The sequence below is a fragment of the Henckelia pumila genome, chromosome 4, assembly GCF_033568475.1.
Source record: "Henckelia pumila isolate YLH828 chromosome 4, ASM3356847v2, whole genome shotgun sequence".
NCBI classification, from domain to species: Eukaryota; Viridiplantae; Streptophyta; class Magnoliopsida; order Lamiales; family Gesneriaceae; genus Henckelia; species Henckelia pumila.
The window spans coordinates 171,400,715-171,472,803 of NC_133123.1; the positions used below are offsets into that span (position 1 = coordinate 171,400,715).

The 72,089-nt window shown below is 38.7% G+C and overlaps 1 protein-coding gene, 1 long non-coding RNA gene and 1 other non-coding gene across 8 annotated transcripts; 1 reads left to right on the forward strand and 2 right to left on the reverse strand.

Annotated features, from left to right (window-relative positions):
• Positions 1-36,552: 36,552 nt before the first annotated feature.
• On the reverse strand, positions 36,553-42,304 carry LOC140864964 (nuclear pore complex protein NUP98B-like). Of its 3 annotated transcripts, XM_073269422.1 has the most exons (11): positions 42,150-42,304; positions 41,038-41,451; positions 40,852-40,944; positions 40,041-40,763; positions 39,743-39,958; positions 38,651-39,646; positions 38,500-38,557; positions 38,257-38,392; positions 38,028-38,144; positions 37,797-37,929; positions 36,553-37,333 (listed from the first exon to the last, which is right to left on the reverse strand). In XM_073269422.1, the coding sequence occupies exons 1-11, from the start codon at positions 42,172-42,174 to the stop codon at positions 36,765-36,767; spliced, it is 3,480 nt and encodes a 1,159-aa protein (XP_073125523.1). In that variant the 5' UTR covers positions 42,175-42,304; the 3' UTR covers positions 36,553-36,764. The 3 variants fall into 3 exon arrangements, with proteins under 3 accessions (XP_073125523.1, XP_073125522.1, XP_073125521.1); XM_073269421.1 differs by having other exon boundaries at positions 38,500-38,539; positions 40,852-41,451; XM_073269420.1 differs by having other exon boundaries at positions 40,852-41,451.
• Positions 42,305-42,984: 680 nt separating this feature from the next.
• On the forward strand, positions 42,985-51,684 carry LOC140863768 (uncharacterized). 4 transcript variants are annotated; one of them, XR_012144019.1, is made up of 5 exons: positions 42,985-45,040; positions 45,261-45,395; positions 48,829-48,897; positions 49,205-50,365; positions 51,147-51,684. It is a non-coding gene; the product is annotated as an uncharacterized lncRNA (long non-coding RNA). The 4 variants fall into 4 exon arrangements; XR_012144021.1 differs by lacking the exon at positions 51,147-51,684 and adding an exon at positions 47,905-48,047 and having other exon boundaries at positions 49,205-49,483; XR_012144020.1 differs by lacking the exon at positions 51,147-51,684 and having other exon boundaries at positions 42,985-43,142; positions 43,244-45,040; positions 49,205-49,483.
• Positions 50,269-50,377, reverse strand: LOC140870004 (small nucleolar RNA R71). The gene has a single exon (XR_012146990.1). It is a non-coding gene; the product is annotated as a small nucleolar RNA R71 (small nucleolar RNA).
• Positions 51,685-72,089: the final 20,405 nt, after the last annotated feature.

Genomic DNA, 72,089 nt, shown 5'->3' on the forward strand with positions numbered 1-72,089 from the left:
CACATGCATGTTTTTACGGTAGACTGCATCTGGTATGATGTGAGTCTAGACAGTTTCCATCTATTATGAGTTACTCCTTATGGATTCGTGTCTGGGGACACTCAAACCCTGGATTTTGCTATCACTAAGAGAAACCACGACGGTGGGGCAGACGCTATAGTTGATAGGTGAATATAGGAGTGTTGGAAAACTGGCGAGTTCCCAGACCAATTACGATTGATACCCGGTGCAGCGGAAGTTTAAAAATTTTTCATGGAACGTTTCCATGGTATGGGTATCAACCGTTCATCAATTGAATTACGTGTGTGTGTAAAATTTAAATAACAATTAAATAAATTTTACCTCAAATCTCGCAACGAGATTAATGGACACCAACAGAACAATTCTGCTCTTGTTGTCTCTCCCTGGAACCGATGAACGCCTTCAATCAGGTCCACGAACAGAGGTTTAATCCCTCTGATAGATTGCACTAGAAAATCTATCAGAAGTTTTCTGCGAAGAGAATAAACGAATCTGATTCGTTATTCCTTACTGCGATTCAAAATCACAGACCGGAATTTCTCTGTGACAGAGCAAGGGGGCGGCCGAAATATTATTTGAGAGGAACTAGGGTTTTCGATTTTTTGCTCTCAAAAATTATGACCTGTTGTGTGTAATTTCTGTACTGAAATAACTTATTTATAATGCAGGCCACTAACACCTTAGGGCCCATTAGTCATAAGCTGGGGCCCGACAAGCAAAGCCCGCTCGTTCAGAAATTAATATAAAATTCATCGTGACTCCGATTGATGAAACGATTTCACCAATGTGCACAGAAACCATTTCTGCACGTTTTAAAGTCAAAATAAATTTTCCTGAATCCGAATTCAGTGGTTTCCAAAAATGTCCATCCCTATGTCATTTTAGGAAATCCTACTCCCTTACTCTTATTTAAGAAGTCCAACTCCTTAGTTCATTAAATTTAACTCTTTAAATTTAACTATCTCAACGGGGATTAAAACTCCATTACACTGTGTGACCCTCAATGGTTCAGGGATACAGCTAGCCGTGGGCTCACAACTCCTTGTGACTCGGAACAACACTTTCCGACTTGCCCAACGAATCATGGTAAAGCGCCTAGCAACATCGCCCCATGATTCCCTAGGTATCACTGATAGTGCCTACAAGAACCAGTAGATTTTGGTTAACGTACAGTACGGTCCCTTCATCCATATATCCCGATCGAATCAACAACCATTGGTATATCGAGAGTCGCTCAAGATTCGATAACTATGCAATACATCTTGAAGATCAAATTAGTGACATCGCATGTGCTACTAAGAAACCATTTCTTAAATCACATCAAGTACTCTGGCCAGAGATTTGTCACACTAATATCTCCTCAGATCGCATAGGATATCCACACTCGCAAGTATGTGGTGAATCCTTGACAACAATGCATTGACTCCTATATGTGTCGTAACTGTACCCAATCTCGACACCTGATGACCCCCTCAGAGTCGGTAAACGAGTCAAAGCACAGTACTAGCATATAGAGTCTCCATGATGTTTCAAGTCGTAAGGACTAATGGTGTACAACCAAAACCGCGGACTTTATCCACTCGATAAGTGATAACCACTTGGAAAGTCCGGATAGGGTAGTTCGACTATTCATCCTATGAATATCCATTTGCATGCTTCGAACATCTCCATGTTCCCTACCAATGAAACGTGGTACTCCGCATCGCAAATGCTAGTCTCAAACTCGAGCGATCCTTATCCTTATTATCGGACGGCTCAATCGACTAGGAACGGTTTTAGAATATACAGTGACTATAAGATGTATTTCATGATAGACATCTCCATGTTCTACCACATCTTACATACACTATAGTATATTCAAGGTCTTTATCAAAACAACAATAGTATATCACAATATAACAATATGAAGTAATATAAAGTCATTGCCATAAAAGTGTAAATAATATTAAACAAAAGATTGTTTATACAAAGAGTCAACAAAGCCCATAGCCACACAGTTGGCTCACTGGGCACCCACTCTTACAATCTCCCACTTGCCCTATAGCCAACTAGTCATACTACGTAGACCCATTGCTTCGCGATGTTTGTCAAACAATGGTCCTGGCAAAGGCTTAGTAAGTGGATCAGCGATATTGTCTGCAGAGGCCACTCGTTCGACACTGATGTCTCCTCTTTCCACAATCTCCCGGATTATGTGGTATTTCCTCAGTACGTGTTTGGATCTTTGATGAGACCTTGGTTCCTTTGCTTGAGCAACGGCACCCGTGTTGTCGCAGTACACCGGGACTGGACCAACAAATTCAGGAATGACGCCCAACTCTTGGACGAAATTCCTCATCCAAACGGCCTCTTTAGCAGCAGCTGATGCTGCAATGTATTCAGCCTCAGTGGTGGAATCCGCTGTGGTGTCCTGCTTGGAACTCTTCCAAGAGACAGCACCGCCATTGAGCATGAACACAAATCCAGAGGTTGACTTCGAGTCATCCACATCACTTTGGAAGCTAGAGTCGGTATAGCCTTCCAGTTTGAGTTCTCGTCCTCCATAAACCATGAACATATTCTTAGTCCTTCGCAAGTACTTAAGAATGTCCTTCACGGCTTTCCAATGCATCTGACCAGGATTAGACTGATATCTGCTCGTGACACTCAGAGCAAATGCTACATCCGGTCTGGTAGATATCATCCCATACATGATACTACCTATAGCTGACGCATATGGTACATGTGTCATATTCTCTATCTCTGCATCAGTCTTGGGACACATAGACTTGGATAGAGAAACTCCATGACACATGGGTAGATGTCCTCTCTTGGACCCATCCATTGAAAACCGTTTCAATATGGTATCGATGTAGGTTGATTGAGTGAGTCCTATCATTCTCTTAGATCTATCCCTATAGATCTGTATCCCAAGAATGTAGGATGCCTCACCCAAATCCTTCATCGAAAATCTACCTGATAACCATATCTTTGTTGACTGCAACATCCCTACATCATTCCCAATGAGTAGGATGTCATCAACATAAAGTACTAAGAATGTCACAGCATCCTTAACTACTTTCTTGTACACGCACGGTTCCTCCGGGTTCTTGATGAAACCAAAATCTTTTATTGTTTCATCAAATTTCTGGTTCCAACTTCTTGATGCTTGTTTTAGACCATAAATTGATCTCTGAAGCTTGCATACCTTATGCTCGCTTCCCATGGATGTGAACCCCTCAGGCTGCTTCATATAGATTTCTTCCTTAATGTCTCCATTAAGAAAAGCAGTCTTCACATCCATTTGCCATATCTCATAGTCATACCATGCAGCTATGGCAATCAGGATTCTTATGGACTTGAACATTGCAACTGGTGAAAAGGTTTCATCATAGTCAACTCCTTGCCTTTGAGTATAACCTTTCGCCACCAATCGCGCCTTGTAAGTCAATATCTTACCATCAGGCCCAAGCTTTCTTTTGTAGATCCATTTACACCCTATTGGAACAATTCCATCGGGAGGATCCACTAAAGACCAGACTTGGTTAGTATGCATCGAATCCAATTCTGATTGCATAGCTTCAAGCCATAAATTCGAATCCGCATCAGAAATTGCTTCCTTGAAGCTTCTTGGATCACATCCAATGTCGGGTTCATCTTGACCCTCTTCAAGAAGAAGACCATATCGAACTGGAGGTCTAGAAGTCCTCTCGGATCTTCTAGGTGCAGGCGTGTCCAGCAATGGTTCCTGAGGTGTGGGATCGTTATTTTGTATTTCGGGTTCTTCTCGAACTTCTTCGAGTTCCATCATCTCGCCTTTCTTATCCAATAAGAACTCCTTCTCCAAGAAGGTGGCATTCCGTGAAACAAACACCTTTGTTTCAGTAGGATAATAGAAATAATATCCGATTGAATTCTTCGGATACCCCACAAAATAACACAAGCTGGATCGACTATCCAACTTATCTCCCACTGTCCGCTTCACGTAAGCAGGACATCCCCAAATCCTCAAGTATGAATACTTAGGAGCTTTGCCATTCCATAACTCGTATGGTGTTTTGTCCACTGCTTTAGTGTGGACGTTATTCAACAACAATACCGCCGTTTCAAGCGCATAGCCCCAAAACGAAGGTGGAAGCTCAGTGAAGCTCATCATGGATCGAACCATGTCCAACAAAGTTCGATTACGACGCTCCGATACACCATTAAGCTGTGGTGTCATAGGAGGAGTCCACTGAGAGAGAATCCCATTCTCTTTTAGATAGTCCAAAAACTCGGTACTCAAGTATTCTCCACCTCGATCCGATCGAAGTGCTTTAATACTTTTACCTAGCTTGTTTTCTACTTCAGCCTTGAATTCTTTGAACTTTTCAAATGCTTCAGACTTATATTTCATTAAATATAAATACCCATACCTAGAATAATCATCAGTAAAGGTAATGAAGTAGGTGTGGCCATGTTGAGTCCCTACTCTAAATGGACCACAAACATCTGTATGGATCAAATCCAACAGATTTTGACTACGTTCAGGCTTCCCCTTAAAAGGAGATTTAGTCATTTTCCCTTTTAGGCAGGATTCACAAGTAGGTAGAGAGTTAATATCAGACATATCAAACATGCCCTCTCCCACTAGCTTGTTCATCCTCCTTGAGGAAATATGACCTAGTCTAGCGTGCCAAAGGTTTGCCGGGTTTTGACTATCGATTTTCCTTTTGTTTGTTGTCGCCGGTTTGTCAATACAATTTACTGGAACGTCTTTTAGTTTTAAATTGTATAGATCGTTTTCAAGTTGTCCATTTCCAATTAAACATTCATTTTTGTAAATATTGCAAATCCCATTCACAAAATTACAAGAATAACCATCTCTATCAAGCATAGAAATAGAAATAATGTTTTTAATTAAATCTGGCACAAATAAAACATCTCTCAACAATAATTTAAAACCGTTCTGCAAAATCAAACAAACATCTCCAATGGCCGTAGCTTCAACTCTGGAACCATTCCCGAGCCTCAGCTGGGTCTCACCCATTCTAAGCCTGCGACTTCTTGTCATCACCTGCAAATCATTGCAAATGTGAGATCCACATCCGGTATCCAATACCCAAGAAGTTGTATTAAGTGACATGTTTATTTCGATATAGAACATACCCTTTGCAGTTCCCAACTGCTCAAGATACTCCTTGCAGTTGCGCTTCCAATGACCCGGCTTCTTGCAGTAATGGCAAACATCCTTGGATTTTCCATCGTTTGAAGCCTTTGTCTTTTGCTTCTTCTCGGGTTCCACTTTCTTGGGTGGGGCAGAACGTTTCTTGCCCTTCATACTTGGCCCCTTCTTAGCAGAAGATGAGGAGCCCACCAAGAAAGCTGGCTTATCCTTCTTAAGTGTGGATTCATATGTAACGAGCATATTGACCATCTCTTCAAGGGTGGCCTCTATCTTGTTCATATTAAAATTTATCACGAATCCATCAAATGAAGAAGGAAGAGATAGAAGCAGCAAGTCCACATTGAGTTCATGCTCCAACACCAAATCAAGGGTCGCTAACTTCTGTATGAGCCAAATCACTCGTACCCCATGATCACGGACCGAAGTCCCTTCACGCATGCGGCACGTCATCAACTCCTTAACAGTAGAGAACCTTTCAGCCCTCGACTGAGCCCCAAAAAGTTCCTTGAGTTGCGTGTGAATGTCAGCAGCATTCACCGTGTCCTCAAATCGCCTCTGGAGTTCATCAGACATCGAGGCTTGCATATAGCATTTGGTCTTGATGTCATGGTCGCACCATGCATCAAGTTTGGCCAATTCCTCCGGACTTATGTCAGCTGGTGCTTCCTTCGGAGGTGCTTTCTCTAACACGTAGAGCATTTTCTCCGAAGTTAAGACAATCTTCAACTTCCGGAACCATTCCGTATAGTTGGCGCCAGTCAGCTTGTTTTGTTCGAGGATCGAGAATAAAGGATTTCGCGAATTCATTGTATGAAATACTGAAAAGGAAAAACAGACATATATCAATGATTGTTTAACAATTTACTAAGACATAAAATAGGCGAATTTAATTTTATGAATCTCACTCCCACTATTTTAACGATTTCACCACCCTCTAGTGAAAACGGGAAACTTTTTCCTTAGTGAGAACATGGAGTCCAATTGACAAACTTATGGTCCCGAATAATATCAGCCAACCATAATTCTCAAAAGGTAGAGCCCAATTGCTTCCAAAGCAACCCCCATGTATTTACCTCATGTCCAATAAGGGCCCAATAATATGACGCCGTTTAAAGTGACATGTCAAGATGACCCATCAATATTAAGTTGTGATGGACGGTCGCCATGTGGATCCCCCAATAATATGAGCCGATCCCATGGGAGTTCCACCCAACTTACAACATTTGTCGATCCAATGTACAGCTTTCCGACGGACGGGCCCCCCCAATAATATGAGCCGGACCGTATCCGCGGGTAGCATCACATACATTGACCGTTGATGGAAGGTAGGAACATTTAAACAATATTTAAATTTCCTTTATTTATCTTGATATAAATTTTAAATCATATTTAAAATGAGGGATTTTATTTATAAAAATATTTGTCTCATCATATTTAATTTATTGCATGCATTGCCGGATTCACGCAATTTATGTCTAAACATGCATACAATCATAATATCACATATTATATAGGATGATCGATTCCATTTCTAATTGACCCGTGGTTGCCAATCACGGGTCTTAGTCCAATCCTAGGTAATATGCAGTATGCAAATGCAATCCTATTACATATGCTTCCAATTTACATTTCTTCAGTCTTCATTGTCTGCTGGGCCCACCATCTTCAAATCTTGATCTCCCACTAAATCTAATGTATTTACAATAAATAACAATGACAAGTAGGGGATACATTTTTAGGGGGTGGGAACGGGCTATAAACCAAGCCCACTTTTATTACATATGACATTCATATCGGGCCATAAACCAGGCCCATTAATAAAACCAACAACAATAAAGACAAAATGTAAATTCCTAACATACACCTACAAAATTGGTCATGGCAATCGATCATCCTTATCCAATAACATTTAATTCAAAATTAATTTATTGGATAACATGCTGTGGCAATTCAAATTTAAACAAGATAAAATCATATTTTATATATAAAATCACATTTCACATATAAAATCATATTTTATCTCCATATCAAATAAAATCATATTTTATCTATAAAATCCAATTTTACAAATAAAATCATATTTTACTTAATATATCATAAGATCATATCTTATCATCAATTGTACCAAAATAATTGATTTCAAAATTCAATTTACGGATAAAATATTAAAATTTTCCAAAAATTCAAATTTATCCAAAATCAATTTTAAAATTTACGGACTCGAACAATTCGATCCGAAATCTCGTGAACCAATCAAAAACAATTTTTGACCGGACCAAAAATAAAATTTTAACATATTAAAATTAATTTTTAATAAAATATTAATTTTTCCCGCGGGCCACCCGGGACACTCCCGGGTTGGCCCGCACCCGGGGCGCGGGCCGGGGCAGCCCGGCTGCCCCCTTAGGGCAGCAACGCTTGCTGCCCTGGCGGCGCCGAGCGCTGCCCTGCGCAGCGCCCAGCGCTGCGCTGGGCAGCGCACAGCGCTGCCCTGGGCAGCGCCGTGCGCCGCCCTGGGCGGCGACGGTCGCCGCCCTGGGCGGCGCCGTGTGCCCCCTTTGGGCGGCGCCGTGCGCCGCCCCTGGGGGCAGCGACCATCGCTGCCCCCTCCGGGCAGCGATCCAATCGCTGCCCGGGTTTCGCCCCCGGAGAAAAAAAAAAAAAAATTTTTTTATTAAAAATATTTATTTTGTTTCATAAACCGAGACTCAAAAATTTTGTACAATTGATTAATTCAATCGATTGATCTGAGCAACCTGGCTTTGATACCACTGTTGGAAAACTGGCGAGTTCCCAGACCAATTACGATTGATACCCGGTGCAGCGGAAGTTTAAAAATTTTTCATGGAACGTTTCCATGGTATGGGTATCAACCGTTCATCAATTGAATTACGTGTGTGTGTAAAATTTAAATAACAATTAAATAAATTTTACCTCAAATCTCGCAACGAGATTAATGGACACCAACAGAACAATTCTGCTCTTGTTGTCTCTCCCTGGAACCGATGAACGCCTTCAATCAGGTCCACGAACAGAGGTTTAATCCCTCTGATAGATTGCACTAGAAAATCTATCAGAAGTTTTCTGCGAAGAGAATAAACGAATCTGATTCGTTATTCCTTACTGCGATTCAAAATCACAGACCGGAATTTCTCTGTGACAGAGCAAGGGGGCGGCCGAAATATTATTTGAGAGGAACTAGGGTTTTCGATTTTTTGCTCTCAAAAATTATGACCTGTTGTGTGTAATTTCTGTACTGAAATAACTTATTTATAATGCAGGCCACTAACACCTTAGGGCCCATTAGTCATAAGCTGGGGCCCGACAAGCAAAGCCCGCTCGTTCAGAAATTAATATAAAATTCATCGTGACTCCGATTGATGAAACGATTTCACCAATGTGCACAGAAACCATTTCTGCACGTTTTAAAGTCAAAATAAATTTTCCTGAATCCGAATTCAGTGGTTTCCAAAAATGTCCATCCCTATGTCATTTTAGGAAATCCTACTCCCTTACTCTTATTTAAGAAGTCCAACTCCTTAGTTCATTAAATTTAACTCTTTAAATTTAACTATCTCAACGGGGATTAAAACTCCATTACACTGTGTGACCCTCAATGGTTCAGGGATACAGCTAGCCGTGGGCTCACAACTCCTTGTGACTCGGAACAACACTTTCCGACTTGCCCAACGAATCATGGTAAAGCGCCTAGCAACATCGCCCCATGATTCCCTAGGTATCACTGATAGTGCCTACAAGAACCAGTAGATTTTGGTTAACGTACAGTACGGTCCCTTCATCCATATATCCCGATCGAATCAACAACCATTGGTATATCGAGAGTCGCTCAAGATTCGATAACTATGCAATACATCTTGAAGATCAAATTAGTGACATCGCATGTGCTACTAAGAAACCATTTCTTAAATCACATCAAGTACTCTGGCCAGAGATTTGTCACACTAATATCTCCTCAGATCGCATAGGATATCCACACTCGCAAGTATGTGGTGAATCCTTGACAACAATGCATTGACTCCTATATGTGTCGTAACTGTACCCAATCTCGACACCTGATGACCCCCTCAGAGTCGGTAAACGAGTCAAAGCACAGTACTAGCATATAGAGTCTCCATGATGTTTCAAGTCGTAAGGACTAATGGTGTACAACCAAAACCGCGGACTTTATCCACTCGATAAGTGATAACCACTTGGAAAGTCCGGATAGGGTAGTTCGACTATTCATCCTATGAATATCCATTTGCATGCTTCGAACATCTCCATGTTCCCTACCAATGAAACGTGGTACTCCGCATCGCAAATGCTAGTCTCAAACTCGAGCGATCCTTATCCTTATTATCGGACGGCTCAATCGACTAGGAACGGTTTTAGAATATACAGTGACTATAAGATGTATTTCATGATAGACATCTCCATGTTCTACCACATCTTACATACACTATAGTATATTCAAGGTCTTTATCAAAACAACAATAGTATATCACAATATAACAATATGAAGTAATATAAAGTCATTGCCATAAAAGTGTAAATAATATTAAACAAAAGATTGTTTATACAAAGAGTCAACAAAGCCCATAGCCACACAGTTGGCTCACTGGGCACCCACTCTTACAAGGAGTGGCACCGCGGACTTGCTATTCGACATTGCCCTGTATATTCATGGCGCCTCTGAGTACTATTTTTACCCTTGTTTTAAATATACTTATGTGCTGCATATATTATATATATCATTGCTTATGTATTGTGCTTAGATCTCACGTCCAATATTTTCTGTATGTCAAGACACCCCCATATGACGAAGTAGGCATAGGTGCAGGTTTAAGCAACGAGAGCTTGGAGTTGCCGGTGACCAGTGAAGATAGCACGATTAGCTGTAGGTCTTTACCCTTAGGATTATTTGTAATTCTATTGGGTTGTATATTGGCTTATTTAACCGGTTGTATTTTGCCGGTAAAGACCATATTTAAGTCTTCCGCAGCGATTTATTTTAATGCATGCTTAATTATGCTCTAACTCTAATTAGCTAGTGGATCCGGGTTGGGTCGCTACAAGCACAGAAGTCTGATCCGAGCATTCAGGTTTCAGTAGAGAAAGTCAGATCAGGGCATCAGTCTGAATTCCAGGTTAGAGATGATGTTTTGTTTGTGAATAATCGTGTTGTTGTGCCCGATGTTTCGGAGTTGAGGCAGCGTATTCTCCAAGAGGCACATTGCAGTCGGTTCAGTATTTATCCTGGAGGTCGGAAGATGTACAACGATCTGAAGAATCAGTTTTGGTGGAAGAAGATGAAGAGCGATGTTGCAAGATTTTTATCCCGATGTTTGAACTGTCAGCAGGTGAAAGCAAAGAGGAAGCGACCGGGTGGTCTATTGCACAGTCTATCTGTTTCTGAATGGAAGTGAGATCACATTTTGATGGATTTCGTCACGAAGCTACCGTGATCTGTTCGAGGATGCGATGCTATTTGAGTAGTGATCGACAGATTGACGAAGTCTGCTTGCTTTATTCCGTACAGGATGACTTATCATCACGATCAGATGGCCGAGTTGTATGTTAGCAACGTTGTGAGATTGCATGGTGTGCCAAAATTGATAGTTTCGGATCGAGACCCTAGTTTCACCTCGCACTTTTGGCATAGTCTTCAAGAGGCACTTGGTACTCGATTGCATATAAGTACAGCTTATCATCCTCAGACCGACGGACAGTCAGAGCGAACTATCCAGACGTTAGAGGATATGCTTCGAGCAGTAGTTCTAGACTTCGGCACTAGTTGGCAGGATTATTTTCCTCTTGTCGAGTTTTCTTACAACAACTGTAGTAGCCTGTACCCTAATTGAGTAATTAAAGGAATAATGCTAATTAATTGAATTGGGTATCGGACGGATCGGAAGCTCCGAAGGCACGATCGGAAGTTCCGAACAGGATCGGAAGCTCCGATGAGCAATTGGAGGCACCGATGTTATTACGTCAGGCATGACGTGTGGTTGGATCGGAAGCTCCGATCAGGACCGGAAGCTCCGATCACCCCTATCCGGAGTCAACAAGTGATATTTTGACACGTGGCAGATCAGGATCTTCGGAAGCTCCGATGGCAGGATCGGACGTTCCGATCGGGGTTCGGACGTTCCGATCAAGGATCGGAAGTTCCGATCGTTGTCTATAAATAGAAGGCCGAGACTTCACTTTCAAATGCCAATTCCGAGTCCTCCTTTCCTTTCTAGTCCTTTTGGAGCTGTTCTAGTCTTCTTAGGCTTGGTCCGGAGGTCGGCGGGGCGTTCGGTAGTCGTAGCGGAGTTGTGCCCAAGTTCTGGAGGCATCGACATCAAAGGGCTAACGACGGACGAAGGTATAGCTTTTGCTCCCTATAAATATTTAGGAGTATGCAATAGCTTAGTTAAGGCTTTTAGAGCACTTTAATGATAGTAGTATCATTTGGCAGTGTAGAGCAGACTATAGGCGTGGACCTAGAGTTGGTAGAGCTTGCACTGTTTTGAGGTACGAAAGTACTGTTCGAGATATCCTGACTGAGTATGCATGTATTATGTGACTGCATGAATTATATGCCATGATATTATGCTGCATTCATTTGCATCTTGCTGTATCTCTTTCGAGATGTCTGTTAGTAGGGTTGTACCCTATCCTGTTAGTGGATGGACTTCCATCGATTTGGGTCCGGCGTATCCACAGTTATCTCGGTATGGGAGCCACCTCCTGAAGCGACGGCACAGCATGCTACATACCAGGGCCCGGTCTGTCTCTGTTATCTGATCATTGACCTCGAGTCTATAGGGAGTTCACTTTGCATGCATGTATACTCATACTCTCGTGCTGAGCGTTTTATGCTCACGTCTCGTACTCTGTATTTTCTGGACACCCTATTCCATGGGGCAGGTTTGCGATTGGACGAGGAGGGTGGATCCATGAGGGGCTAGTCAGCGGTTGGCCGGCTGGAGCTTCGCTTAGGTTTTATTACTGTTGTTTAGGTTTATACAGCTATTCGATTTGGTTGTATATTATTGGATAATTACAGATTCCTTTACTTGGGATTGTATAATGTTATTTGGATTCCGCAGTTTTATTCTGATATCTGTTTAATTAAGTTAATTGCATGCATAAGTTCTGTTTAGTAGGTGATCCGGGTAAGGGTCACTACATTTATGGTATCAGAGCATGCAAAAGATTTCTTGGGATTTAGTCTCATCTTGAGGTATTTTTGTAGATGTCAAATCGTGACGATCAGAGTTCTCATGGTAGTGTTGGTGGGCGTTAGGGTGATGCCGACCGGGAGCCTCGTCGAGAACGGCGTCATCGTCACCATGACGACGAGCGTTTCACTGTGCGTCGATTCTTAGCTATGGGTCCTAAGCCCTTAGTTGGAGGTGAGTCTCCGGAGGATGCGGAGAACTGGTTAGACCGCATGGAGATGACTTTTCAGACTTTCCAATGCACCGATGAGCAGAAGGTGGAGACCCTTGGCTATCTTCTGGATGGGCGTGCGCGCAGGTGGTGGAGGTTTACTTCTGCACCTTTTGTTGCAGCGAGAGGAGTGGCCACCTAGGCCGAGTTCCGCACAGCTTTCCAAAAGCGGTATTTTCCTCCTGCACTCCGACAGTCGAAAGCAGGTGAGCTACTGAGTCTGTGACAGGGAACCATGTCTATCGATGAGTATCAGCAGAGGTTCTTTGATCTGCTATCCTATTGCCCCGAGATTGCTGATAGCTCAGAGATGAAGTATAATCTGTTTCTTCAGGGCCTTAACCCTGAGATCCATGACCGTGTGGCGGTTGGCGACGACATGTCCTACGAGGGTTTGGTGAGCCGTTGTCATCAGGCAGAGGACAGCATTCGGCGAAATAGGTCTTTCTATCAGTCGAGACCTGCTAGTTCTTTGGGTCCCCGTGCCCAAACTTTCAAGAAGTCTGGATCTTCTTCTTCCTCTGGTTCTGGGGGTGTTGTCCGTTTCGGTAAGAAGGACAAGTGTGATCACTGTGGGAAGAACCATCCATCCGACAAGTGCCGCAGGGCTTCTGGAGCTTGTTTCCATTGTGGAGAGACTGGTCATATCCGGAGGGATTGTCCACAGTCTGGGGGAGGCGGTTCTGGTTCTGGTTCAGGATCGGGTTCTCAGGCTACCGTACAGCAGAGGTCGCAGGGACAGTCTGCTGGGAGTTCTCATTTGAGGCCACGAGCTTCTGGCCAGGTGTTTGCCCTGAGACATGATCAGGCTGTGGAGGAGAATGAGAAAGTCATCGCAGGTACATTTATGCTTTATGGTATACCTGCTCTTGTACTTATTGACACTGGTGCATCTCATTCCTTCATTTCTGCACGTTTTGTTAAGAGGCATAAGTTACCATGCATTGCACTAGACGTAGTGATGTCTGTTTCTACTCCGACGGGCCAATCTGCTTTGGCTAAGCGTCTAGTGATGGGTTGCCCTTTAGAGTTCGAAGGGAACGTTCTGTTGGCGAATCTCATGGTCCTGGCGATGGACGACTTTGATTGCATTCTGGGAATAGATGTTCTGACTACCTATCGAGCTTCAGTGGACTGCTATCAGAGATTAGTACGCTTTCATCCGGAAGGGAGTGAGAGTTGGTTTTTCTATGGTGAGGGAGCGCGACCCCCGATGCCTTTGGTATCAGCTTTGAGAGCCTGTCGAGCTCTGGAGTCTGGCGGGGAAGGCTACCTTATCTATGCAGTTGATTTGTCTACTGAGAGTATTGGGATAGAGAGCATTCCTGTTGTGGATGAATTTCCAGATGTGTTTCCTGATGAGATTCCGGGTTTTCCTCCTGCTAGGGAAGTCGAGTTTGGCATAGAGTTGATGCCGGGTACTTCGCCTATTTCTAGAGCACCGTATCGTCTGGCTCCGTCAGAGATGCGTGAGTTAAAGAATCAGCTACAGGATCTTTTGGACAAGGGGTACATTCGTCCTAGTGTGTCTCCTTGGGGAGCTCCTGTTCTCTTCGTGAAGAAGAAGGATGGGTCGATGCGGCTGTGCATTGACTATCGGCAGCTGAATCGAGTGACTGTGAAGAACAAGTATCCGTTGCCTCGTGTTGATGACTTGTTTGACCAGCTGCAGGGCACATCAATTTACTCCAAGATTGACTTGAGATCTGGGTATCATCAGTTGAGAGTCCGTGATCAGGACGTAGCCAAGACTGCATTCCGTACTCGCTATGGGCATTACGAGTTCCTAGTGATGCCATTTGGTTTGACTAATGCACCGGCTATATTCATGGATTTGATGAACCGTGTCTTCAGGGAGTATTTGGACAAGTTTGTCGTGGTCTTCATTGACGACATCCTGGTTTATTCGCGTAATACGGAAGAGCATGTTTCTTACTTGCGGTTGGTACTGCGGACTCTTCGAGATGAGAAGTTGTACGCCAAGCTGAGCAAGTGTGAGTTCTGGATGGATAGAGTGGTTTTTCTTGGCCATATCATATCCAGGGAGGGAATTTCTGTTGATCCAAGCAAGATTGAAGCGGTACTTAATTGGTCGCGTCCGACGACAGTTGCTGAGATCCGTAGTTTTCTGGGTCTAGCAGGGTATTATCGTCGCTTCATTCTGAACTTCTCTCAGTTAGCTCGACCGTTGACGCAGCTTACCCGTAAGGGTGTGGATTTTGAGTGGTCCTCCGAGTGTGAGGAGAATTTCCGTGAGTTTCGACGGCGGTTGACTTCTGCGCCGGTGTTAGCATTACCGTCAGGATCTGGAGGGTATGTAGTTTACACGGATGCTTCTCTTCAGGGGTTAGGTTGTGTCCTGACTCAGAATGGGCATGTGATCGCATACACTTCTAGACAGCTGAAGCTTCACGAGGACAACTACCCAGTCCATGATTTGGAATTGGCAGCCATTGTGTTCGCTTTGAAGATCTGGCGTCATTATCTTTATGGCGAGAAATTTGAGATCTTCACCGACCATAAGAGTCTCAAGTATTTGTTCACTCAGGCAGAATTGAACATGAGACAGAGACGTTGGATGGACTTACTTAAGGACTATGATTGCGAGATTAAGTACCATCCGGGAGCTGCTAATCTCACCGCTGATGCTTTGAGTCGCAAGGTGCGACTATCCGCACTTCAGACTTGTTCGATGTCTAGTGCGATCAGTGACTGTTGTACTTCAGGTTTTACCTTCAAGCATAAGAAAGGTATGCAGAGTATCCAGATGTTTGCGATATTATCTGAGCCAACCTTGTATTCGCGGATCCGAGATGCTCAGATGTCTGATTCAAAGACCCAGCGTTTAGCTCGTCTAGCTAACGAGGGTAGCTCGTCTGGATTTCATTATCAGTCAGATGGCTTTCTGTGTTTGTCTGGTAGGCTTGTGATTCCGCAGGATGAAGAGTTACGAGAGGAGATTTTGTCTCAAGCACATCGCACTAAGTTGAGTATTCATCCTGGGAGCAACAAGATATACAAGGATCTACGTACTCGTTTCTGGTGGAAGGGAATGAAACGCAGTGTTTATCAGTTTGTTTCGAGATGTTTGGTGTGTCAACAGGTCAAGGCAGAGCACCGACGACCTGGAGGATTGCTTCACAGTCTGCCTATTCCTGAATGGAAATGGGAGTTTATCACTATGGACTTTGTGACCCATTTGCCGGTATCCCCGAGGAACTGTGATGCTATCTGGGTTGTGGTGGACCGACTCACCAAGTCAGCGCATTTCATTGCCTATAGCCGGGAGTACAATGTGGATCGTATGGCTCGGTTGTACATTCAGGAGATCGTTCGACTTCATGGAGTGCCTGTGAGCATTGTCAGCGATCGGGACCCCAGGTTTACTTCTAGATTCTGGGGGAGTGTTCAGCGTGCGATGGGTACTACTCTCAGTTTGAGTACAGCCTATCATCCAGAGACTGATGGTCAGTCAGAGCACACTATCCGTACGTTAGAGGATATGCTTAGAGCATGCGTCATGGATTTTGGTTCAGCCTGGCAGGATCATTTGCCGTTGATCGAGTTCGCTTACAACAACAGCTATCACACTAGTATTGGGATGGCACCTTTTGAGGCGTTGTATGGGCGACATTGTCGTACTCCACTCTTTTGGGAAGAAGTGGGGGAGAGACAGGCTGAAGGACCGGAGTTTATCCAGCAGGCGATAGACATTGTTGATCAGATCAAGAAACGGATTAAGACTGCACAGGATCGTCAGGCCAGCTATGCTAATATCAAACGTAGGCCTTTGCAGTTCGAGGTCGGGGAGAAAGTGTTTCTGAGAGTGTCACCTTTCCGCAAGATTCTCAGATTTGGCCTTAAGGGCAAGTTGTCTCCCAGATTTATCGGTCCGTTTGAGATCTTGGAGAGCATTGGCGATTTGGCTTATCGACTAGCTTTGCCACCGCATCTATCCAGTATTCACGACGTGTTCCACGTATCTCTGTTACGACGGTATGTGGCGGATGAATCTCATATTCTGCAGCGATCTGAGGTTCAGGTGGACAAGGATTTGACTTATGTTGAGAAACCTCTTCGTATCCTGGATTATAAGGATAAGGTTTTACGGAACAAAGTCATTCCTTTGGTTTTAGTTCAGTGGCAGCGCCGAGGCACTGAGGAAGCTACTTGGGAGCTTGAGGAAAGGATGCGTAAAGACCATCCTGAGTTGTTTTGATTCCATTCTTTAAGTTGTATTCAGTTGCAAACTCTGTAAACGTTTGATTTGAATAAAGAATGTTTTTGATTTCTGTATTTGCATTCGGTACTTAAGATTTGATTTCGAGGACGAAATATCTTAAGTGGGGGAGAATGTAGTAGCCCGTACCCTAATTGAGTAATTAAAGGAATAATGCTAATTAATTGAATTGGGTATCGGACGGATCGGAAGCTCCGAAGGCACGATTGGAAGTTCCGAACAGGATCGGAAGCTCCGATGAGCGATCGGAGGCACCGATGTTATTACGTCAGGCATGACATGTGGTTGGATCGGAAGCTCCGATCAGGACCGGAAGCTCCGATCACCCCTATCCGGAGTCAACAAGTGATATTTTGACACGTGGTAGATCAGGATCTTCGGAAGCTCCGATGGCAGGATCGGACGTTCCGATCGGGGTTCGGACGTTCCGATCAAGGATCGGAAGTTCCGATCGTTGTCTATAAATAGAAGGCCGAGACTTCACTTTCAAATGCCAATTTCGAGTCCTCCTTTCCTTTCTAGTCCTTTTGGAGCTGTTCTAGTCTTCTTAGGCTTGGTCCGGAGGTCGGCGGGGCGTTCGGTAGTCGTAGCGGAGTTGTGCCCAAGTTCTGGAGGCATCGACATCAAAGGGCTAACGACGGACGAAGGTATAGCTTTTGCTCCCTATAAATATTTAGGAGTATGCAATAGCTTAGTTAAGGCTTTTAGAGCACTTTAATGATAGTAGTATCATTTGGCAGTGTAGAGCGGACTATAGGCGTGGACCTAGAGTTGGTAGAGCTTGCACTGTTTTGAGGTACGAAAGTACTGTTCGAGATATCCTGACTGAGTATGCATGTATTATGTGACTGCATGAATTATATGCCATGATATTATGCTGCATTCATTTGCATCTTGCTGTATCTCTTTCGAGATGTCTGTTAGTAGGGTTGTACCCTATCCTGTTAGTGGATGGACTTCCATCGATTTGGGTCCGGCGTATCCACAGTTATCTCGGTATGGGAGCCACCTCCTGAAGCGACGGCACAGCATGCTACATACCAGGGCCCGGTCTGTTTCTGTTATCTGATCCTTGACCTCGAGTCTATAGGGAGTTCACTTTGCATGCATGTATACTCATACTCTCGTGCTGAGCGTTTTATGCTCCCGTCTCGTACTCTGTATTTTCTGGACACCCTATTCCGTGGGGCAGGTTTGCGATTGGACGAGGAGGGTGGATCCAGGAGGGGCTAGTCAGCGGTTGGCCGGCTGGAGCTTCGCTTAGGTTTTATTACTGTTGTTTAGGTTTATACAGCTATTCGATTTGGTTGTATATTATTGGATAATTACAGATTCCTTTACTTGGGATTGTATAATGTTATTTGGATTCCGCAGTTTTATTCTGATATCTGTTTAATTAAGTTAATTGCATGCATAAGTTCTGTTTAGTAGGTGATCCGGGTAAGGGTCACTACAACAACAGTTATCAAGCAAGTATCGGTATGGCGCCTTTTGAGGCTTTGTATGGTAAGAAGTGCCGATCTCCTTTGTTTTGGGACTATGTGTCCAAGTCACCTGATATGGGACCGGATATGCTTCGAGATATGGCAGAGCAAGTAAAGATCATTCAGTCGAGAATGAAGTCAGCTCAGGATAGACAGGCAAAGTATGCAAATATCAGACGTAGAGCTCTGAGTTTCGATCAGGGAGACCGAGTATTCTTGAAGATTTCTCTTTTCAGGGGCACTGTTATATTTGGAAAGAGAGGGAAGTTATCTCCAAGATTCATCGGACTGTACGAGATTTTCAAGAAGTTAGGCGATCTTGCCTACAGACTTGCACTTCAGCCATCTTTAATTGGTATTCACGACATTTTTCAAGTCTCTATGTTGCGAAAATATCATCCAGATCATTCTCATATTCTTCAGCCTGACGAATCCGAGCTTGACGAGACTTTGAGCTACTTTGAGAGACCGATTCAGATCCTTGACCGAAAGGAGAAGCAGCTCAGAACCAAGTCAATTCCTTTAGTGAAAGTTTAGTGGAGCCGTCACGGAGTTGAGGAAGCAACTTGGGAGACAGAATCTGAATGAGACAACGTTTTCCTGAGTTATTCGGATGACGTGAGTTCTTTTTACTGTCTTTTGTCCTTTATTCTATCTTATGTGATTGATTCTTATTGATTTTGAGGACGAAATCTCTTTTAGAGAGGGGGAATTGTAACGCCCCAAATTTATCTTAATTGAGTTTATTTGAGATAATCAGAGATTTTAGAATTCAAGAGCCGATTTGATTTTGATCAGGGTCTATTTTGCAATTTTCGGAAATTTTAGGTACTAAAATGCAAATATAGAGTTTTTTATAATATCTTAGCTTGTTGACTTGTCTTCACTCATCCATCATCTTCTCCATATCGGTTTCCTCCATTAAAGCTTGGGAAACATTTCTTCAAGCTTTTCTATTCCGGTTTCTGCTCGATCTATCCTTTAGAATTTATTTATGAAGGCAGATTAGCGATCACGACAGCGAGAGCTTAGTTCTATCATAATTTTTTCACCGATCAGTTATACTTCTATTTTCGGATGTTTTTAGAATCGGCTGAGTTTTGGTTATGTTGTTCTTGAGCTAGTTCTTATCGTTTATTCTCAGTCAGGTTTGAAATAGAGCGTCGTTCGGATTTGTTATGATTTTTGGAAGCATAATTCAAAAAATTGGATTTTGAGATGTGTTGAATTTGATTTGTTATTGATGTTTTAGCATTGGTTTGAGTTGTTTGCAATTCTATACTGTTGTCTGTGTTTCCGGTTTGATTAGTTTATAGCCGTTATGCCGCCGGTTTGAGTTTTGGGATTTTGAACCATTTGAGTTGTTGAACTTTTGGCTATTGGGTTTGTTCGTCGTTGTTGATCTTCTTTTGCCTCCGTACAGATTTGTTTGAAGTCTGTTGAGCCCAGAGTTAGCAGAAGTCGAACATCGAAGAGATTAGACGAAGAGCGGTAAAGAGTTTACCTTGAGCGTTTGTTGTTGTTTTAGGTTGTATAGATTTTGATATAACCTCTTTTGTAGATTAACCAGAGTTAGAGCTATTCGAATCGAAAGGTACAAGCAGTCATCATTTAAGCGGGATAGAACACTCGAGACAGATGGTTCTTGAGTTTCCCTTAAATCACATACTTGCATCAATTATTTTTCTAGAATAGGAGAACTTGTATTTTGTTGTTTGAACTTTTGTTATATGGCTTAATGCTTTACGTTTTTCTCATGCATTTATCTCGAGCCTAAATATTTTGATTTTGGCAGGCTATACGCCCTTTTTGTTTAGACGTTTTGGGAGCTATATTGCGAGTGGCTTGAGTTGTAGAAGTTCACCTAGTGTCAGCATACTTCTTATAGTTGCACCAAATTCTATGAAATTGAGATACGTGGCACCACCTCGATTGGGAGAGTCGGTGAGTTGTTATGTGATCTCATCCTCGGGATCCCAAAAGCATAGCAGCAAGTCCTTGATTATCAGAATTGATATCCCAGTTTTAAAGACATGCATTTCATTCGTATTAACATTGAATATGTTGTCTTTATATCATGTTTTTGATATATTACTTGTTATTGCATGTTATGTTCCTTTTACTGGGAATATCTTTCTCACCGAAAGAGTGGGTGCCCGGTGAGCCAACTTGTGGCTAAGGGCTTTGATGACTCTTTGTATAAACAATCTTTTGTTTAATATTATTTACACTTTAATTAATGGCAATGACTTTGTCTTTCTTCATATTGTTATATTGTGATATACTATTGTTGTTTTGATAAAGACCTTGAATATACTATAGTGTATGTAAGATGTGGTAGAACATGGGGATGTCTATCATGAAACACATCTTATAGTCACTGTATATTCTAAACTGTTCCTAGTCGATTGAGCCGTCCGATAATAAGGATAAGGATCGCTCGAGTTTGAGACTAGCATTTGCGATGCAGAGTACCACGTTTCATTGGTAAGGAACATAGAGATGTTCGAAGCATGCAAATGGATATTCATACGATGAATGATCGAACTACCCTATCCGGACTTTCCAAGTGGTTATCACTTATCGAGTGGATAAAGTCCGCGGTTTTGGTTGTACACTATTAGTCCTTATTACTTGAAACATCATTGAGACTCTATATGCTAGTACTGTGCTTTGACTCGTTTACCGACTCTATTGGGGTCATCAGGTGTCGGGATTGGGTACAGTTACAACACATATAGGAGTCGATGCTTTGTTGTCAAGGATTCACCACATACTTACGAGTGTGGATATCCTATGCGATCTGAGGAGATATTAGTGTGACGAATCTCTGGCCAGAGTACATGATGTGGTTTAAGAAATGGTTTCTTAGTAGCACATGCGATGTCACTATTTGATCTTCAAGATGTATTGCATAGTTATCGAATCTCGAACGACTCTCGATATACCAATGGTTGTTGATTCGATCGGGATATATGGATGAAGGGACCGTACTGTACGCTAACCAAAATCTATTGGTTCTTGTAGGCACTATCAGTGATACCTAGGGAATCATGGGGCGATGTTGCTAGGCGCTCTTACCATGATTCGATGGGCAAGTCGGAAATTGTTGTTCCGAGTCACAAGGAGTTGTGAGCCCACGGCTAGCTGTATCCCTGAACCATTTAGGGTCACACAGTGTAATGGATTTTTAATCCCCGTTGAGATAGTTAAATTTAAAGAGTTAAATTTAATGAACAAAGAAGTTGGACTTCTTAATTATGAGTAGAGGAGTAAGATTTCCTAAAATGACATAGGGATGGGCATTTTTGGAAATCACTGAATTCGGATTCAGAAAAATTTATCTTGACTTTAAAAGGTGCAGAAATGGTTTCTGTGCACATTGGTGAAATCGGTTTATCAATCGGAGTCACGATGAATTTTATATTAATTTTTGAACATGCGGGCTTTGCTTGTCGGGCTTGAACTTATGACTAATGGGCCCTAAGCTGTTAGTGGCCTACATTATAAATAAGTTATTGCAGTACAGAAATTACACACAATAGGTCACAAAATATTTTTAAAACCCTAGCTGCGTTTTTAATAAGTGGCCGCCCCCTCCCTCCCTCTGCTCGGTAAAATCCAGTCTGTGAATTTTGAATTGCAGTCTGGTTTAACGGATCAAATTCGTTAATTCTCTTCGTAGAAACTTCTGATAGATTTTCTAGTGCAATCTATCAGAGGGATTAAATATCCGTTCGTGGACCTGATTGAAGAACAGTTCGTCCATCAGTTCCAGGGATATACAACAAGAGCAGAGAAATCTGTTGGTGTCCAAAATCTCGATTCGAGATTAAAGTTAAAAATTTATAATCGTTATTTAATTTTTACACACACACAATTTAATCGTAAGGTTGATACCTATTATGGAATCGTTCCATACAAAAATTTTAAACTTCCGCTGCACCGGGTATCAATCCTAATTGATCTGATCGCCACGTTCTCCAACACCTTTTACTGGGAATATCTTTCTCACCGCAGCTATCCGAATGTTGCTTTGTTTTGTATGTGTACTTAGCAACAGGTGGGGCAGGATCGAGTCAGCGGAGACTTGGTTAGCATCAAGATCAAGGAATAGGAGTGAGACTCGGTTTAGAATTCGAAAAGCAAGTCAATCTAGTTATATGTTGGAACATGTTTAGAACTCGAACTTCTTAATATCTGTTGTATCGTTTATGCAAGTATTGAGGTTGTATTCTTTTGTTGCGTGTATTGAATGGATTTATTAAGTTGAGTTGGCAAGTTATTTTTTGGTTTTTGTTAAGAGCTGCCATCGCTCGATCAGTAGAGTTTGACCGATCGAGCGAGGGAGCTGTAGCCTATGTTCTGTTTTTGTAAAGTCTTGCCCGCTCGATCGGTTGAGTTTTACCAATTTAGCGGAGCAGGTCATGAGGCGGGCAGCATAGTTGGAAACCATGATCGCTCGATCGGTTGAGTTTTACCGATTGAGCGAGGCCCTATTCTTCAAAAAAAAATTCTTTTTATTATTTGCTTTTTAATCTTGGATCTTGTATGCTTAAATCTTTTATTAACCCGAGATTAGATGATTAGAACCGAGGTCTCACACTTGAAGGAAGTTTTAATGGTGGAATCGGCTAGGAGAGAAGAATAAGACACGCATAGTCACATGACAAACTATCCAAGTGTTATATAAAAATCCATTTTTGAACTTTAGTCATTGAATTCTTCAAAAACTGCAGATCAGTCCTTGATCAAATATCAATTTAGCCCTCGAATTTCATAATCTCTGAATATCAATATTAATCTCCTATAATCTCGATTTAGGTAATTTCGGGGCGTTACTGATAAGTGTATTTTATACACTTAATTTATATATGATTTTAATGGTTAAATATTTGTTTCGAGCAGCTTTATGTGGGTATTTTGTTGTTTTTGTGTTTGTAGGAGAGTATGGAGATTTATTTGGAAAAGAGAATAAAAATGATATTTGTGAGAAAATGGAGAAAGAAATTAAAAGGAGAAAAGAAAAGAATAAAAGAAAGGAAGAGAAAAGAAAGAAGAAAAGAAAGTACAGAGAAGACTTAATGGGCTTTGTAAATGGGCCAATTTGTTGGCGCTAAAACTTAGCGCTTAAGGGAAAACTATCGCGCAAGTGTGTGAAGCGAGAGAATTGAAGCCAGAGCCCTATGCGCGCCCTCCTGGGTTTTAAAGTGCCCGCGCGTCGCTATCAGTGCTTTAATCGGAAAGGAAACTTTCTATTTTCTTGGGCTTTTGAGTACGCTATAAAAAGAGATTTTTTTTAGTCTGAGAGGAGGAGCCGCCACACACAATACACATATCAGAGAAATATTTTGTGGATTTGATCGTGAACTTTTGGGAAGGATTTCTGGAGCTTAATTGAAGAACGAAGACGGAGTTCGATAGACCGGACATGGCGTCGACGACGGATTTGTTTCTTTTATCTTTATTTAGTTAATTCTGAATTTATGTTTGGATTTTTGAACATGTTTTATTTTATTCAGAATTTTATTATGAACTAAATTTTTATAGTCTAGAGGTCGGATGGAACCTGGTGTAGACACTTTCATTAATTCTTGATTTTATTGGATTCAGTTTCTTCTAGATTAATTGTTTTTTCTAGAATTGATTGTCTTTTCAATTATATGATCAATAATTGATTTGTTATATTTATTTGAAATCTGGCACTCGGGAGAGGAGATTTTGAATAGGACCATTGAAAAATACACTGTTAATTATTTATATTGCTCGGGAGAGTGTATAATTTTAACAGAACTTTTAAAAAGAACATTGTTTTGAATTGATCACTGCAAATAGATTCTTAATAGGGATATTGGAATTGAATTGTAGTTGATATAGTTTATTCGGCACTCGGGAGAGGGAATAATACACTTAAGTGTTCTTGGATATTAATTCCTTGAAATTCATGAAGATTAATTAATTAGGATTGATTGTTGTTGAAACCAGTTGAAATCTATACCTCTAGACCATTTTTCTTGGATTGATATTTATTTGAAAGTTGTGTGCGTGCTATCAAAAACATCTTGATTATTTTTATTTTTCTGCAAAATTATCAAAGTTTAATTTTCTAGATAAAGTTTAGACTATTCTAATTACAAGCATTAAATATTTTTATTTTATTCCCTGTGGGATCGATATCTAATTTTATCACTATATCAAAACTTGACACTCGTACGCTTGCGAGGAAATTTCACAACAAGTTTTTGGCGCTGTTGCCGGGGAGTAAATTTTGATTATTTTTTAGTCTTGTTACCAATTAGTCTAGATTTTAATTTAGAGTTTTTATTTTTTTGATTTTTAATTTTCTAATTTATTTCTTTTGTTTTCATTGCAGTTTTAGTGAATATATTTGGCGTGTGAGAGCGAAGGAAAAAATCAACTAACACCGGTGAAATTCGGGCTGACGACTATAAACCAAGCGCTACTTGGGAGGCAACCCAAGCATTTTCTTTTATTTTATTTTTTTTGCTTTATTTTTTTTGCTTATTTAATTTTTGTTATTTAAATGTTTTTAAGTATTTTTTATTATCAATTTTTGAAGTTTTTTTTTTATTTTAAATTTTTTTTTCAGGCTCCAGAATCTCAAATTCGAGCAAAGGGCGCGCCCACCCCATCAATCGCGCGCCCGCGCATCCTCTTCGCTTTACTGATGCACGAACAGCGCTCCAACACGCGCAATCGCGCTACAAATCTGCGGTCCATGAAGCGCTAACGCGCAACCACCAACAGCTCCTTCCTAGCGCTATCGCGCCCACCACCCTGCGCCAACGATTCCCGTCAGCGCCACACCACCGTGCAATCACGCTCCTGGCCTCTCCATCTGCGCTTACTACAGCGCTATCGCGCATACCAGCTTCCCCAACCATATGCGCGAACGAGCTTCATCTTCTGCGCTTGTTTAAGCGCAATCGCGCCCTTCTTTCTCCCCAACAGCGCATGCCTCCATCACCTCTTCCTTGCATGAACAACCCTTCAGCAGCAATTCCATGCGCACATGTTCTTCCCAGCTACTCCTTCCATAAGAACTCGAAGTCGATCTTCTCCTTCACTTGTGAGAACAATCAGTTTTCATGCGCATTCGAGTTCTTAAGGAGGCATCATCTTGCGATCACAAGCCTCACAAAGGCCTTTCTTCCTTGCACATTCACATCTAATGGCTCCACTATAAGCACTCAAATTTTTCTTCCATTAGCCATGAAGTATTTTATGCTTGCTTGCTTTAGGCTTTATTTTTGTGACTTAATCGTGTGCTTGTCAAATTTTCAGGTTAATATGGATTTTGATGGCAATGGCCATGATGGTTACACTGAGTCCTGATGCTCGGTGTCGAAGGTATGAGTCCCTTGTTCGTCCTTTTTGTTTTTAATCATTAGGGACAATGATTATGTTAAGTTTGGGGGAATGAATCAATTTTTTTTTGATTTAGTAGTTGGTTGATAGTTGATTATTTGGATTATAGATGTGCTTCATAGATAAAATTTTTGTTGTTTTTGTTGTGAGTTGAAAAGGAGTCAAGAAAAAAATGGATGCATGGCTGATGAAAATTTTTTTTTGTGCTATAACTGAAATCCATGATTGTTCACCTATCTGACAAATATTTTTGAGAAAATGGAACCAATTGAATGAATAATTTCTTATATACTCTGTGATTAATACTTGAATCTGAGTTTTGAAACATACAGACATAGATATGATTGAGGCATTGTTTGAATTTTTGGGCCTGAATTTTCATTGAAAAAAATTTTTTATCCTTAGTTGCTCATTTGAGCTTACACGTATATGAGTACTTTGAGGTAAAAAATTCTGAATTTGTTGAAAATCATCGTTTACTGCTGATGATTATCTTTTCTGCACTGATTGGAATTTGTATGAATTAATTGTGGATTGAGACTTGTCTAAAACTAGCACTCTTCGTGGCGAAATATGGGCAAACACTGAGATTAGGAATGATTTAGGCGATTTTTTTGAAATTGTTTGAGCCTTTCAAGCTACCTTTTAATGCATGTATCCCTAGTACATTGTTTGAGCTTTATTGAAAATCGAATGGCATGCGTGTAAATGTGTGATTAAACCCCCATTCGTAATTATTTCAAGGTCCTACATTGACTACCTGAATAGCCTATACACTATTTCCTACCTTTAAGGGAGTAATTTGAATGCTAAAATGTTTTATGCTCCTAGTTTTATTTGTGAGAAAAAGGATTGGTGTGGTGGTGAATTGAAAAGAAAAAATGAAAAAGGTAGTAGAAAAAAAAATGATGAAAGTTGAAAAGAGTTGTGAAAGAAGATGAAGTTGAGAAAAAATTAATGAAGTGAATTGAAGAGAAAAAGTGTGAAATTGTGAATGAAAAAGGAGTCGTAATTAGAGTTTGATAAATATGAATTACTCCTTATTTGAATTCTTATTCTTCGTTTGTAGCCATGAGCCAGACCTTACATTATGAGCCAATTTAAGTACTATTGACTGAGTCTCAGTTGCCCAATATACTAGTGGAGAAGAGTTGCGAGAATTTAGCCTATGGACTGTTGATTGATACTTTTAATGATTATGAATTTTGATCAAAACACGCACACACTATTATTCTTGGCATTTACCTATTTGTGAGTGTTTTTGATAGATATCCTTGATTTGATCCTATGCTACCCTGAAAAGTCCTCATGATCTATGAATGTTTGAATTGAACTTGGATAAAGGTGTTTTGAACATGAGTTGCAGAGATTGTGAGTTCATGAGATTATTTTTGTTATGGCTGAAAAATTTCAAGTGTTAAGTGGGTGTGACATGATTGGATTTGAATTTTTTTTGAAATTATTGCTGATGTCATTGCTCCATAATATTTCTTGACTATTCTTGTTGGTTTGATAGAATGAGTTTTTGGAATTTAATTGTTTTGCTCGAGACTAGCAAAAGTCTAATTTTGGGGGTATTTGATAAGTGTATTTTATACACTTAATTTATATATGATTTTAATGGTTAAATATTTGTTTCGAGCAGTTTTATGTTGGTATTTTGTTGTTTTTGTGTTTGTAGGAGAGTATGGAGATTTATTTGGAAAAGAGAATAAAAATGATATTTGTGAGAAAATGGAGAAAGAAATTAAAAGGAGAAATGAAAAGAATAAAAGAAAGAAAGAAAGAGAAAAGAAAGAAGAAAAGAACGTACAGAGAAGACTTAATGGGCTTTGTAAATGGGCCAATTTGTTGGCGCTAAAACTTAGCGCTTAAGGGAAAGCTATCTCGCAAGTGTGTGAAGCGAGAGAATTAAAGCCAGAGCCCTATGCGCGCCCTTCTGGGTTTTTAAGTGCCCGCGCGTCGCTATCAGTGTTTTAATCGGAAAGGAAACTTTCTATTTTCTTGGGCTTTTGAGTACGCTATAAAAAGAGATTTTTTTTAGTCTGAGAGGAGGAGCCGCCACACACAATACACATATCAGAGAAATATTTTGTGGATTTGATCGTGAACTTTTGGGAAGGATTTCTGGAGCTTAATTGAAGAACGAAGACGGAGTTCGATAGACCGGACACGGCGTCGATGACGGATTTTTTTCTTTTATCTTTATTTATTTAATTCTGAATTTATGTTTGGATTTTTTTTTAACATGTTTTATTTTATTCAGAATTTTATTATGAACTAAATTTTTATAGTCTAGAGGTCGGATGGAACCTGGTGTAGACACTTTCATTAAATCTTGATTTTATTGGATTAAGTTTCTTCTAGATTAATTGTTTTTTCTAGAATTGATTGTATTTTCAATTATCTGATCAATAATTGATTTGTTATATTTATTTGAAATCTGGCACTCGGGAGAGGAGATTTTGAATAGGACCATTGGAAAATACACTTGTAATTATTTATATTGCTCGGGAGAGTGTATAATTTTAACAGAGCTTTTAAAAAGAACATTGTTTTGAATTGATCACTGCAAGTAGATTCTTAATAGGGATATTGAAATTGAATTTTAGTTGATCTAGTTTTTGGCGCCGTTGCCGGGGAGTAAATTTTGATTATTTTTTAGTCTTGTTACCAATTAGTCTAGATTTTAATTTAGAGTTTTTATTTTTTTGATTTTTAATTTTCTAATTTATTTCTTTTGTTTTCATTGCAGTTTTAGTGAATATATTTGGCGTGTGAGAGCGAAGGAAAAAATCAACTAACACCGGTGAAAGTCGGGCTGACGACTATAAACCAAGCGCTACTTGGGAGGCAACCCAAGCATTTTCTTTTATTTTATTTTATTTGCTTTTATTTTTTTTGCTTATTTAATTTTTGTTATTTAAATGTTTTTAAGTATTTTTTATTATCAATTTTTGAAGTTTTTTTTTATTTTAAAATTTTTTTCAGGCTCCATAATCTCAAATTCGAGCAGAGGGTGCGCCCACCCCATCAATCGTGTGCCCGCGCTACTAATCTGCGGTCCATGAAGTGCTAACGCGCAACCACCAACAGCTCCTTCCTAGAGCTATCGCGCCCACCACCCTGCGCCAACGATTCTTGTCAGCGCCACACCACCGCGCAATCGCGCTCCTGGCCTCTCCATGCTCCTACTGCAGCTCTATTGCGCATACCAGCTTCCCCAACCATCTGCGCGAACGAGCTTCCTCTTCTGCGCTTGTTTAAGCGCAATCGTGCCCCTCTTTCTCCACAACAGCGCATGCCACCATCACCTTTTCCTTGCATGAACAACCCTTCAGCAGCAATTCCATGCGCACATGTTCTTCCCAGCTACTCCTTCCATAAGAACTCGAAGTCGATCTTTTCCTTCACTTGTGCGAACAATCAGTTTTCATGCGCATTCGAGTTCTTAAGGAGGCATCATCTTGCGATCACATGCCTCACAAAGGCCTTTCTTCCTTGCGCATTCACATCTAATGGCTCCACTATAAGCACTCAAATTTTTCTTCCATTAGCCATGAAGTATTTTATGCTTGCTTGCTTTAGGCTTTATTTTTGTGACTTAATCGTGTTCTTGTCAAATTTTCAGGTTAATATGGATTTTGATGGCGATGACCATGATGGTTACACTGAGTCCTGATGCTCGATGTCGAAGGTATGAGTCCCTTGTTCGTTCTTTTTGTTTTTAATCATTAGGGACAATGATTATGTTAAGTTTGGGGGGATGAATCAATTTTTGTTTAATTTAGTTGTTGGTTGATAGTTGATTAGTTGGATTATAGATGTGCTTCATAGATAAAATATTTGTTGTTTTTGTTGAGTTGAGTTGAAAAGGAGTCAAGAAAGAAATGGATGCATGGCTGATGAAATTTTTTTTTTGTGCTATAACTGAAATTCATGATTGTTCACCTATTTGACAAATATTTTTGAGAAAATGGAACCAATTGAATGAATAATTTCTTATATACTCTGTGACTAATACTTGAATCTGAGTTTTGAAACATACAGACATAGATATGATTGAGGCATTGTTTGAATTTTTGGGCCTGAATTTTCATTGAAAAAAAAATTTATCCTTAGTTGCCTATTTGAGCTTACACGTATATGAGTACTTTGAGGTAAAAAATTCTGAATTTGTTGAAAATCATCGTTTACTGCTGATGATTATCTTTTCTGCACTGATTGGAATTTGTATGAATTAATTGTGGATTGAGACTTGTCTAGAACTAGTTCGGACACTCTTCGAGGCAAAATACGGGCAAAAACTGAGATTAGGAATGATTTAGGCAATTTTTCTGAAATTGTTTGAGCCTTTCAAGCTACCTTTTAATGCATGTATCCCTAGTACCTTGTTTGAGCTTTATTGAAAATTGAATGGCATGCGTGTAAACGTGTGATTAAACCGCCATTCGTAATTATTTCAAGGTCCTACATTGACTACCTGAATAGCCTATACACTATTTCCTACCTTTAAGGGAGTAATTTGAATGTTAAAATGTTTTATGCTCCTAGTTTTATTTGTGAGAAAAAGGATTGGTGTGGTGGTGAATTGAAAAGAAAAAATGAAAAAGGTAGTAGAAAAAAAAATGATGAAAGTTGAAAAGAGTTGTGAAAGAAGATGAAGTTGAGAAAAAATTAATGAAGTGAATTGAAGAGAAAAAGTGTGAAATTGTGAATGAAAAAGGAGTCGTAATTAGAGTTTGATAAATATGAATTACTCCTTATTTGAATTCTTATCCTTTGTTTGTAGCCATGAGCCAGGCCTTACATTATGAGCCAATTTAAGTACTATTGATCGAGTCTCAGTTGCCCAATATACTAGTGGAGAAGAGTTGCGAGAATTTAGCCTATGGACTGTTGATTGATACTTTTAATGATTATGAATTTTGATCAAAACACGCACACACTATTATTCTTGGCATTTACCTATTTGTGAGTGTTTTTGATAGATATCCTTTATTTGATCCTATGCTACCCTGAAAAGTCATCATTATCTATGAATGTTTAAATTGAACTTGGATAAGGATGTTTTGAACATGAGTTGCAAAGATTGTGAGTTCATGAAGTTATTTTTGTTATGGCTGAAAAATTTCAAGTGTTAAGTGGGTGTGACATGATTGGATTTGAATTTTTTTTTGAAATCATTGCTGATGCCATTGCTCCATAATATTTCTTGACTATTCTTGTTGGTTTGATAGAATGAGTTTTTGGAATTTAATTGTTTTGCTCGAGACTAGCAAAAGTCTAATTTTGGGGGTATTTGATAAGTGTATTTTATACACTTAATTTATATATGATTTTAATGGTTAAATATTTATTTCGAGCAGTTTTATGTGGGTGTTTTGTTGTTTTTGTGTTTTTAGGAGAGTATGGAGATTTATTTGGAAAAGAGAATAAAAATGATATTTGTGAGAAAATGGAGAAAAAAATTAAAAGGAGAAAAGAAAAGAATAAAAGAAAGGAAGAGAAAAGAAAGAAGAAAAGAACGTACAGAGAAGACTTAATGGGCTTTGTAAATGCGCCAATTTGTTGGCGCTAAAACTTAGCGCTTAAGGGAAAGCTATCGCGCAAGTGTGTGAAGCGAGAGAATTGAAGCCAGAGCCCTATGCACGCCCTCCTGGGTTTTTAAGTGCCCGCGCGTCGCTATCAGTGTTTTAATCGTAAAGAAAACTTTCTATTTTCTTGGGCTTTTGAGTACGCTATAAAAAGAGATTTTTTTTAGTCTGAGTGGAGGAGCCGCCACACACAATACACATATCAGAGAAATATTTTGTGGATTTGATCGTGAACTTTTGGGAAGGATTTCTGGAGCTTAATTAAAGAACGAAGACGGAGTTCGATAGACCGGACACGGCGTCGATGACGGATTTGTTTTTTTATCTTTATTTATTTAATTCTGAATTTATGTTTGGATTTTTGAACATGTTTAATTTTATTCAGAATTTTATTATGAACTAAATTTTTATGGTCTAGAGGTCGGATGGAACCTGGTGTAGACACTTTCATGAATTCTTGATTTTATTAGATTGAGTTTCTTCTAGATTAATTATTTTTTCTAGAATTGATTGTCTTTTCAATTATATGATCAATAATTGATTTGTAATATTTATTTGAAATCTGGCACTCGGGAGAGGAGATTTTGAATAGGACCATTGGAAAATACACTGTTAATTATTTATATTGCTCGGGAGAATGTATAATTTTAACAGAGCTTTTAAAAAGAACATTGTTTTGAATTGATCACTGCAAGTAGATTCTTAATAGGGATATTGGAATTGAATTGTAGTTGATATAGTTTATTCGGCACTTGGGAGAGGGAATAATAAACTTAAGTGTTCTTGGCTATTAATTCCTTGAAATTCATGAAGATTAATTAATTAGGATTGATTGTATTTGAAACCAGGTGAAATCTATACCTCTAGACCATTTTTCTCGGATTGATATTTATCTGAAAGTTGTGTGCGTGCTATCAAAAACATCTAGATTATTTTTATTTTTCTGCAAAATTCTCTAAGTTTAATTTTTTAGATAAAGTTTAGACTATTCTAATTACAAGCATTAAATATTTTTATTTTATTCCCTGTGGGATCGATATCTGATTTTATCACTATATTAAAACTTGACACTCGTACGCTTGCGAGAAAATTTCACAACAGTTACATTTTAATTGTTGGTTCAGGTTTGCTATGTAAGTAGTAGTTTTTGACATGCCCGTATAGGAACCGATCGTTGACTATAGGGTTGCATCATTTGTTTCAAATATATTATGTATGTTAGAGTCATTAGATTTTTAAGTGTTATTTACATAGATTTTAATTTCAATCATGAGTTGTTGAACTTGCAAACACGATGAATGCTCTGTACTCTTGTATTTGAAAAATTTTCCCACATGTTTTCTCATCTAAACTCTTGAAAATGTCAAAAAATACGGGACTTCACACTTCTATGTTGCATTTTATGTGTCATGTATATTATATATTTATTGATTAATTACATTATGCTGCATGTGCATATTTATGTTGAGTCGTATCTCCTTCGAGATAGTATTTTGAGTAAGGTCGCTGAGCCCTTCACCCTTGATTTATGGTTGGATACCGGGAGACACCGTGATGATGGAGACCCATGCTATGGTGATCATGAAGAGTGTGGGAGTTTACCAAACGGAGTTGACTCCAGATGTTACTACACACTTAGAAGTTTAGACTCAGCATGACTTGGTATTTGACCAGTTATCCAGTCATTTTGCATGAACCATATCAGTCTATATACTCATATTTATGAGCTGAGCGAGTATCGCTCACGTCTATATTGTTACCATGGCCAACCCATTCGACAGGACAGTTTCACGTTTGCAGGGGCGGATTTACTGTAGGGCAAAGAGGGGCCCGTGAATTTTTGAATTTTTTATTAGTATATAGTTTTTTTTTTTGCTTTTGGTATATATATTATATGGCCACCTAAAATGTTAGTTGTTGGCATTTGGTCTTGTGGTTGGCCTTCCAAATTAACTTAAACATGTGGTGCAAGTTTGAATCTCTTATAGGCCATCTATCTTTCACTTTTTAGTTTTGTTTTTAGTTTTATTATATGTTCTCACTTAAAACCCTCTTTCCAATTATTTTAATTTGAAAACATAGCACCTTTTATTTTAAACTATATTAAAGCTTTTTTATTTTTTGTTATTTAAAAAGTTACCATCATTTTTTTAAAATAATAAAATACTATTGATTTTTTAATTTTTTAATTTCTTATTTTACTCAGCTTCAACACAAATCTTGCTCGATTTTTCACATATTTGAAGTGATTTTAAGGTTTGAGATTTTGGGATTTTTGGTAGCTGATAATCTCATTGTTTTTAAACCAAGTTTGGCGAATTTTAGGTTTCTTAGATCAAAATTTGGCTCTGTTTTTTCATTTTGGTTCATAACTTTTTTAATCTATTTCGTTATGTAGTGACCCGTATCCAGAATTAACGATTAATGAGTATATTAATCGTGTGATCATGTTTAGATTAATTAAAAACATGATTAAAGAAATTCCTGGTGAATTAACGGAGTCCGAAAATAGATCCAGAACACTTGGAAATAGTCGGGAAGGTTCCGAAACTTAGACATGATTGGAGGCTCCGAACCAGGGATCGGATGGTCCGAAATGTTTGGGTTCGGAGGCCTTGAACCAGTTCGGATGGCAGTAGTTCGGACGATCCGAAGAGGGATCAAACGATCCGATCTCCCTCAGATAAGATAATATAAGGAAATAATTTGATTGGCCAAGACTAGAGTTCGGACGATCCGAAGTGTTGGATCATACGGTCCGAACATTAGCCCAGACAGGTGTCCGGAGGAGTGATGTCATGGATGACGTAAGAGAATATGCGTGCATGAATGTATGAGCAAAAAGTGAATGCGTAAAACAATAAGAAATACCTGTATTTATAGGGGCTGGAGGGGTAAGTTGTCTTGCTGAGGTAGGATTTGTGTCAGAATGTGACTATACTCAAGGTATGAATCTATATCAAGTAGAACTCAGCCAGCAATTAGGACTCTTGAACCAACCTATGAATCATATCAAATCTCCAATTTATTAGATCTCGTCCTTATCTGGTAAAGATCCTCATATATTTACGGCGATCGAATCTTCTAGATATTGGGCCTCTAGGTTACCCAGTTCTGGCTCGGCCCAATGGGCTCAGCAATTAGGGCTTTGTACCATGAATCACCTTTGATATTTGATTGGGCCTTCACCCATCCCTAGATCTCGTGTTATGCCCAGGTCGGGCATTTTCCCTACCCATATAGAGCTCGACCCAATGGGGCTCGACAACTGGAACTTGAACCGTAAATATTATCTTTCTGTGTTAATTGGGCCCTTATTAATCTTGGGTCTTGACGCACAACAGAATTTATGAATTTTAAGATATTTTTCCCAGACATTGGTTATTTGGTTCGGGTCGAACCAGACCCAATTATTTATGGGGCATCAATTATATTAAATTTTTATTTACACAATTTTTTAAATCATATAAAAATAATTTAAATAATTTTTTATTTTGACAATGAAATTTCGCTTTTAAAAATATTAAATTTACACGCATCGTAGTATGCTAAATATGCTATTATAGTAAAATTATTTGTGAAGTATTATAATATTAGAGTAATTTACTGTTTTTAGAGTAATCATAAATGCGTAGAGTTACATAAATATATTATTCCGTATGTATTGCATCATCTATATATCTTTAATGTGTCTATAATTTGCATTATTTTGTTTTTTTTACATTGAAATATATATTTATGGGTAGAGCCGTCAATTTGGGATAGGCTCGTCAGGTCGTCCCGCCCTGCCACATAATTTAAGTGTGTTGGATTGAAATTTTTTCAACCAAACAAAAGGTGGGCCTGGGTTGGCCCGCGGGCCTGGAGAATTAATATATGTATTTTTTAATGAAAGTTGTGAATTTTTTTGAATTTATTATTTTATATAAAATTTACACTTATAAAATCAATAATTAAAATTTTTATTAATATGTTTCTATTAATATTTATTTATAAAATTAAATTTATAATTAATTATAATGATTTTTATTTATTTTTATTTGTAGTGAACCAACCCGCGGACCGGCCCGCCAAATCCGCAACCCATCTTGAGTTGGATTAGGTTGAGGATTTTCAGCCCGTTAGGATGGTAGGCCGGCACGTCCTCGACCCGCCAAAATATGGGTTTTTGGTGGGCCAACCGGCCCCGCCATAAGTTAGTCCGTCTGACAAGCTCTATTGTGGGTGAGTTGTCCTTTTAGTACTTGAATTCCTTGCAAGACATTTCTTCTCTTTATGTAGCAGCCAAAGGATGTTAGGACTAAGCTTTCAACCACTTCGGAAAAATATGCATTGGCCGACCTTATTATTGTAATTGTGGGAAATCTTCTTTGGTGGAATGAAATGAAATCATATCTAAATTACTATTATTTGCCTAAATTACCCACTAATATATTATTGGAAACCTATTATATTGTCAATGTTGTATGGTGGCGATATCGCTCATTTTGATGTCTTGTGTATATTTTTGAAAATTTTATCTTCATAGAAAAATCCAAGGCGAATTCTAGCTAATATGACATTCTTCTCAATTGGCCCAAAACTTTTTTTCTTTTTGTTTGAAATTGTAATTTACTTACAAAATATATTATCTACCACATCACTGTTTTTCGAATACCAAATTTATATATGGGTTCTCAACGACGAATCAACGATGGATTTTTTTTTTTTATCTTGAGAGCTGAAAACATAAAATTTGATTTTTTAAAAAATTTCCGATAGAAATTAAATTATATATGGGTGACTTCCCATTTTAGTTCTTGAATTACTTACAAGACATCTCTTCTATTTTATGCTCCATAGGATGTTGGGACTAAGTTTTCATGAACCCTTTGGTATTGTTGGCCCACCTAGTTGTTGTAATTGTGACAAATATTTTTTTGTTGAAAGTAATGAAATGAAATCATATTTAAATTGTCATCATTTACATAATTACATTTAAATTACCATGAAAAGCATTATTGTCAATATCTGTGGTGATATCAACCAATTTTTTTTTTTTTTTTTTGACGTAGATATCAACCATTTTTACCTACTCGTGTACCGACAAAATGTTTTTTCATATAAATTTATTTTTTTTTCTGTTTCCCTTTTCCACTGATCCAAGGTGGATTCAACCGAAGATGGCATTGACCACTTCCCAGAAGAACATAAAATATGTTTTGTTTTTTCCTGAATTACATCTGAATATGATGATTCAAACGAACAAAAGGACTTGTTTCATTTCAAAAAACAACAGTTGAAACATGTTAGAAATGAACCAAATGTTGATTTATTGAAAAACATTAGCAAAGTCTCAATCAGAAACAAACGCTGATAATTACCAAGTAGCAAGTACACAGCAGCAAATGCAGAAAATTCTTGCTAGAATGAATTGGTATGGCCTCAAAAACTGAACTAAATGTAGACTAAAAGTGCTGCACCCTGAATTTCCACGCCCCTTCAACTGGATCATATGAAACGAAGTCAGCTCCTAGTTCTTTCGTTCTCTTGATCAACATTGCTATATACTTGTGAACCTTCGGGCCATTCGTGTACTGATTCTCTGTTTTTTTATCAATGCATTTGACATTAAGTAATTTGACCTCAGCAGGTTTATTCAGGCTTTGTCCCACTGGAGGCTTATTGAGATCATTTACATAAACGATCACTTCGCGTTTGTTAAACTGAATGATAGATTCAAGATCAAGAGAGCGGACATCTGTTTCTCCAAAAAACATGATGCTTCCATAATCCCGTCTGCCAACGACAAAATCGTGCACGTGGCTGCAAAATCCTGGCTGTGCCCTTTCATTTTCTGCCAGCAAGCTGATTGGAGGTTCAGTGTAATAGTCTCCATGTCTGAGCTTTGGAAGTAGTGGTAGCAAATCATCAAAGTTTTCCTCTTGGATGGAAATATCATTTGTCGTCTCTGGGGATGTCCCCTCTGATTGGGAGGAAGAAGTTGCAAAAGCTTTGTTTTCAGAACCTTTTGCACCTGAAATTATAAAATATCTGACAATCATAATATTTAAAGAAAAATATTCGGGATAGAAAGAGAAGTAATTGAGTTAATACACATCCTTATGTCACTCAATCTCCGAATAGTTTGTGAAAAGACTGGATTTCTTTATATTTGTTAAGAACAGACAACTAATTCAAGTTTTCCGCAACTGAAATATGATGAGTATATGTGCTGCGATGACTATTTCTGAAAATTTAAATTGATCTAATGGTGCTAGTTGTTCAATATTCTGATTCAAGATCATGTTGTGATTCCGGTAAATTCTACATTATAACGGCACCTGCAGCAATAACTAGAACTAGAATTCAGTACCGATAACTCAAAAGTGGTATCTAGCTCAAGAACCAAGTGATTCTGTCCATGCACCTATCAGATAGAATTCGGTAAAGAAAGAAATTGAAGACCATATACTGAAATAGTCTAATTGAAGACTTGCCGTTATCATGAGTATTAAGAGGTGTATTCTTGACCACATACGAGGAGTTTGAAACCCAATATCTGGGGTTCATCCGTGGCATCAAAGGAGCAACTGTACAAGGTTTGTCTTCTGTATCACTGAAAAATGGCACCTGCGACAAAAGTTAATTGTCATAGATGAAGAAACCATTAAGGTTTTCTGAAATAAGAAATCAAAAAGTATGGGGCAGAATATCACAAATGATCTAACCTTACGCTCCTTGCTTCCAGAATTGAGTCTTTGAGCAGGATCTCTGTTTTGTCTTGAGGACCAATGCCGGATCCTCAAATGGGGTGCCTTTGTCACAGGTGAAGGATTATTTGAAACCTGCACCCATGCATTCGGAAAAATTAATGATGAAATTTACAAGAATATCAACATCTTTCAGAGCATTCCACCGTATAAAAATATGGATCAGTTGGTGAACTAAACAACTTACAGGTAAGCTTGAAATTCCAGTTTGTATGTATATTCGTGAATCGGGTTGACAACTTGATATATTCACTTCAATTTGCGGGCCAAAAGGATTTTGGATACATGATAGCTGCTCTTTCACAGTGCTTGAAGACACGAACCTATTAACATTCAGAATCACAACCGATATATAACTACCAAATAAATCGTTTGCGCAACAACGAATTTGAAGTATAGCATAAAATAGCGAAAAATCAAATGGACTTACTGTTTTACATTGTCATTCTGACTGTCAACCTGTGAAACATCTGTAAAGGTAGTTTGTGCTGATTAAAGGAAAACAAGAGCATAAAACATCACATTAATGAAATGCCAAGTGATCTTTGAAAAAGAATGAGATGTTTAGAAGATTCACTTACCTCGCGATGGCTCATTCTGATTAGTAGTAAATGAGAAATTTACATTCGGTACAGCTTGTCCAGCTTGTGAAGCATTCAGAAAAGATGGAAAAGGGCCTAATGAATTTTCCAAGGCAAGCAATATGGATGGTGAGAATGTGAATATAGGTTCACTCGAAGAAATCGTGCTGAGCAGCGGAAAAGTTTGGACAGCAGATGATCTGGGAAATTGAAACATATTGGATGATAGTGACTTATTAACCGGATTTAAAGAACAGAATGGATTTATAGAAGGTGCAATAGCAGGCGTAGAGGATATTATGGAGCTTTGAGGTTCAGAGGCAGACTGTATTAACGTCTGGAATGTGAATGATGATTCACTGGATGGACTTGTGTGAAAAGGGGAAGGAGTGAACGTTTTTGATATCGAGGGTAGACAATTATCTGTTGTCATTGACCTAGTAACAGGATGAAATGAAGAGAACGGATTCGGAGTTGGGGAAAATGTAGTAGTAGTAGTAGATGTTACGGTGCTTTGTGGTAGAAAGGTAGACTGTGCAGATGATACGGTGCTTTGAGGTTGAAAGGTAGACCGTGTAGATGGCGAGAATGTGAACGGTTGTTTGTTTGACGAAATTGTGCTAAAAGGCGAAGAAGTAAATGTCGTGGAAAATGGTGCTAGTTGATGATTACTGGATGGAATTGGCTGACTAACTGGATTTAATGAAGAGGACCAATTTGGAGCTGTGGTAAATGAAGAAATAGAAGATGTTATAGTGCGTTGAGGTTGAAAGGAATGTGATTGAGTGGAGAATGTGCAGGAGGAAGGAGAAAAGATTTTCGCTGGTTTTGCAAGTGTTGGAGCACTGAATGTTGTAGCAGCTGTAGCTACAGAGTGTTGAGAATTAGAGAGAGTATTGGGAGCAGTAAGGTTAAATGCTTCTGGGCGACTGAAGATGTTTTCTTTAATATCAAATTGCTTGAAACCAGACTGTTCACCCCGAGATGTGTTTCCACCTGTCCAAACAAATATGACAATTAGTTACAATTTTTATTTATATCGAATTGCAAAGAAGAACAACATATGGCTGATGCAAAGTTAAAAAGCTCTACCTTTATCACATAGCTCGTAATCCTCCATCCGCAACTCTTCATGACTTTTATCACTATAAACAGGCATTGCAGAAATGGACTGCATTTTATCAAGAGAATTCCAACCATTGGCTCCATTGGTTTCCCGTGTTGCAGAATAAGGCACAACACTACTTCCTTTACACTGATTACCAGTCGTTGAGTCAATTGCCCATGGCAATGTTTTGCTCTGTGATCCTGCATTACGATAGGTTAAATGAAGATGAAGGTCTCTAGGTAATTATTAAAATGCAATAATTTCGCAAAATGTAATTTTCACCAGAATTCTGAATTCCATGCACGTTGTTACTGCTGCTGTTAATAAGTGCTGAAGCTGAATTGGAGCTATTCATTTGAGGTCCAAATAAGCTGCTGCTAACAGATGATGAAGTTGAGCTAAACGGAGGAAATCTTGATCCAGTCATGTTGTTCTTACTCGGATGGCCAAACACACTTGTGCCAATACCATTGTTTGCAGTCTCCGGTGCGAGAGACATCACACTAGGTTCGTCAAGTATGGAACTTGTACTGCCATGTGCCCCAAATATGGAACTTGTACCACCATGTGCCGAATTTGATTGGAAAATCGAAGGTGTGGACTCAAAACCAGATCCCAAGTTTCTTGGAACACCAAAGATATTTGTGCTTGGTGCTCCAGAAACAGAGTTGCTCTGAGGCTTATCAAGATTTTTGTAACTGACTGGTGGGGTGGTGAATACTAGCCCTGTGTTTCCAAACGGTAAGGCGACAAAGTGTTGGTTTGACAGCTGAGAGACAGTCGAAGGACCTTTATTACGTAGCTCGTAATCCTCCATCCTCAACTCTTCATGGCTTTTATCAATATAAACAGACATTGCAGAAATGGACTGCATTTTCTCAAGAGAATTCCTATCATTGGCTCCACTGGTTTCCCATGTTGCATAATAAGGTTCAGCACTACTTCCTTTACACTGTTTACCAGTCGTTGAGCCAATTGCCCATGGCAATGTTTTGCACTGTGATCCTGCAATACGATAGGCTAAATTAAGATGAGGGTTTCCAAGGTAATTATAGAATTAGAATGCAATACTTTATCAAGATGTAATTCTCACCAGAATTCTGAATTCCTTGCACGTTGTTGCTGCTGCTGTTAAGGAATGTTGAAGCTGAATTGGAGCTATTCTGGAACGGGGTCCCAAAAGAAACTGTAGAAATTTGAGGTCCAAATAAGCTGCTGCTAACAGATGATGAAGTTGAGCTAAACGAAGGAAATCTACATCCAACTGTGTTATTCTTACTCGGATGGCCAGACACACTTGTGCCAAAACCATTGTTTGCAGTCTCCGGTGCGAGAGACATCACACTAGGTTCGCCAAGTATGGAACTTGTACTACCATGTGCCCCAAATATGGAACTTGTACCACCACCATGTGCCGAATTTGATTGGAAAATTGAAGTTGTGGACTCAAAACCAGATCCCAAGTTTCTTGGAACACCAAAGATATTTGTGCTTGGCGCTCCAGAAACAGAGTTGCTCTGAGGCTTATCAAGATTTTTGTAACTGACTGGTGCGATGTTGAATCTTGGGCCTGTGCTTCCAATTGGTAAGGCTACAGAGGTTTGGTTTGACAGCTGAGAGACAATCGAAGGACCAAACTGAGTGTTAGGCTGCTGAAATGGATTTGGCTGGATCTGATCAGATAACAAATTCCCTGCAAGATAGAAAATAACAAGTCATCGTGCATGTTCTGTGATAAGGGGACTAAGTCATGCATAGAAAATAATGTGAAAGAAAATAAGATGTTGAATTTTGTATTTCTCATACTGCAACTGCAAGTAGGCATATTTTACTTCCACCAGACAAAAAATATTCAAAATTTTGGTAACAATCAAAACTTTCCTCCAAGATTCATTCAGCTAACCCTCCATCCGACTCGGGTCCTTCCTCCCGAGTAGCATTCTCCTCCCCCTCAAAGAATCTCACCAATTCATTGGCACCCAAAAGAGAATATAAAGAAGATAAGATATTAAAAGGAACTAAATTCTGCCCCTCCGTTGGAACCATGCGCAGAGAAAACAAGGGAACCAACAATCATTAGCACACAAATTTCATCACAAAAGTTATTAAAAAAAAACAAATCTCAGTAAACTAAGACACAGTTGATGCAAGAAACAAAAGCAATACAACTCTTCACTCAAACGCATTCATTCTTTCAACAAAAAAAAACGCATTCATTCAACGTACAAAACATAAAACCATCTATTTGCTCAGCGAGAAAGGCAAGGCAACCAATAAGAATCTCAAAACAAGAAGATTTCATCACATTGCATGCATCAAAACAGTTTCAGGAAGAAAAAAACCAGAAATCACAACGAGATATACAGAGAGGGAGGGAAAAATCAAACTTACAAGAACTTGAAGCGGGCTGCATCATTCGAAAACAAAAAGTTCAGTGGAGGGAAGATATTCAAGAAAACGAATTTGGGGAAAATGCCAATCCAATAGTTTCTCCCACAATTACGTGCATACAATTTGCCGCGGAAAGGGTATACGACGAAACTGTGTCTCAACACACGTATGTATATATGTGTGTGTGGACGAGTAGCTTAGAGAAAAAGCGGTGTTTAACGTCGTCGTAGCTTATGTTTAAAGCTAAGCCCAAAACGGTCTCATGGCTTTTTCTTAATTATAATCTTTTACTATTAATTAATTCTAAGGATCTTATCTTTTTACTAACTATGGTGTCTTGGTCTGTTTTACTTACACTATGATTAGATCACGGAAATTGGACGGGATTTGGTGAGATTTAGAATTGGAAATACCGTTTCAGTATTTGGCAACTTGGGATTTCAAAACGGGATTGGTATTTGGTGGGATTTCATAGGATTTCAATTAGTTAAGTGAAATCTTGACAAAATTGGTCGGATTTCACGGGATTTGAGTTTATAAAGCAATAAAATTATTTTTAATAATAAATTCATATACTTTACTTATAAATTTTAAGTTTTTTTTATAATTTTTTATAAAATATCATTTATCCAAAATTTATACTATCAAATTCCAAAATATATTTTAACTTTTTGCCAAATACAAAATGAAATTTCAATTCCATTGATTTTGAAATCGAAATCCAATTTCAAATTCTATTTTTTATTAGACATCCAAATACACTGGTATTCCCAAAACTGCTCCTTCCCCATTCTCGTTTTAATTCAACCCACGTTCTTCTTTTGGTCTTCACACGTCAAAATAGTTTCTCTAAAACTAACAGTCCGCAAAATACCTTATCCCCACAAAATCGATTATTTGAAACAAGATTCTTTGAAACAGAACGCTACAAATTCAAGCATGGTTGCTGTTGCTTCTTCTGTTCCGATCATCACGCACCAGCGTCAACTTAATGTATTGTTTTCTGAGTATTTGTTTGTTATTTGATCTCAGGATTTGTGTTGAGTTTCAATTTTCATTACCTATGTGTCTATGTGTTTTCTGATTTCGTTTAGGTTTGTAAACGGTTTCTGCACAGTTAAGAAATTATTTCTTTGGAGGAAGAACGCCACCTGCTGGACAAATTGCCAGAGAAAACTTCTAAACAATCGTAGTACTTCAAGCATGCATCTTTCTGTTTCAAAAATTGAAGAGCATACTTTAGGAGAAAAAATCTTGATGTTCAATTTCTCATTCCTTAATTTCATCGATATTCATTCATGATTTATTAGTAGTCCGATTGTAATAAAATAACCCCTGGACCTTTTTTTTTTATTACCTTAGTATTGCAAATTTGATTAATGTCAAAATTTGCCATGTATTTTCGTGGAAATCTCAACCAAACACCATACAATAAGGAGTACTTTTGCAATATGGGAAAAAGGCTAACTACTTTGCTCAACCTTTGTATGCTACTGAGATATATATAGCCATTGGGACTTTTAGTTTTCTGCACATATGCAACTAGATCCGCACAACTCCTCATGGGTGGGTTTATCCCATTGCATAACGAAACAGATTCGCATGCCCAGAAGGTATCAGGATCGGGACTAAAAATAGAGTAATCTTTGACTTCTTGATTTTCTATATTTCAATCCACGAATCGAGCTTGAATTGCCTTGGAGAACAGGAGAATGGTTGGCAAAAGCCACCATTTGTCATCTTCCCTGGAATAACAACAAAGTTGAAAAACACATCACTATACAAATCCCACGTACTGAAAAGTATGGACCTTATAATCTTAGTTTTATTGACAAAAATATCATGATTTTGATGTTTCTGTGAAGCATGTCATGCAAGGATCTTACACTTTGAGTGGACAAAATCGGGTGCTACATGATTTAATATACATATCATCTATTCGTTTTATTTTATTTTATTTTTGTTTCAGTTCTTTATTTTTCTATGAATATTTTTGTTTTGTGTTCAAAAGATTTGAAGAAATAAAATCGAAAACCTCAAAGATTCTCATCCATGGCAGTGTTGGGTAAGCCAATATTAATTCATACAACCATCAGTTTGAATGACTAATTTTTATGGTTTGTATTTTATTATTTTATGATATTTTAAATGAATCCATTAAAACAAAAAATAACAGTCAAAACTCGATAGACTTTGTAAAGCTATATATTTATATGTTGAGGTTAGAAATTATATTTGTTTTAAATTCTTTGTTACTTGCATTAATCTTCGGTACGTTTTCCAAATATTATAATGTCGATAATCGCTCAATTGAAACACCATGTGTTGCTTGGATTTCTCGAAGGTCAGTGAAACGTAAATTGTTTTTGGCCTTTTCCTATTGCTCATATTTTATGATTACCACCAACAATTTTCATATTCAAGTTCCTGAAAATTGTAGTTTACATGCTATTTTTTGGATCTTAATATTCAAAATCTCCAGATGCATATTTTAGATACTGTTCGGGTTCCGAAATTGAAGCAAGTGCCATTGACGGTGGCGAGGAGGAAGCGGCAGGCTGTTTTGGAAGCCTTGGATGATGTATTGAAGAGGATGAAACTGAAAAGCGGGGACTTGCAATTGGAATTGATTGAGAGTTTTTGAAGAGGCAGGTGACAAAGAAGAAGGAGAAGGAAAAAGAGTTGAAGGGGACAATGTGGTTTCTGATGAAACGAGAGCGTTGCCATATGGAGTTATGGCTATTTTGCAATCCCCTGCCAGTATGCAGAAATTTGGGGAGTGCAATGGTGGTTTGGATGTGAAACTAGGGGTGAATCTGCATGAAAACTTGGTTTTACAGAGGCATTTTCGGTCGAAGAATGTTGAACCACTCCCCATTGGTACAATGCAGGTTGTTATAATCTACCAATCTTTAGCATAACCCATGTTAACTATGACAGCTGTGATATCTGATCTTAGCCCCAAATCGATTTTTGTCGAATTTTGATCATGTCTTTTAATCTGAATGAACCCATAAAAGTTTTCCTGGTAATAAATTTAAATATTATTATTGTTCTTTTTTTGGGTGAATTGATATTTATTCATATATTTGTTATTTTGGATTGGACTAGATTGTGCCATTTGCGGGGATATGAAGAGAAGAAAATAAGAAAATGTCATTGGTGTAAGCAAAGTAAAGGCCGGCTCTTGATCAAGTGCTTAGCTTGCAGGAAACGATTCTTTTGCGTGGTTTGCATAAAACAGAGGTCTGTAGTTCTTATTTGACTTCAAAGTATGCATCTGGAAATTTAGAATTCATTCGTCCATGTTTTAGCCTGTGTTTATCTCCAGATTTTCCATCTTTTTTCCAATATTTCTTATTAACGTTCCCATGACATTAAATTTATTACATTTCCTCATATGTTTTAATTCTCTTTACATGGTTTAGTTTATAAATTATATATTTCTCAGTGTCTTTTGTCGGATTTAATAGTTTATTGAATAGATTTTATTTTAAATAAATGATTCTTTTACCTCCAAACGTTTTTTTTCATCTGTTTCTTATAATATAGTTGGATGTAGGTAAAAACCTTAGGATATCAAAGGTCCTTTCACTTAATTGAAGCAGTTTATTTTCTAATCTAGGTGCTGGATAGATATTGTCGGATACACTTCTCGATTAAACTTCAAGATTTTGAAGGTGCTTTAGCTACATCTATGGATAATAAATTTATTTTCGATCTTCACTAATACTCAATACAAAATTTCAAAACAGCCACATGCAAAGAAATGGTTGCGGCTATCAATACCTAATGCTTGGATTATAACTATCACTCTTGATCAAAGGGATTCTATCTTGTGTGGAATTGTGATGTTATTACTTTGTTCAACTCTACATGATGATGGTGAATTGATCTACTTCGATCAAGTGGATTGGTAGCGCTTAATCGTGTCATGCCCAAATTACCCGACTCAATCAGATAAACAAATAATGTAGTAGTGTGAGTAGGGATCGTTCCCACGAGGAAAGACAAATTCAATGTGTTCTTAATAAATAAAAATAGGGGTTTGAGGTTGAGATTAACTACTAAAACTTTTAAACAATTAAAATTTACTAACATGCAAAATTAAATAAAAGACTGAAGAAAGTCAATAGGAGACGAGACTTGGTATCGATCGACTACACCCTTAATATTCATTCATTCAATCATTAATTTTCTAAAAATAATTAATCTTATTAAATATTCATCATTGAAAATTCAATTCATGTTTCACCGTAATTTTAATTAATTAGAAAACAGCATTCTAAATTAACCCTTATCAATAAATTAACCCGATAACAGCAATCTAGATTTAAATCCACGGTAGCATTCAAACTAGTAAAACTGACGAACCTAGACAACACAAACACCAGCGGTTGTATTTAGCCTAGTCAATAATTGATCCTACGAAATAATAAATTCAACAGCAGAAATTATCACGCGTAGTTGCTTCGCAAATTAGTTTATTCAAACAATTAAGTATTTGAACTCTAATTTAGCTATCGCTTGCAATACAAAATCCTAAGATGGCCAATCCTAAAATCTCGCAAGCAAACATAAAAATAAAACAGATCAAAGATTGATACTTAATAAAGATTAAACACTACGAATCGAATCTCATGAATAAAATACATCAAGGTTTCGTCTCCCTCAACCAAGTATAAAAGCTTAGCAACAACGATTCATAACTAAAGTCATAAAAATTTGAAGGAAAGAAGAAAACTAAAATTAAGAATTCAAGAATAAAACCTAGCCTCCAAAGTAATCTCCAAAAGTCTGATAATGATCGTCCAAAATCGGAATAAAAGTCTAATAAAGTCTAGGAACTAAAATAACAAAGTTACCAAAAATAAATATTTTTTTTCCCGACAGACTACGCCCGCTCGATCGATAGGATATTGCGGATCGAGCGGCGTGAAAATCACTAACTCTCTGCCTGGCGCAAATGCGTGCCGCTCGATCGGTGAACTTCTGCAGATCGAGCGGCACAAAACTCCCAAAGCTACTATCTCCATGTAAAGGCTCCCGCTCGATCTGCAACATCCTGCGGATCGAGCGGTGAAGGAATCTTCAGAATTTCCCAGCATTTCCCTTGCTTCAAAGCTCCGTCCTAGTCCGCCAAAATATGCGACCTAACCACAAAAACGAGAATCCCATCATGCAAACACGGAAAATGCAAAACTAACAAAATGCAAAAAATAAATCATGCAACTAATGCAAAACAACAAAAAAAATGACACTAACAAATGCAATAAAAACACAACTATCAAATACCCCCACACTTAATCCTTGCTCGCCCTCGAGCAAGTTATGCAAAAACAAAACGAAACAGAACAAACACATAAGGAAGGACGAATCACGCATATCATAGCCTCAGAGAAAACCACTTTCATCTAAAACAAGCTAATAGCTATTCTCAATCGTCAATGATACACGCCTTTGCATCACTAAAACCTCTGAACTATTTCCGCACTATTTAAGTTGTTCAAACCGTTTTAGAAGTTGAGAAAACAGATTAAGTGAACTAAACTTCACTTGATCATTTTGAAAAGGAAGAAAATAAGTTTCAGAGTGTATTCACCCCCCCTCTACCCTCTGAACCGATCCCAACAAGTGGTATCAGAGAGGGTTCCTTTCTCAACTGCTGATCTAAAGTTTTAAAATCATGACTTCTTTCAACAAAATTCCTATGTTTTCTAAAGAAGATTATGATGACTGGAAAATTCGCATGCAGGCACATCTTGCAGCACAGGACGATGACATGCTATATGTCATAACAGACGGTCCTATCAAAATCATGAAGGTCAACCCAGCTCTAACCGATGGTGCAGGACAAATGATTGAGAAACCAAGAGCTGAGTGACATATATAAAAAAGGTTTTGTATTTGATTTTTTAAGTAAAATCAAAATTTTATTATTTAAAAAAACAAATTTTTTTTTGAAGAAATATTTAATTTAATTTTTAAATATTATAAATTTAAATTTACTCAGTTACATATAAATTACGAAACCGACCGAGTTCAAGAAACTATATAAATTAGTATATTTTTATGAGCCAACAAAATGAGCCGAACCCGGTCCAAAACCCGAGCTCAATCTGGTGAGCCACTAAATGAGCCGAGCTGGCAAGCCACTAAACGAGCCAAGCCCGAGCACGAGCCGAAAAGCCACTAAATAAGACGAGCCCGAGCTCGAGCTTGCGAGCCACTAAACGAGCCGAGCAAACGAGACATTAAACGAGCCGAGCAAACGAGACATTAAACGAGCCAAACCCGAGCTCGAGCTAACAAGCCATCTAAACGAGCCGAGCTCGAGCTCGAGCTCGAGCTTCCGAGCCTATTAATGAACATGTTCGCAATCTAATGAGCCGAACATCCTTAAGCTCAAGTTCAGCTCGTTAAAATTTCCGAGCTCAAAATCAATCTTGGGCTCGACTCGATAAGCTAAGGAATGAGCCCGAACGAGCTTTTTCACGAACCGAGCTTCGAATAACTCGTGAACAGTTTGGTTCATTTACATCCCTAATTTGTGTGCATTATTTTATGTAATTTTTATGTCTAGTTTGCATGCATTCGTATTGTCTCATTGTGTTTTTATGTTTTTTATTGTGATTTATTTCATATGTATACATTTCACTCTTCGGGTTGATTTTTGTAGGAAGTTGTGAAGAAATCATGATTTTTGGGCAAGAGAAGAGCCGCAAGAATGAATTACGGAGAAGCAATGGTAAAAAATTTATTTTTGCTTATATATATATATATATATCCAATTCCAATCTTCACAGTCCACAATCAAGTTCAAGATGTTTTAAAGCTGCTGTCCAAATTTTGGCTCGATCCGACGGCTAGAACTCGAGATATGATTTTTTCAAGAAAACTGCACGCTGGAGAGGACACAGGCACAGACCTAGGCACGGGGTCCGTTCATGTCGCGAAATTGATAGATTTTGGGCAGAACTTTTTCCGCCTAGACGGTAAAAATGACGCAGACTTAAAAGTCAAAATTTTTGACATTTAAAAGTCTTGATTCGCAGGCTTTATTTGATGGGCTTTCAACCACATATAAAAAGAAGATATCAGACGTGAGACGCGAGGAGAGGAGGCGGCCATCAAGAGCGCAGAAAGGGAGAAGATCGTGAAAAACTCAAGAAGGAACACCAACCGCAGAGAAGCGATTTATTTCTTTTCATCTTAAATTACTTTTGTTTGTTGGGATTTAGCGGATCCTACCCCCAAAACTTTGTTTTGATTTCTTCTTGAAGATTGAATTTGGTTTTTAAGCGTTCTTGATTATATTATTGTGTTTATTTCAATTTTGGTGATTGATCAACTTCGAATTGATTTTATGTGTTATAGTTGATATCGAAAGGAGATTTTATAACATGATAGAGTAATATAATCTATGGATCTACAACTTGCATAGACATATGATGTTGGATACATGTTGATAGTCATAGTCCAATAGGTCGAAAGCTAGAGGATTCCACAAATCGTTAATGCAATTGCAATTGTTAAATAACACAAGGACACTTGGTTATTATAATTTGTTAATTAGATTAATATAGTTCGACATATTATATTGATAGATTAGGAATTCCGTCAAAAGCATGACTTGAGAACTGAATTTCAATAGTTAGATAAGGAAAGGGGTAGGTGAACCAAGATTCTAACAATCGTTTATTTGTTTTCTAAATTTAATTTTATTATTTTGCTTTTATTTCATATTTTATTTTAGTTTATTAATTTATTCTCATCTCATCTTAATTAACTAAAGAATAATATTTGAGTAATTTCGTCGTAAATCAATCTCTGTGGGACGATACTCTTGTTTATGTACACTATATTATTACTTGACTCGTGCAATTGCGATTTATTTGAGCTTAATTGATAGATTTATATGAGTTGATTTTCAGTGGTAGTATTTGCTCGATCAAGTTTTTGACTCCGTTTTCGGGGATTGAAATCGACAATTTTTACTTTTTGTTATTTTCTTTAGTTAATTTCTTTATTTTTATTTATATAGTCTATTTTATTTCTTCGTGATCTATCGTTTTCTATTTTTTTTTTGCAGGAATTCATCTGGTGTAATACTTTGAGATGATCCATCGACAAGTATTCACTAGTTTTACCCAGGAATATGGAGAACTATTCTACGCAGCATGGGAGAGATTCAATAATTTGGCTAGCACTTTCCGGTATCATGATTTCTCTAACTATGCTCTTCTTAATTTTTTTTCTCGATGGTTTGGATGCAGTGATAATGATATGGGCAATTGATGAAGCTTTGCAAACTGGTAGTCCACTATTTTGCCGAGATGATGACAGTGTGATATACATGTTAGATGATGTGACAGAGTTTGATTATTACCGGTATTGGGATTTCACACCACAGATTTGAAACCACCAATACCCACAAGAAACTCATTACTCATATTTTACGGGCCAGCCATTTGAGATTCACAATGATGAGTTGGAAGATTTTCTGGAAGAAATAGTGTATGATGGAAATATGGTGTCAATCAAGTTGAAGGATGACGGAGTTCAAGAGGCTATCGATTTGAGCTCATCGATAGTATTACCATGCACACATCCCCAAGATCTTTCTCTTCCAACAACACCAATCTCACAAGAAATTGTTTTGCAAGAGCCAAAAGAGATTTTCTCTTCCCATCTTTACCAGCTGCTATGAAGTGTTGTTGAGGTGATGAGCTTAAACTGCATACATTTGGCCAAGCTTGAGGGAACATGGAAAGAAGACCCATTTGTGGTGTCATATGACACTTACTTTGAGCGTCAACCGCTCTTTGATGAGTGCTTCTGAGGGTCGAGCCGAAGATTCAAAATCAGGCGCTACTTGGGAGGCAACCCAAGATTTTTACTTCATTTTATTTTTCTTATTTAGATTTAGTTTTTATCTAGTTGTTGCATTATTTTGAGTAGATCATGTTTAATCCCTTAAAAATAATTATTTGCAAGGTGAATTCATGGGAATATTGATGGCCTAAGAGATGTGGTGCAACAGCAGCAGATGGATATACACCACGATGATTGATCAGGTGATATGAATCTAGGAGGTGCTCGAAGATTCATATTGTTTCAAGATTTGCTCCATGATTTACAATCAAGAGTTGAAGGGTTTGGAATACATGAAAACCAATTAGGAATGCTTGAATATTATTTTGGAGGTTATTATAATTTTATTGAGGTCAAAGAGGTCAAGAAAGTGAAGAAAATGAAGGCCTAGTTCGAAGCCCGAGCGCGCCCGCGTTGCCGAGTGAAAATTTTACGATGATAATGCGAACATATAGCGCGCCCGCGCCCACACTGCACCTGCGCAAGTCATGCGCGCCCGCGCCTACTTTCTCTCACAGACACTTCAGCATGTTTGTGTGTGTTCGGGGATTTTTAATATATTTTGATATATTGTGATATTTTGAGTCTTTTAAGTTTATTAGAAAACTTTTAGGAGATATCTTTGATATCTTTAAATATATTCTGCAATATTTTGCATGATTTTTTATTATTTTGTAGTTGTATTATAAATACAACAAAGACATTCATTATTAAATAACATAGTTTATATTATTGATTTTTATCAGTCTTAAAATTCTTTCTAGAATTTTGTAAAAGCTTTGCTTTTTTTTTAATTAATCAAAAATAAAACTTATCAAAGTTTAATTATTTTGTGGCATTTTTCAATTGATTATCTTCGTGGATTGTCAGAAACAAGTTTTTTGAAGGTTTCGTTGTGATTAATTGTTTATCCTCGTGATTATATGTTGCTAGTTTCGTTGTAAACTAGAGATGGATATCCGAAACTTACTTGTTCAAAAGATCGGGACAACACAATTGAATCTTATTGTCTATTGGATTGAGGGTACGATTTTAATATAATCGTGTTTGCCTTCCATGCATCCAAGATTCGCATCATTTGTTATCAAAGCTTAAGGTTCCATTGATTCAAGTAAGTGGTATCTTTCTATTTTTTCTTCTTATCCGTTCCTCGTGTTCTTCGTCCTTCTTCTTTCGTTCTTAGTTGAATATTTTTTTCGTTGAACTTCTGTGTCGTTTCTGTCAATCTTGTTTCCCAAGTTTCGTTTCTTGTGCTACAAGTTATTATTCAAAAAAAAGATAAAAATCGAAAATTTAAAAAAAAGGATATTTGAAATCGGTCAAAAAAAAAGAGTGAAGACCGAAATTGTCAAAAAAAAAGAAAGCAAATAACTTGTGGTCAATTTTCTTGTGTCTTGTTCATCCTTGGGTGCCAAGTTTTTCAATCTTCATAAATTAAATTCCTTGTTTTGCGCAGCCTACGTGAGTCGATTGGCAAGTGTTTACAAGTTTTGAACTTGTGAGTTTGATAGAAACAAAACCACAAAGCATAAAGCTATTCCATATTTTGAGCAAAAAAAAGAGTGATTGAGTGATTTTCTTTGGAGTGACTAGTGAGAATTTGAGTGAGGAATATTTTATTAGTAATCTTTTTTTTGTAGGTACAATGTTTGAAAGAAAATTAAATGAGTATAGGGAGAGTGAAAGGAGATTTGATTATGGGAGTAGGAGAGAGAGAAAAATCGAGGGATATAGTGATGTGTATAGATATGATGACGGGGAAAGAAATTTTGAATATTATTTGGATAGGTTGAAGAAAAATAAAATTCCGTCGTTCCATGGAGATATGGATCCGGAGTCATATTTGAATTGGGAGAAAAGGGTAGAGAATATATTTGTAGGTAGTGATGTTTCAGAAGCTAAGAAGGTTAAATTTGTTTTACGAGAAGTTACCGACTATGCTTGCACTTGGTGGGATAAAGTGTTGGTGAATAGGAAAAGGCATGGAATGAGTCATATTTCTACATGGGATGAGATGAAGAGAGCTATGCGGAAACGTTTTTCTCCTAACCACTGTGAAGCTTCCAAGCGTGAACATCAAGGTACATCTAAACTTTCATTCTAATACCTTTGATATTGCATGCTTTATGGTGTCATAGAAAAGATAAACATGATATGAGTCAATGTTTAAAGAGGGTTATGATGAAAGTGGCGAATTCTCGTGTAGAAGTTGAATCTAATGTTGTCGTCGAGGTTGAATCTAAATGTGAAGTGAAAGTAATTGAAAAATCTGAGGGTGAAACTTCATTGATTGATGATGTGAGTGTTGAAATTTGTGCGGTGGAAGGTGAATGTCTTGATGAAAAACCTTCTATTGTACATGGTGTGGTTGATAGTGGTGTTAGTGTTGGCAAATGTTAAGTGGTAGGTGAGTTTGTAGTTGTTGAAGAGTCATCTAATATTTTTGTGGTAGATGAGAGTCCTATAGATGTTCATAGTGGGACTAGTAATTTGTTGGATGAGTCTTGTAATATTGCTATTCAATTGAGTCCAAAAAAATTTCTTGAGGATCAATTGGAAATTCAAAATTTGAGTGATATGACTAAAAAAAAGAATGAATAAAAAAGTAAGATAGTCATGGAAAAAGAAAAAGAAAAAGAAAAAGAAAATTTAGAGGCCGAAAGAAAGAGAGTGCAAAAGAGTGAGATGGCCTTTGAGAGGAAAAAAAAGAGGAAAGAAAAGAGAGGAAAGAGACCAATAAAAAAATATTATGATCCAAAATAGTGAGATTGAAAATTTTGTTCAAATGAATAAAATCCCTAAAGTACTTTTGTACAAAGAGATTTTATCTCATTGTAATAAAATAGTCAGTTCAATCCCAAGGAGTATTCTTTCTTCTTTGCAGGTTGCGAAAGATGTTGGGATGAGTAAGCAAAGGAGATCTAATGCTAAAAGAGTAAACATGATTGATCAATGTAAAGTTGGTCACACACAAGGTGAGGTTGGAGGTTTGCAAATTGTTTCTTTGTGAGGTATGGTTTAAATTCAAGTCTAAACTACAAATCCAATGTCAACTTCCAAAGGTATGAACTCAATTCTATGTTGCATGGATTTAATTACTTTATTGAAGGATTTGAGAAAGAGTTAACTATGAATTATGCTTTGATTTCAAATCTTGATATCAAGTCTCTTGAGTTTGTGCATACTAAAAGATTTGATGAGTTGGATTGTGTTGATGTGAGTCAATTGTGCATGAATAGTATAGGTGGTCAGTTTTATTTGTTTGATTGGTTAGTGATGACTTTTGAGTTAGCTAATGTGCGTAATACTTTCATGAGATTGATGGATTATGTTTTGCATGCATCTATAGGTAACTTTATTGTTGTATGCTTTGATTATATCTTAGTTTATAGCAAGAATTTTAATGTGCATGTTGAATATTATAGAGTTATGTTAATCATGTTGGATATAAAGTTTTTGAGTCATGAGCATGTTAGAAAGTTGAATGTATTTCTTGCAATAGAACTTGTTTTATTTATTCATGGTGTGAGTCCTCATAGAAGGAAAGTTCTTGATGGAAAGGTGATTAAGTACCAACGAGGTAAGAAAAATGTGGTAGTTACTATCATATCACCAAGGTATGAGTTCTTATCTCTTTTGGTTACAAGGTGCTTATGGTTTGAAAATGTTAATGAATTGCATGAATGGGTTACTGATTTTGAGGCAGTGTTTGGAAAATACTTGTGCGGTGTTAGTGATAAATTTTATGTGAGCAAGTATTTGTTTAAAGAAAATAATTTTTTCTTTATATGTTTGTCATTGCATGATTTGTTTGATGAAAGGAAATGTGTGTTGAGTTTGAAGTGTAACTTTGAGAAATCCAAATTGGTGAACATAATGGATGAATATTTGTTGTGGTTGCATATGAAGAGATATGTTGAGTGGAATTGTGAGAAGCATATTGCATGTGAATTGTTTCTTATTCCTAGAAAATAATGGTTGTACTTACTATAAATTTGTGTTGGGGTTAATTAGGTCTAAGAAGGGGAGAAATTTGATTTATGTAATGCCTAATGGAATTTTAATCACGTCTATGTGTGTTAGTGGTTATGTGGTTTCTAGTTTAAGCATGACAAATTTCTTGAATTTTGATATGGTTACGAGTGTGCAAGGTACACTAGTTCATGTGGAATATTTTTAAAGTTTCTAAATCTTGTTTGAGTTTTGTAGGTAAGGGGCAAGATTTGAGGACAAATATTTTTGAAGAAGGGGAGTTTGATATGAATCTAGGAGGTGCTCGAAGATTCATATTGTTCCAAGATTTGCTCCATGATTTACAATCGAGAGTTTAAGGGTTTGGAATACATGGAAATCAATTAGGAATGCTTGAATATCATTTTGGAGGTTATTATAATTTTATTGAGGTCAAATAGGTCAAGAAAGTGAAGAAAATGAAGGCCTAGTTCGAAGCCCAAGCACGCCCGCGCCTTCCTCCTTGCGCGCCCGCGCTGCCGAGTAAAAATTGTACGATGATAATGCGAACATGGAGCGCGCCCGCGCTGCACCTGCGCAAGTCATGCGCGCCCATGCCTGCTTTCTCTCACACACACTTTGGCATGTTTGTGTGTGTTCGTGGATTTTTTATATATTTTGATATATTGTGATATTTTGAGTCTTTTAAGTTTATTAGAAAACTTTTAGGAGATATCTTTGATATCTTTAGATATATTCTGCAATATTTAGCATGATATTTTATTATTTTGTAGTTGTATTATAAATACAACAAAGACATTCATTATTAAATAACATAGTTCATATTATTGATTTTTATCAGTCTTAAAATTCTTTCTAGAATTTTGTAAAAGCTTTGATTTGTTTTTTTTTTTTTTATCAAAAATAAAACTTATCAAAGTTTATTTACTTTGTGGCGTTTTTCAATTGATTATCTTTGTGGATTGTCAGAAACAAGTTTTTTGAAGGTTCCGTTGTGATTAATTGTTTATCCTTATGATTATATGTTGTTAGTTTCGTTGTAAACTAGAGGTGGATATCCGAAACTTACTTGTTCAAAAGATCGGGACAACACAATTGAATCTTAGTCTATTGGATTGAGAGTACGATTTTAATATAGTCGTGTTTGCCTTCCATGCATCCAATATTCGCATCATCAGGGGATTGTTGTTTTTGTTTTCATTGTGTTTATGTTTGTTTTGCATCTGTTCATTTTGCATTATGTTCATTGTTCTGAAGCATTGAGGACAATGCTTTGGATAATTATGGGTGGGTAGACTAGTTTATTTTGGTGTTTTGTTAAGTTTGTGTTGCATTCGTAATCGTTTAGTTTGTTGTGTCTTGTCAATTTTGTAGTTGTTTGCATATGTGTTAAGTAGGATAATGAATGTGAGCCAATGATGATATGAAGTTATGATTTTTGTGAAAATTTTTGTTTTTGCTCTTGACTTGACATGAGAAAACATAGGTTGAACCGTGAATATTTTTAAGTACTCATATTAAACCAGTGGATTGTAGCGAAAAAATTGATGATGCTTGTGTTTGTTTGACCATTGCACGACACTAGGTGTTTAGTGATCTTAATTGTGTCCTGTGAATTCTAATGATCCTCTACCAATTGCACTTATGATCTTGGGCGCATCAAAATTTTTGAAAAATTTAAAATTGATACGAAGTTTTGAGAAATTCAACTCCATCCGGGTCATTGATGAGTAATTAAAATCCTAGTTACCTTGTCCTTGGCTAAGTTTGCGTAATAAATGGGGTTGCAAAGTTATAAAAATTCAAAAGTTCAATTTTGAAAAATAATAACAATTCCATCCGGGTTTCGGGCAAGGGATTGAACCCCCTAATTGACTAGTCTGAAACTAAGTCTGCGGATTCAATGGGGTTGATGCTCCATTCGGGATATAGACAAGGGGATTGAAATTCAAATCCTATCACAGTTATAGCTAAGTTTGCGGGTAATTATTGGGGCTTTAAAATTGTCGGGTGCAAAATCCGGCGGTGCGTAATAATTTATCTCAAGGAAGGTGTGTTTGTTAGAGGTAATTGGAAAGAATGGATGCATGTGAGTAACTCTTGCATTGATGTGTTATTAGGTCGCTAAGCAGTCTTAAAACGGATTCTTTAAAGTTGCATGAAACTGGAATGACAGTTCACACACACACGTTCACACTAAACCGATGGTGTGTTTTAGAGAGTCGAGAGTGTTTTAATTCGACATGTGACTTCTCTGAGGCAAATTCCCATTAAATTTTGCTACTTTATTGCTTGTTGCATTGTTTGTCTTGCTCGAGAGTGAGCAAGATTTAAGTATGAGGTGTTGATAAGTGCATTTTGTGTGCATTATTTTATATAATTTTTATGTCTATTTTGCATGAATTTGTATTGTCTCATTGTGTTTTTATGTTTTTTTATTGTGATTTATTTCATAAGTGTGCATTTCACTCTCCGCGTTGATTTTTGTAGGAATTTGTGAAGAAATCATGATTTTTGGGCAAGATAAGAGCCGCAAGAATGAATTACGGAGCAACAATGGTAAAAAATTTATTTTTGATTATAGAGATATCAAATTCCGATCTTTATCATTCAAAATCTAGTTAAAGATGTTTTAAAGCTGTTGTTTAAATTTCGGCTCGATCCGACGGCTAGAACTTGATATATGATTTTTTCAAGAAAACTGCGCGCTGAAAAGGACACATGCACGGACCCAGGCACGTACCTAGGCACGGGGTCCGTGCATGTTACGCGGACTGAAAAAGATTAAGATTTTTTTGACATTTTAAAAGTCTTGATTCGCAGGCTTTATTTGATGGGCTTTCAACCACGTATAAAAAGGAGATATCAGACGTGAGACGTGAGGAGAAGAGGCGGCCATCAAGAGCGTAGAAAGAGAGAAGATTGTGAAAAACTCAAGGAGGAACACCAACCGCAGAGAAGCGATTTCTTTCTTTTCATCTTAAATTACTTTTGTTTGTTGGGATTTAGGGGATCCTACCCCCAAAACTTTATTTTGATTTCTTCTTGAAGATTGAATTTGGTTTTTAAACGTTCTTGATTATATTATTGTGTTTATTTTAATTTTGAAAATTGATCAACTTCGAATTGATTTTATGTGATATAGTTGATACCGAAAGGAGATTTTATAATATGATAGAGTAATATAATCCATGAATCTACAACTTGCATAGACATATGATGTTGGATATATGTTGATAGTCATAGTCCAATAGGTCGAAAGCTAGAGTATTCCAGAAATCGTTAATGCAATTGCAATTGTTAAATAACACAAGGACATTTTGTTATTATAATTTGTTAATTAGATTAATATAGCTCGATAGAGTATATTGATAGATTAGGAAATTCCATCAAAATCATGACTTGAGAACTGAATTTCAATCGTTAGAGAAGGAAAGGGGTAGGTGAACCGAGATCCTAACAATCATTTATTTATTTTTTGAATTTAATTTTATTATTTTGCTTTTATTTCATCTTTTATTTTAGTTTATTAATTTATTCTCATCTCATCTTAATTACTAAAGAATAATATTTGAGTAATTATGCCGTAAATCAATCTATGTGGGACGATACTCGTGCTTATGTACACTATATTATTACTTGACTCGTGCACTTGCGATTTATTCGAAATTAATTGATAGATTTATATGTGTTGATTTTTAGAGGTAGTATTTGCTCGATCAAGTTTTTGGATTTGATAAGTGCAATTTATGCACTTAATTTATATATGATTTGGCTTGGATTTTGTGATGTATCGAGTGGATATTATGCGTATTAGTTGTTGTTTTTGTGAGTTGCAAGGATGGGAACAAAAGTACCGAGAAAAAGCGGAAGGATGGAATATGGAGCAGCAACTTCAGAAAATTACGGGAAATTATTGATACATATAAATAAAATCTAACCGTTCATAATATATTTTAAGATGTTTTGAAGTTGTTGTCAAAATTTTAGCTCGATCCGACGGTTAGATTGAGTTATGATTTTTTGAAAATTATCGCGCGTTTCAATGCACATGCGAGAGACATGCGCGCCCGCGCTATCCTGGACGTGAAAAAAATGCAAATTCGAAGCTCATGCGCGCCCGCGCCCTTCTAATGAATGCCCGAAATTTTGCGTGTTTAGAATTTTATTGTCCGAGTTTTATGGAAACTTTCGGGGATTTTCTTTGGCTTATTTTGGACAATATTAAGAGCATATAAAAGGGAGTTTTTTGAGTGAAAGAAGGTACCTAGCAGCCGCCACAACACAATACTTTTGAGAGCACAACTTTGTGAGATTTTTGGGAGATTAACGGTGATCGTGAATTGATGATTTCTTTGGAACAAAGACAAAGGCTTTTCAACTGGACACGAGAGAGAGACTACGACTTTGTTATTCTACCTTTTATCTTCTTTTGATTGTTGAATTATGTTTGGATTATTAAACATGATTTGTTTGTGCTTGAATTTTATTATGAACTAAATTTTTCTAGTCTAGAGGTTGATATAACCTGGTTGAGACATGTTTATGAATAGTTGATTTTATTAAATTGAATTTTTATAGATTACTTTGTGTTTCTAGATTTGAATGTCTCTTCAATTTACTGGCCATAAATTGATCTGTTAAATTTATTTGGGATCCGGCACTCGGGAGAGGGGATTTTGAATAGGACCATTAGAATTCACACTATTAATTATTTATATAAATTGTGAGAGTATATAATTTTAATAAAACCTTTAAAGAACATCGTTTTACAAATATCACTGCAGCGAGATTTTTAATAGGGATATTGAAATTGAACTGTAGCTGATACAATCTATTTGTTTCTCGGGAGAGAGAAATAGAATAATCTAAGTGTTCTTGGTTGTTAATCGAAAGAAATTCATGAAAATAGATTGATTGGGAATGAATATTGTTGAAATCAGGTGAAATGAATACATCTAGACCATTTCTCATTGATTGATAAACCTTTAAAAATTGTGTGTGTTTGCTTGTTAATTTCTATCATTTATTTAATTTTCTAGCAAATTCCTCAAAGGTTGATTTTCTAAATAAAATTAGGACTATTTTAATTACAAGCATTGAATATTTTCACGTTACTCCTCGTGGGATCGACACTTCACTTACTCTTTACTAAAACTTGACACCGTGCACTTGCGGGAACAAAAATACGCAACAAATATTTGTTGATAGCTTGTGTATTTGATTTTCAAGGCTCATGGGATTCGAGATTACCTCTAGTGAAGTTCACTTATAAAAACGGTTATCAAGAGTCTATTGTTATGGTTTCATACGAGGCTTTTTACGGGAGGAGGTGTAGATTTCCCTTGCATTGGGATGAGGTTGGTGAGAGGATTCTCTTAGGGCTTGAGTTAGTAAAGCAGACTGCAGATGTTGTGTTGAGGATTCAACACAAGATGAGGACCGCGCAGAGTCGTCAGAAGAGTTATGCTAATCGACGACGACGAGACCTCGAGTTTGCAATTGGAGACCATGTATTTGTGAGAGTCGGACCCATGAAGGGCGTGATGCATTTTGGTAGGAGAGGCAAGCTCAGTCCGAGGTTTATCGGTCCATTCGAGATCCTGGTGAGGATTGGTAAGTTGGCGTATCGTGTAGAACTACCACCTAGTCTTGCAGCGGTGCACAAAGTATTCCATGTCTCGATGCTGCGGAAGTATATCTCCAATACATCTCATGTTTTGGATTATGAGCCTTTGCAGTTGACGTCAGACTTGTCGTTCGAGGAGCGACCGGTGTAGATCTAGGTGCGAGAGGAGCAGAGACTGAGGACGCGAGTTATTCCCATCGTCAAGGTCCCGTTGCTAAATCATTTTGAGGAGGAGGCCACTTGGGAGGCCGAGGCCAACATGCGGACGCGTTACCCAGAGCTTTTCGGTACGTACTTCAATTTTGAGGATGAAATTTATTTTAAGGGGAGGAGAGTTGTTGTAGTGACCCAACCCGGATCCACTACCTAATCAGATTTATAGTAAAAGCGCACGCAATAAAGGCTTAAAGTGTAAAGAGTGGATAATTAAAATACAATAAATCCAATCGGCAGAATACAACCGACGCTATCATAAGTGTATAAATACTGTTATACAACCAAATCGAAGGTTCAGGGTAAATAAATCCCTATCCTCTACAACCTCGCACTCCCCAAGCTCAATCCTGCTGAGAGCCGCCTGGACTGTCCAACCTCAAACCTGCCCCGCCACAAGGTACACAATACCCAAACACAGGGGCGTGAGATAGAAAGCTCAATACGAAGCAATGATATAAATACAAATATGCGCACACAGATGATTTAAAACTCAAGTGAAAACACTTGCTCATGGCGCCGGGAATATACAGCACCGGCTAGAGAGCTACTCCGCGGGGTACTTGTATATTCCATATCAGGGCTTAGCCAACCCCATCCTGACCCGAATCCAAAACAGGATACAAGTCCCATATGGAAACTGTCATACCTGACTCGAGTCCAAAATGAGATCATCATTCCCTATGGAGACTGTCAATGACTCACATCTCTCCGGATGCAGTCACACGTAAAATCATGTATGTGCTAAGACGGTAAAACATGCTAAAACATGATAAAACATATAGCACATACTTATGCAACATATAAGCAAATATATCATGCCGGCTATCTCGGTCAGTACTTACGTACCTCTAACACTGCTGGTCAAACCTAGCTCTGCTGGCCTAGACTCCAAGCCTACTAGTCCAGTCGACTAGCTACTACAATGCAAATATCCATGCATCAACAATTAAGCTTTAAAAGCCTTAACTAAACTATTGTATACTCCTAAATATTTTTAGGATGCCAAAGCTATACCTGCGTTCGTCGTTAGCCCTTTGCTGAAGATAGCCTCAAAACTAGGCCGTAGCTCCATGACGACATCTAGATCACTAAGCCACTTCCGGATTCTCCGTAGGACGCCTAGATCTCCCTAGATCTGAATTAGAAGGCTTAGGAATCGAGAGAGAAGAGAGGAAATTGGTGTGAGAAAATGAATTCTCGGACCCTCTATTTATAGGCAACGTTCGGAGCCTCCGAACCTGGTTCGGACCATCCGAACTCGATCGGAACCTCCGATCCCTCCTTCGGAGCGTCCGATCGCTCAATATTACGTCAGCAATGACGTCACCTTGCTGACGTAAGCGATGACGTGTGCCATGGTCCAGATCGGAGCTTCCGATCTTGCCGACGGAGCGTCCGATCTCGATCGGAGCCTCCGATCCTGGCACGGAGCTTCCGATCCACTTCGCATCGTCCGAACTCCTCTTCGGACCGTCCGATCCTGCTGAACCAATTCAACTAATTTGATTGCTCTGAATCCATTTCTGAAGTCCGTTGTCCCAATAGGAACTTACTTAATCATGTTTTACTTAATCTAGACATGATCATGTGATTAACTACTCATTAATCACTAATTAGAAATGCGGGTTACTACATTCTCCCCCACTTAAGAAATTTCGTCCTCGAAATTTAAGTCTTAGAGGAAAACATAAATAGCCAACCAAATGTTCTTTAGTACAACTGAACAAGTACAAACTCGATACAAAGAAGTACAAAATCTCAAAATAACTCGGGGTGCTCGGCTAACATCCGACTCTCCAACTCCCAAGTAGCTTCCTTTGTACCTCTGCGTTGCCATTGTACGATAACCAATGGTATGCGCTTGTTACGAAGTACCTTGTCCTTCCTGTCAAGAATCCGTAGGGTTTCTCCACATATGATAGATCCCGGTCCACCTTTACCTCGGTCGGATGTAAAATATGTGACTCGTTCGCCACATACTGCCTCAACAAGGACACGTGGAACACATCGTGGATCTCAGAAAGATCGGGTGGCAAGGCCAGACGATAAGCAACATCCCCAACCTTCTCGAGAATCTCGAAAGGACCAATGAATCTAGGTGTCAGCTTACCCTTGCGACCAAACCTCATCACCTTCCGGAAAGGTGACACACGCAAGAAAACATACTCTTCTACCTCAAAATGAAGTGGCCTGCGGTGAGTGTTCGCGTAGCTAGCCTGTCGATCCTGGGCTGCCTTAACCCTGCGTCGGATCAACTCTACTGCATCAATCATCTGCTGAATCATCTGAGGACCCTCAACCTGACGCTCGCCAACCTCTTCCCAAAACAAAGGTGTACGACAACGGCGTCCATAAAGAGCCTCAAATGGTGCCATGCCAATGCTGCGATGAAAACTATTGTTGTAGGCGAACTCCACCAAGGGTAAATGATCATGCCACGCTGGACCAAAATCCATCACCGCTATGTGAAGCATATCCTCTAGAGTGCAAATAGTATGCTCTGACTGTCCGTCCGTCTCTGGATGATAAGCCGTACTCAAGCTCAAAGTAGTACCAAGGGCTCGCTGGAAACTACCCCAAAATCTCGAGGTAAATCTCGGATCTCTATCGCTGACAATGCTCAACGGAATCCCATGCAATCGAACAATCTCCCGCACATACAATTGTGCCATCCTATCAAAGGTGTAATCGCGGTTATAGGGAAGAAAATGCGCTGACTTCGACAGCCGATCCACGACAACCCAAATAGCATCACAATTCCTGGAAGACATAGGCAAGTGGGTGACAAAGTCCATCGTCACATGCTCCCACTTCCATTCAGGAATTTCTAAGTTGTGAAGTAACCCTCTGGGTCATCTAAACTCTGCCTTGACCTGCTGACACACAAGGCATCGGGATACGAACTGATAAACGCTGCGCTTCATCCCCTTCCACCAAAATCGAGTGCGAAGATCCTTATACATCTTCATGCTACCTGGATGTACAGAGAATCGACTGCGGTGAGCTTGCGATAAGATCTCATCCCTCAAAATAGAATCCTCGGGTAGCACAACTCGACCAGAAAGACACAACAAACCATCTCCCTGCAAATGGAAACCAGAAGTGTTATCACCCTCAGCCAGCCGGGCCAACTTCTGAGTCTTCAGATCAGAATTCTGAGCTTCTCGGATTCGTTTGTATAGCGCTGGCTCTACAAGCACAGAAGAGACACGAATCCCTTGTTGTTTTTTCTTATGACGGAATGTGAATCCCAAAGAACAACACTCCTCCACTGCCTTCGAAATCGAACTGGTACGAAGGGAACTCACATAAACCTTGCGACTAAGCGCATCAGCAATGGGATTTGAAGAACCTGGATGGTACTTGATCTCACAATCGTAATCCTTCAACAGATCCATCCAACGATGCTGCCGCATGTTCAACTCAGCCTGAGTGAACAGATACTTCAAACTCTTATGATCAGGGAAGATCTCAAATCGTTCTCCGTACAAATAGTGACACCATATCTTAAGAGCAAAGACAATGGCTGCAAGCTCTAAATCGTGTACGAGATAGTTCTCCTCGTGAGTCTTTAACTGTCTGGAAGCATAAGCGATCACGTGGCCGTTCTGAGTCAACACGCACCCCAAACCCTGGAGAGAAGCATCAATGAAGTCTACAAAACCACCTGATCCAGACGGTAAAGCAAGAACTGGAGCTGTCATCAGACGACGTCTCAACTCACGAAAACTGTCTTCACAAGCATCAGACCAAACGAAAGAAACGTCTTTTTTCGTCAACTGAGTCAAAGGCTTAGCTATCTGAGAGAAATTCTTCACAAAACGACGATAGTATCCTGCTAAACCAAGGAAACTACGAATCTCAGAAGCTGTAGTCGGACGCGACCAATTCAGAATAGCCTCTGTCTTGATAGGATCAATAGATACGCCATCTTGAGAAATGACATGACCAAGGAACACAACTCGGTCAATCCAGAAGTCACACTTACTCAGCTTCGCGTACAGCTGTCTCTCCCTCAAGACCTGCAGTACAGTATAGAGATGGTAGGCATGCTCATCCATGCTGCGAGAATACACCAAAATGTTATCGATGAACACCACCACGAATTTATCCAGAAAGTTGCGGAAAACTCTGTTCATCAGATCCATAAAAACAGCTGGAGCATTCGTCAAACCAAACGGCATTATTAGAAACTCATAGTGTCCATACCGCATATGAAATGCTGTCTTAGGAACATCCTCTTGTCGAACTCGCAACTGATGATACCCAGACCGAAGATCAATCTTCGAATAGACAGAAGTACCCTGCAACTGATCAAAGAGATCATCTATCCGCGGAAGAGGATACTTATTCTTCACTGTCGCTTGATTCAATTGGCGGTAATCGATACACAACCGCATTGAACCATCCTTCTTCTTGACAAACAGTACTGGGGCTCCCCATGGAAAAACGCTATGTCTAATATAACCCTTATCAAGAAGATCTTGCAATTGCTTCTGCAGCTCTTTCATTTCTGACGGTGCCAATCGGTAAGGAGTTCTTGAAATTGGTGTAGTCCCTGGCACTAACTCAATGCCAAACTCAATCTCCCTTACTGGTGGCAAACCTGGAATCTCCTCCGGAAACACATCTGAAAAGTCACGAACCACTGGTATCTCTTGGATATCTGGCTCTCCTAAGGATGCGTCAATGGCGTAGATAAGGTAGCCTTCCCTGCCAGACTCTAAAGCACGCCGTGCCTTCAGAGCTGAAACCACTGGCATCGGGGGTCGCGCTCCCTCACCATAGAAATACCATGACTCGTCATCCTCTGGACGAAACTGGACAAACCTCTGATAGCAATACACTATCGCTCGGTAGGTAGTCAATAGATCTATCCCAATGATGCAATCAAAATCCTCCATCGCTAGAATCATTAGGTTAACACTAAGCTGATGTCCCTCAAAATCCAAAACACAACCCCAACTAGACTCTTGGCTAAAACCTCGCTCCCCATAGGAGTAGAAACCACTAGCAACACGTCTAAAGGTATAAATGACAATCTATACTTCTTAGCGAAACGTGCTGAGACAAAAGAATGCGATGCACCAGTATCAATTAAAACATATGCAGGAAAACCACATAAACTACAGATACCTGCAATCATCCGATCGCTGTCAGCCTCTGCCTGCTCCTGGTTAAGCGCAAATACCTGACCCTGGGTACGTGGCCTCAACGAAGAATGACCCCGAGAAGGAGTCTGAGTAGGCTGTCTCTGAGACTGCTGTGGATGTTGGCGCTGCTGCGAATACTGCTGCTGGAAAGGTGGCTGCTGGTACTGAGGTGGCTGAACAGATGCCTGAGAACCTCCGGAACCACTCGCTGCCCCAATCAGCATAGGACAATCTCTCTTTATGTGACCCTCCTGGCCACACTGGAAACATGCAGTGGTCGATCAACCACACTGCCCTGGCGGATGTCTGCGTTGGCACGAAGTACACCGGTTCGGTCTCTGTCCACCAAAACGATACACCCCACCAGATCCAGAGGAAGAAGAAGAAGTACCTCCTGGCCTCTTGAAGGACTGTCCTCTCGGACCCAAAGGACTAGAGCTAGCTGGCCTGGAAGAAGAAGAGAAAAGTCCCCTGTTCCTCCGAATACTGTCCTCGGCCTGGCGACAACGGTCCACCAAATCCTCGTAAGTTCCATCTCCGCCCACAGCAACCATACGATGAATGTCAGGGTTCAAACCCTGAAGGAAATGATCAAACTTCGCCATAGAACTATCAACAATATGAGGACAAAAGGGTAGCAGATCAAAGAACTTCTGCTGGTACTCCTCGATCGTCATCGTCCCCTGTCGCAAACTCAACAACTCGCTGGCTTTCGCCTGACGAAGAGCTGGAGGAAAATAAAATCTCTGATAGGCAGTACGGAACTCAACCCAAGTAGCTGTACCTCTAGCTGCTATGAACGGTGCGGAAGTAGATCTCCACCACTTCCTCGCTCTGCCCTCAAGCATAAAGGCAAGAATCTCCATCCTATCCTTAGCCGTGCAACGGAACTCCTGGAAGCACTGCTCCATCCTCTCCATCCAATCCTCCGCCTCTTCGGTTGTCTCACCACCCGTCAAAGGCTTCGGGCTAGCTTCCTTAAACCTACGCATGCTGACTCGCCTGCGCTCTTCGGGCTGTCCCCGATGTCTACGATCGTCCGGATCGCCCCAACAACCGCCGTCTACGCTACCGTGACTCTCGTCGTAATCTGCCATCTGTTACATAAGAACATATAATTACTTAATCCACTTTACGATATTCCCAGTACAATGCATCGCTCTGATACCAAAAATGTAGTGACCCAACCCGGATCCACTACCTAATCAGAGTTATAGTAAAAGCGCACGCAATAAAGGCTTAAAGTGTAAAGAGCGGATAATTAAAATACAACAAATCCAATCGGCATAATACAACCGACGCTATCACAAGTGTATAAATACTGTTATACAATCAAATCGAAGGTTCAGGGTAAATAAATCCCTACCCTCTACAACCTCGCACTCCCCAAGCTCAATCCTGCTGAGAGCCGCCTGGATCGTCCAGCCTCAAACCTGCCCCGCCACAAGGTACACAATACCCAAACACAGGGGCGTGAGCTAGAACGCTCAATACGAAGCAATGATATAAATACAAATATGCGCACACAGATGATTTAAAACTCAAGTGAAAACACTTGCTCATGGCGCCGGGAATATACAGCACCGGCTAGAGAGCTACTCCGCGGGGTACTCGTATATTCCATATCAGGGCTGAGCCAACCCCATCCTGACCCGAATCCAAAACAGGATACAAGTCCCATATGGAAACTGTCATACCTCACTCGAGTCCAAAATGAGATCATCGTTCCCTATGAAGACTGTCAATGACTCACATCTCTCCGGATGCAGTCACACGTTAAATCATGTATGTGCTAAGACGGTAAAACATGATAAAACATGATAAAACATATAGCACATACTCATGCAACATATAAGCAAATATATCATGTCGGCTATCTCGGTCAGTACTTACGTACCTCTAACACTGCTGGTCAAACCTAGCTCTGTTGGCCTAGAATCCAAGCCTACTAGTCCAGTCTACTAGCTACTACAATGCAAATATCCATGCATCAACAATTAAGCTTTAAAAGCCTTAACCAAAGCTATACCTGCGTCCGTCGTTAGCCCTTTGCTGAAGATAACCTCAAAACAAGGCCGTAGCTCCGCGACGACGTCTAGATCACTAAGCCACTTCCGGATTCTCCGTAGGACGCCTAGATCTCCCTAGATCTGAGTTAGAAGGCTTAGGAATCGAGAGAGAAGAGAGGAAATTGGTGTGAGAAAATGAATTCTCGGACCCTCTATTTATAGGCAACGTTCAGAGCCTCCGAACCCGGTTCGGATCGTCCGAACTCGATCGGAACCTCCGATCCCTCCTTCGGAGCGTCCGATCGCTCAATATTACGTCAACCATGACGTCACCTTGCTGACAGCGATGACGTGTGCCCTGGTCCAGATCGGAGCTTCCGATCTTGCCGACGGAGCGTCCGATCTCGATCGGAGCCTCCGATCCTGGCACGGAGCTTCCGATCCACTTCGGATCGTCCGAACTCCTCTTCGGACCGTCCGATCCTGCTGAACCAATTCAACTAATTTGAGTGCTCTGAATCCATTTCTGAAGTCCGTTGTCCCAACATAAACTTACTTAATCATGTTTTACTTAATCTAGACATGATCATGTGATTAACTACTCATTAATCACTAATTAGAAATGCGGGTTACTACAGTTGTAACGCTTAGAATTTTCTTTTACGTAAACCGTATGCATAATTAGGAAATTTAATTATTTAAAATAGAATAAAATAATAATAAAATAAATTAAGGGGTTAAATGAATTTTATTTGTCATGTTTATGTGTTTTAAATTTATTTATGATTTTTAACTCGAGTATTTTAAGTGTTATGAAATTTTGAAGAAAAATATTATTTGTGAGTGCGTAGATGGGTTGTTGGACGATCGAGATAAACGTTTTTATTTAAATTTTGGCCTAAGAATTTTAAGAGCTTAAAATAATTATTTTAAGGTTTATTTTATAGAAAAATTTAGCTTTTATGTATATAAATATTTTAAAGTTCATTTTTTACCTAATCGGGCTATTTTAAGGGCTTTTGGCATGTTTTTGAAATTGGGCCTAGTTTAATTTCGAAAATTATCAAAATATTAGACTTGGTTAGGATTCTTAATTATTTTCTCAGCCCATAAACAATTAATTTTATTTGGGCCCATGGTCCATTTCTTCTTAAGTCGATAGAAGCAATCTCTACGCGTGTGTTTGGATGTCTAAAAAATGGAATTTGGAATTGGATTTGGATTTGGAATTGGATTTGGATTTTAAAATCCATGGAATTGAAATTCCATTTTGTGTTTGGCAAAAAGTTAAAATATATTTTGGAATTTGATATTATAAATTTTGGATAAATTATATTTTATAAAAAATTATAAAAAAAATCTTAAAATATATAAGTAAAGTATATGAATTTATTATTAAAAATAATTTTATTGCTTTATAAACTCAAATCCCGTGAAATCCCGTGAAATCCGACCAATTTTGTCAAGATTTCACATAACTAATTGAAATCCCATCAAATCCCACCAAATACGAATCCCGTTTTGAAATCCCAAGTTGCCAAACAGTGAAACGGTATTTCCAATTTCAAATCCCACCAAATCCCGTCCAATTCCCATGATCCAAACACAGTGTACATCTTCTTCACGCGTTTCCTTCTGAGAAACAGGGAACCTTTGTGCCATCCCTTTCACTTGCACACACCACACCAAAACCTTGATTAAATTTCAAGATTTTTACGGATTAGTGATCGGCTCGTCACAAGCTTCGTTTTCATACTTTTGTATTTGTGTTTCAGGCACGTTCGATTTCTTCCCTCTCACCATTTAGATCGATATATCCTTTTTTTTGTTGAGAAAAATCGGTGCTAGCTTTTGTGTGTGATGTTGAACTCGTGATTTTTTTAATGGTTGTGCATCACGTTCCCCTATTTCCCCTGTTTTGTGGATGGCTCGGTTCTTGTTCTACCTCTGGTCACTGTTGTTCGAAGGGCTGCTGCTTCTGGTCAGTGGTTAGCTAGGTCTTTTAGGAGATGAGAGGAGGCTGAGCTCGATGGGTTGTAGGGGGTGGTGGTACTGGCGTGTTTCTGTCATGCGCAAGGGGCGTTGATGCGTGGGATTCATGGCCCTCGCCGAGCCATGTACTCCATGGATCGAGCCAGGGCTGGGTCAGGTTGAACCGGTAGGACCCCGGTGTGGTCCTGCCAGCGCGGCTTCGGCCATGGGCGTCCGGGGCAGGACGGAGTGAGGAGTGATCGGCGAGTAGGAAGACCGAGAAGTGGAGTGGGCTGTAGTGAAGGTCTTGGGCTCGGTTAGTTGGCCCGGGCCCGGGTGGGTAGGTGGTTTCGGGTCGGGTCAAGCCATATGTTATGGGTTGGGTCTGGCTTACTTATCTGGGGCGGATAGTTTAGGTCGGAGCCCATCAGTTAAGTTGTGAAATGGGGCTTGTGTCTTTTGGGTTAGTATTGGGCTCAAATGATTATCTCGGGCCCAAGGTGATTAATTGGGTTTAATTGATTGTTTATCCTTATACTTAACCTTTTGGGCCTAGGAATTAAGGGTCCAATAGTTAATTGGATTTAAATAAGTTTTGGGCCAAATCTTACTGGGCTTAATTGATTAGGCCCACTTTGGGCTTAGAAACTTGCATTAGGGCTTAAGTTAATTATTTAATTTGGGCTGTTGAAGGAAATAAATATTAAATGGGCCAGCCTAAGTATAATGGATCGGACTCAGTTTTAGGATTTAGGTTAAGGGAACCAACTCGAACCAGCCGTGTCAAACTAAATAGTCCTTAAATATATATTTAATAGGTGTATATGTAATATTTTGATATAAATATGATTTTTATGAAAAAATAATTAAATATATATTTACGGGAAAATTTTTAAAGAAAATGATATTTTTTAATTCATGATTTCTGCATAAATTTAATGTTAAGATAATGGCATGTGAAGAAAATATTTTGGGAAGTTGATGTGAATTGTGACAATTATGTTCAGGAGCCTACGGATCCCCGTGTAAAGGTTGGGTGATGTGGCATAAAAGGCGTAGGGAATCCCCGTGTTAAGATTGGGCGAACCTTGCCGTCGCGTACGCTAGTTATAGATTGATCAATCGTTTATGTTCACTGTCACACTTCACTGATATGACCCACTCAGTAAAAGATTTTATGATTTATTACATGCCATAATTTATGCTATGTATTTATTTATGTTATGATTACGTTTACGACACAACATTATGCATACGATTTTACCGTCATGTATGCATTAGACTTATTAGGTTATTTTTATATACGTTACGTGCTTGCATGTGGTTTTATTTAGTAGTACACGTTATTAAAGATAGAGCATGCTGGGCCTCTAGGCTCACTAGATATAAATGGTGTGCAGGTGAGTTTGATGCTAGTGCAGAGGATGTGGTCCCGACGGGCGATGAAGACCTCTGAGCATCCTGAGCTGGCTGGTGTACCCGTGACCTTGGCAGTATTCATGTTTCCGCACTTTTTTTATGAGATTTTTATTTTAGGGTTGTAATAAACTACTTTTTGCTCGTGTTATCTACTTTCATCATGATTTTCTTGTGGTTGGAATTTAAAACTACGTATTTTCGCATTTTTCTATACCGTATACTTGTGTATGGATTTCCTTTAAATTATTTCGTGCGTTTCAACAATCAAACTATTATACATTATTTTACCTAAAATAAAAATCTATTTTTAGTATAACGCATATATGTAATTACATAAAAAAAAATCCCTCGAGTTTTCGATTGTTTCAGGTCACCACTCCAAATCCCTGAAGGAACTACCTGCAACTGCCCCGTCGAATGTGGTATCCAAAAAACACAGAAATACTGGACGTGAGCATAAGACTCAGCACGCTAGTACGAGTAAACATACAAATATGATGCATGCAAAAATACAATGTCCGAGTATCCATATCTAGGATATACAAATCCAAACTGGTCAGACTGGCGCCTAAGACATGAGCTGTAATCTCAGGGAATCAAACTACTGGGTTCAACCACCCACTCTTACTGGACGTGAATCTAGAATGTCCATGGATCACTAGATTCAGCGCAACCCATCGGTCGACAGGACCCTCAG

Coding starts and splice junctions, on each gene's coding strand:
- LOC140864964 (XM_073269420.1), bottom strand. CDS start 42,174: ATGATGCAGCCCGCTTCAAGTTCTT. Junction 38,558..38,650: donor TCAGAATGAGCCATCGCGAG/GTAAGTGAATCT, acceptor TCCTTTAATCAG/CACAAACTACCTTTACAGAT. Junction 38,393..38,499: donor CAGAATGACAATGTAAAACA/GTAAGTCCATTT, acceptor GAATGTTAATAG/GTTCGTGTCTTCAAGCACTG.